The sequence below is a fragment of the Macrotis lagotis genome, chromosome 1 (assembly GCF_037893015.1).
Source record: "Macrotis lagotis isolate mMagLag1 chromosome 1, bilby.v1.9.chrom.fasta, whole genome shotgun sequence".
Lineage (NCBI taxonomy): Eukaryota > Metazoa > Chordata > Mammalia > Peramelemorphia > Peramelidae > Macrotis > Macrotis lagotis.
In genome coordinates, this window is record NC_133658.1 from 855,475,286 (window position 1) to 855,547,374 (window position 72,089).

Below are 72,089 nucleotides of genomic sequence, written 5' to 3' on the forward strand. Positions count from 1 at the left end.
ATGGAACAAAGCCCAGAATAAAACATAAGTTATATGCTGACTCAGCCCTGGGTAGAATTTTGGGCTTTGAACATCACCAACTCTTGTTTGGAGCAAGCACCCAAGCTTATTTTAAAGTCTAAAGGGTGGAGGTCAGCTTTTTCTTCTTCCAGTAGCTAACTCCCATCTACTGATCTTTTTATTCCTGTGATTCAGTTATCTGAGTCAAAAATCCATTCCCTTCTACTCCATTACCTTCCCCTTACCATCCCCTTTACCCTATCCATCTCAGCACTACCCCTCTGGTAACTATCTTTGTCTGCCTTCCCATTCTGGCCACTTGGAACCTTTACTTTGTTAATCCTTCTGGATCTTTCCAGCTTTGGGGGTTAAAACAGAGTCCTCTGTAAGGATCTGCTCCCTGATCACTCTTTAGCTTAATGGACACAACCTCTCATTCCCTGAGTCTTTGTTCACTATTACTGATTATTTCTGACACCAGCAGTTACTGGTTTATTTCCATGCTGAATTCCAAATCCATCTATTCATTCCTTGTCTCTTTTCTGAGCTGCATTTCCATATTGCATTTCAACCATGACATCCTACTGATAATTTAGATTCAAATTTCCCTGTATTTCTTGAGGTCAACATCATCCTTAACACTGTCCCCTCAGATAACAAACCTGGTGACTCCATGAAAGTCCTCCAAATGGTCTTGGACAATCAAGAATATTCAGTACAGACATAAAGAAAAAAAAAGTTTTAACCCTGCCCCCCCAATACAAAAGCATATGGAATGGGCACAGGGTGGGGAATTTAACCAGGACAGACAAATGGACCATCTCCCTATTTACAGAGAAGGCTGAAAAGGCAAATAGTAAAAAATCTAGCTCAGCAATTTAGGAATGGTCTAGTTTGTGAAAACTCCCTGCTGAATGATGGTCAGATTTAAAAGGAAGCAGCTATTTATGGACTCCAGTTAGCAAAGGTTTTTCTGTGTGTCTCCTTTGCTAATGTCCTTCTCCAAAACCCCTCTGCAGCATGGAGGGGCATCATGAGTACAAACTACCTAAGTCCAAGTAGGCTGGGAAACCTGGACATAAAAGGCTGGCACAAAACCAGAGAGCTCCCATTCATTAAGTTTTGGAGAGGCTCCTGACCAGGCTGGCTACGAAGTAAGAACAATTTGACCACAGTAACTCACAAAGCCTTTCTTTGTCAGGGCAGGGGAGTGATGATAAACTCTATATTCAGAAGACAGACCAAAAACACGGAGTTTCAAACTCAAGGTCAACTGAGTTACAGGTTTTCAGCACTTAGAGAAATCTAAGTAAAGGCTCCTTAACACATATATTTAGGCCTCAGTCTTCAGTGGCAAATGACTTATTGCCAAAAAGCCCACAAACTCAATTCAGAATCCAATGTTACATCCAGACAACATCACCAAAGAGCTACAAATGATTAATACATTTTATTGATTCCAGGGCCAAAATGAGCAGCATTTGGTCAGTTAAAGGTGAAAGGCACCTTGTTTTTTTAAAAACAAAACACACCACCACAGAGCTGCCATGTTTCAGCCTCAAGAGTTGGGGAGAAGAAATTTCTTTGGAATAAGACAATCTTCAAAGTTTTTTTTTTTAAAGGAAAAGAAAAGATTCTTTACACAGTGTGTAGAAAGAAGGCAAGAACAGAGGATGCACACTTGCACTATCTGATGATGGCTTTTCCCTTGAGATTAATGGGAGTGAGTCAGTAGAGGTAAGTAAAGTGGGAGGACTCAACCTCCCTGGGCTTCACCCCTTTAAGTTCAATTAAACAATATATCCAGCCACCCTTGTCACATACACTCCTCACCACCCTTCTAAACATGGGGACTGTTATTTGGTCACATTATATGGGGTGTTAAGGTCAGCAACCAAAATCTACCCTGTTATGAGGTACAGAACAGAGAGGAGGCAATACAGGGAGTCCCTGCTCTCCCCATCTGGCAAGCTTAGAGGTCCATAAATGACAACTGAGGTCTTAGGTCAATGGCTTTTCAATTACAATCACATTCCTGGATGAAAGGTAACTGCCCAAGGGATCCTGTAGAATTAATACTAGGCCTTCCTCCTCTTTCCCACACCCTCCACCTTGGGAGGTTTAAAATTGTATATTCCCTCTTCCCACAACATACTCTTCCCAACTAACTACTATTTATAAAACTCCCACTTGAATAGGGAAAAACAATGGCCCACTAAAACAATCTCCCCCCAATACTTGTACCCCTTCTCGTTCCTCACCAACCCCTCCCCTCTGCCCAGCACTTAAAAGCTTGGACTCTTGCTCTGAAGTTGTTCAGCAATGGTGTGGTCTTGCTTGGCCTGCAGTTGTTTGGCTGAAACAAAAAAAAGAAAACAAAAGAAGACAAAATGCATTTAAAAAAAAAAAGACAACCAAGCAAATCAGAATGAGGCTATACAAGTCCTAGTTCCATGTCCTAAGGTGGTAACAATGGGCTAAATAGAACTGAGCATTATGTGAATGCTTTATGCCTCAGGGGCTGCTAAACCATTACTCTCAAGGGTAAGGACAAAAGAAAAACCCAAACCAGTGTTTGGGGATTCCATAGAGATGGTTTACATCTTGAAAGGGAAATGAGAAAAGGTCCAAATCTTGGTTCTGTTACTTACCACCACAGCCCCTTTCCAATTGGTTTCCTCATCTGTCAAATGAGGGGCTGGAGTCTCTTGAGATCCCTCCCTGCCCTAACCCCTATCAGATTCAGGTGATGGGAGGAAGGAAGACCAGAAGAGCCAGCTTGGAATTCTGGTCCGCTACTTACTGCTAGAGTGGTCTTGGGCAAGTCCCTTAACTTCTCTGTTCCCCAGCTTTCTCACCTGCAAAACAAAGGGGGTGGGAACAGAGGCTCTCAGCAATCCCTTTCATCTCTAAATGAAAATTCAGTTCAATAAACATTACTGAATAACTAACCACTCTATGTGGAGCACTGTCCCAAGAAGTTTAAAGAAGAAATGGTCTGCCCTCAGGGGGATTAGTCTAGTTAGGAGAAAAAGAGTATTAAGTGCTCCCTCTAGTTCCTCACAACTGAGATAGGTAAGCCAAGTATTTTTATAGACAAGGAAGCTGAGGCCAAGAGAGGTAAAGCAACATGCCCACAGCTCTAGAATGATATGTAAGGTCAGCTTGTCTGGGGTTCTGGTCACACTAGGTAAGCTTGCTTCTCTGATAATGCTAATAAGACCCAAGGTCTTCCCTACTTGTAACCACAGCAGTTCCTGAAAGTTATACATATACATCTGGGGCTTTGGGGGAGGTAGGGAGAGGAACAATGGCCAGGACTCGGAACTGGCAAGTGACTACTGAAATCTACTGAAATCGTGGGGATGGCTATCTCTACCATCTTAGCCAAAGGAGCCACAAGGACTTCTGGCCAGGAGCCCCTTAGCAGGGCCTGAGGGAAAAGGAAGAAGTGGGAAACCCACTGTCAAGACTGTTTTGCTTTCACTTTGGTCTCTTCTGTAATCTTCTTACTAATCATGTGTTTTCCAGTAAGTACACACAGGTTGAGTTTCACTTTTGAGTTAGGTGTGGATATTAACCCTTCAGAGTAAAAGTAGATGGGGGAACCTTGGCATACTCAGAAATGACAAAAGGGTGAATAACATCCCTAGGTTAGGGCTGAATGGCCAAACTGGTAAACTCAGAGACAAAGAGGGAAGATCTTTGGGCAGGCGGGGGCTATGTATCAAAGCGTGTTCCAGTGAATCAGCAGACTAAGTGGAGGAAGTACAGGAGGTGTTATTCATTGTTCCAAAGAACAGAAAATGAGTTTTCTAGATTCTCCATTTCTAGGTTTCACAGCAAAGTTCATCATTTCAAACAATAGTGATGAAATAAGTCCAGCAATAGGAAGCCCAGAACTTTGGAAGGAAAGGAGACTGGTTCAGCAAGAAGCCCACATTTCCTGCCATCAGAGGGTAAGGGGGGCTGGTTCAAATGAGAAAGGATCATTCATTTCAGCTGGGTTGTTTTATCATGTTCAATCATCAAAACACAGAACCGCTCCTTTGCAAGGCACTGTCTTGTTGCTTCAAGAAGCCAGGAAGCCTTCTGGAATCAGGATGTTACCAGAAGCATACTCAGGCATTCGAGGATGGACAAGTTGCTTTTCCTTTCTGGACCTAAAGGGGATAATCCTTACACTACCCATGCTACTAGCCCATGCAGGGCTACAGAAAGGGGAGTCTTCCTCATTACTCTCTTGTTCCTGGTTTGTACTTTAAGAAGTGAAAGAACTCCCTGAGATTCAGATGTACCTTGGCAGACTCTAGCTTCTCCTGGCTACAGTACTCATTATTATCTGCTTCTACACCTTCAGTCACAGGCCACCACATCCCAACAGTCATGGGGCCTTGGAGAAAATCCCAGCGGCCCGTTATAACAGTTAAACATTCTTTCCTCTCTGCTAGCTATCAGAACTTCTATGTCAGCAGGTTCATTCAGAAAACTATGAGGGCAGGATTAGGTGGAATAATCCACTAGCACCTACTACTGTGATCTCTGTTTGGAGCCATGATAATCATAGCTCTGCATAATCCACTCTATCCCTGGGTCTCATTTGACTTACATGAAGGGGTAGGTCAAGATGGTCCTTTCCACTTCTTACATTTCAGAACAGTCATCAGATGAGCAGACACTGAGCTAGGATTATGGGCTTTTCCTTTTGACTAAACAAGACTCACTCCCTCTCTCATGCTCTCTCTCTCACACACACAAACACACACACACACACACACAAGCACCAATACATATAAATGGATGACATGACAGTTGTACACATGCCAAAGAAATGATCAAGTGCTTATTTAATTAACAGCTTGAACACCATGTCTCTCTGGCAGGGGCAAGCCTCACTCTCCCCAAGCAGAGACAGAAGGAGGATCAAGTGGCCTCTACATGAATAGACCCCTAGATAAATATAATCACGTCTTTACATGTTGCTTTGGAGAAGGCTGCCAGGATGCTGGCAAACACCACATCTGGGGACTGAGATGCGTCCACTGCAGAATGGATCCCTCGTTTACTGTAGTACTGCACCAGGGGGATAGTCTGGGAGTGGTATGCCTTTAGACGGGTTTGTAAAGCAGTTTCGTTATCATCTGAACGTCGAATCAAAGGCTCCCCAGTGACCTGGGAACAAAAAGAGGGCAGTAAGCCAGGTAGGTCTGAGAGAAGAAATGGCAAACTGAACCCCACCCCCTAAATTGCAATTTTCTTCCTTAAAAATTCCCCCTCTTCAATATTATGGTGGAAAAACATGGGACTCTTAAAGCCTTGGCTCTGAGTTCTGGTTCTTATATTCACTACCTGTGTGATCTTGGGTGAGACACTGTCTCTGATCCTCCTCCTCCTCCATCTCACTTGAGAACAAGAGAACTGAAAGGACAACCCCCCTCCCCCTTCCTTAAATCCTTTTGAGACTCAGCAAGAAGGGCCAGCTGACTCTCACACCTTCAGTTTCTCTTTGCTAAAAAAAGCACTATTATTTTTTGGGTAAGATCTACCAGGTTTAGAAAATCTTACTGCAAATAAGGTGGCTTTTGACCACTAGGGATTTATTTGCCAGTTCCCTGGGTTTGAGTTAAACTTAAAACATATTTTTCAAATGTAAAGGTCAATACAAGATCATTCACTTCCAAGAACATTGCTAGCCCTCTCTTGTCAGGAGTCTTCACTTCCTCACTGTTCTTCCTTTGCCTATCTCTGAACTCTCCAATGGTGCTTATTTCCATCTTAACTTTCTTTTCTGGGGAAGAGTCAGGAAAGACAAAAATTTCAGACAGTAAGTAAATACTGCCAGACAGTTAGAAACTGTTCCCCAAATTCACATACATCATCCTTCATGTGCTCCTTTGGGGGGTTGAATTCCTCATGGTAGGAGCGGCCGCTTGCAGGATGGATCAGCCTGAAAAACATTAAATGAATGTGAGCTCGCCCAGATGCCCTCCTTCTACTTTGGCTGAGACAGTGGACCCAGTACAGTCCCATTCCTCAATGTACACTAAGATGAGAATCACACTTAAAGAAAATGGAGTTCAAGGTCATAAATTAAGCAGAAACAATAACTAAAAGGGGTTCTTTACATGCCACAGTCAAAAAAAATTAGAACACCTATTTAAACCAAAAAGAATAATTTCTGGAAGTTACCCCCCAAATAGTGAAAAGCAGCATGTTATAATAGGGCAAAGAAGTCAGGAAAAGTTGGGATTCAAATCCTACCCTGGTCACTTACTGTGAGTGGGGACCAACCTTGGGCAAGTCATTTGAACTGTGTCTCAGTTTCCTCATCTGCAAAAATGAGGGAATTGGACTTAAGGAAAACTTTCTCTTTTTGACTCAATTTGCATTTTTCTTATCATTGGGACATAGGTCAGAAGACAAAATTTCTACATCTGATCTTTGCTTTGTTAACAATTACCAGGCACTGGGGAATAATTGTCTCCTCTACTGAAATGCAAATCAATGGCTTCCTTGGTTGTTAACACACAGATACCCGGGGAAGGGAAAAGTTAATCAGTCCAGAAGGAGTAGCTGGCCATTCCAGTTGAAGGGCAGGTGAACAGAAGAATGTCCTGATGGACATTAGCACAGTGCTTCATAGCTTAAAAGTACAGACTATCATGTGAAACCAGAGACAAGATGGCCAGAAGGGAGATGCAAAGCACAGTTACATATCTAGGGAGGACGTGCTATATTATATGGTGGATTCAGGACCAACCATGCATTTACTCAGGTCTAGAAGGACCCTTCCACACACATCTCTGATGTGTGATTTACATACTGTGGCTTCACACTGAGGAGACCAGCAGGACCTTACTAGAGCTGAAGTCTTTGGGGAGGTAATGCAGTACCTTGGAGGTCTGGATCTCAACTCTGCTACTTTCTTGGTGATCCTTCCCAAGTCCCTGAACCTATTTGGGTTTCAGTTCCTTTACCTACAAAATGGGCAGGTCGGGCCAGACTGTTTATTCTTAAAACACTTCCCAACTTTAAATTCTGTTATTTAATTGCTGGCCTTTGGGCAGGGGTAAAGAGGTAAGACTGAACTCATATTCTTTTACACATTGGAGAAGCATAGATGAAAGGAGGAAGACTGGCCACATGCAGTTCCTTGTTCCCAATTCCTTTCACACACATCTAGATATGCTTCTCCCTCTAGATTTAGCTCCTCATCCTCATGTATACCTATCCAGGCATATACTCAAAACCACAACAATTTAAAGCAAACCTTTAGATCTGGTCCTGAGTTTGGGCGACAGCATAACACTAGTATGATTAAGTCCATGCTCAGAGACTCTGCAAGGCAGGGACTTCTGCCATTTCAGCTACCTTGGGGGATTGGGGGATGGGGTGGGGTGGGTAAGGCCATCAATCTGACAAAGAAATAGTATCAGGTGATTTTTGACAAGAAGTGACAATTGATAAAAAGATACCACATTTCTGATCAAATATTGACAGACCTTTAATAATCCTGATGGATCAGACTGCTCCACTAAATCAAATGTTTAATCAGAAACCTAATGTTATACTTTATAAAGTCACTCACTCTCCTAACTTCAATAACAGGTTCAAGACAGGTCAAACCAAGTCTCTAACTTCTATCTTGCCTTATTAGCATTTCAGTCCTAGATTTCTTACTACCCAAAAAGAGACATTTCCCTTCCAGGATGTGGATGTTCATTCTGTGTGCTCACCTCCATCTTGCTTCTGGCTCATTGCCATCAAACTGTTTGTATAAGTATGAGAAAACTATTGAATTGGGCTCAGAAGACGTGGGTCCCAAACTTGACTCAGACAATTCTCAGATGAGGCTAGCCTGATTTGGTTTTAGGTTCCTCATTCATGAGATGTGGCAGATGGATTAAATGAGCCCTAAGGTCCTCTTCTCACCTTCCCCCTCCCTCAGGGAGGGAATGTCCAGGATAGGAAACTTGTCCTCTTTGTTTCTTCTTGTTCCTTTAGACTCTGGCCTCAATTGGTCATCAAGTCCTCTTGCTTTTTCCCCTCTGAATTCTTGCTGTAACACTTCATTTGTCTGACTTTGGGCAAGTCCCTTAATCTGCCTGAACCTCAGTATCCTCATCTGCAGAACTCAATAATAGCTACACCACAAGGTGGCTGGAAGACTCAATTAAACCAGCTGTTGACTTAGCACCTTTTACATGCTCTCTGTTAGGAACTGACACAAAAACAAAAGTTTTTAAAAAGCCTCTGCCAAAGCAGCTTTCATTCAGCAGGATATCACACAAAGCATTGTGCAAACCTTACAAGATTATCTAGTACTTATCACAGTTTCAAGTTCCCTCAGCACCCCAGTTACATTCCTCTGGATGTACTTGAGGAGGTTTGCAGATGTGGTGTGAGCAGGGCAAGGTTCAAGGAGGGAAGAGTCCCCCTTCCTGTTGCTTCTATTACTGCAGGGTTTTGTGGCAGTCAGATGCTTGGAACCTGAGCTCTGGAAATCCGGAAGTGTTCCCCAAGAGTCCAGCTCACCCTGGTGTCTCAATAATGAGATCTTTTCATGCCTACTTGTTCAGAGTATGTGAACTTTCTTCTCTTTGGAATGCGGAGCAAGAATATTATCTTCTATATTCTCTAATATGTTTGCCAGAGTGTTGGGCACACAGGAGACAAACCATGTAGTAGACTGGAATGATTTCTCTTAGCCTTTGCCTCCCATTAAAACACTAGCCCCTGTGAAGCCTTCAATTTCACAATCAGTCAACAATGAACACAGAACTATGCTAGAGAGTGGATTTATAAAGGTATGTCAAACAGTTCCTGTTCTGTAAAAATTTATAAGACATACTTGGTGAAATAAGACAGGAAATTAATGATAATAAAAGGTAGTTGTTGTTTGTGCTTTCTTCTCAAAGACAACAGTGACATCAGGGAGGTGATGCATGACATGTACATAAACTGGATCTAAGTGAGGGGGTTTTATGCTAAATCACCAGTCTCATTTTCTCCTCTGGAGTCAACTGAGTCCAATGACCAAATATGGATCAGGATGACTGGAGATGGACCTGGATGCAATGGGAGACTTTGGCCTTTTAAAAGCTAGATCCTTCCCAGGTCAGTTTGTCTGAGGTAACAGCCATTCCAAGTGTAGTGGACTACTTATGGACCACACTTGGGATGCCTAGAATGGTGGTTTTAATGGTGTAGCTTTAGCTTCTTCACTAGTGGGATCCTCCCCTGTCACTTAAGTTATGCCTAATTAGCAAATTAGGACTCAGTTTCTTGATCCACCCTCGCCCCCACCTCCACCACAAACCAATGGTACTATCTTCAACTGGGAACTTGTTTGCCTTGGTGGGGCTAACTGGTCTTAAATCCTGGCAATGAATAGTATCGTGATTATGAGTGAGTTAAGACGAGACCATCCTGTCTCCTCCATAAGCCTCATGTATGGCTAATTCTCTAGCACCACTCTCTATGCAAGGAAAATCTGCCCCCTCCCTCACCCCTGCCCCTGTCAGACCATGTCTTGGCAGCCTGTGCCAAATTTTATCCACATTCCATATCTGAGATTTTTGCAACACTGGGTTTCCTGAGCATCCACTGAAATTGCCCTTGATATTCCTGACTTCTGGTCCTGTACTAGAACACTAAGCATACAAACCTTGGCCCAGAGGTCCCAGCAGTTGCATTGACTTTCCAAGCTCTATCTTAGGGGAGAGACAGTACATGAGTTGGCTGCATGAAGCCCATACCCATTTTTCTGATCCAGAGACCCTGACCCTCCCCCTTCTTGGATTCCACTTTCCCTGACCTAATAAATGAGCCCATTGAAAGACTACAAGGCAGGGTCACCTTTGAGGAATGGAAATCAACTCAGCAAATCTCTGTAACTCTCAGTCATATACCAGGATGCAGCAGAACTTCAAGTTCCAATGGGATTCTTTGAAAAGAGGCTGGGTCTACCACCCTTTGCTATGGACTAATGAAGAATTGGAGGAGTCTGAAAGTGCAGTCTGAGGAGAGAGGTAGATAGGACTGGGAAAGCAAATACCTTCCAGTGATTCTCCGGATAAGTAGAGAGTCAGCAATGTTAAACTCAATGACTGAATCTAGCTTTTCTTTCCTCTTGTCCATGAGGTTATCAAGCTGCAAGAGAGTAAGAGGGAGGCAACATGTTTAAACTTCTTGAATAGTGACCAGATCCCATCTACTCTTTTTTTTAAGGTTTTTTTTTTTTTTTTTGCAAGGCAATGGGGTTAAGTGGCTTGCCCAAGGCCACACTGCTAGGTAATTATTAAGTGTCTGAGGCTGGATTTGAACCCAGGTACTCCTGACTCCAGGGCTGGTGCTTTATCCACTGCACCACCTAGCCCCCCCCCCATCTACTCTTAAGAAATGACTGGATTGTTAAATGAACCAGAGGTTATGTTGAGGCCCTCCTCCCACCCCAAGGAACCAAAACAAATTCACATACCATTTCTGCCTGTCTCACTGTCCGAGGGAAGCCATCTAAGAGAAAACCATTTTTGCAAGGAGGGCTATCTAGGTTCTTTTCGATTAGTTCCACAACCATATCATCACTCACCTGAAAGTCAATTAAGAAACAATACTTATTATCCACCAACTTTGTGGCATCAGTAAGGGTGTTAAAAATGCACTGAGCTAAGTAAGCACTGAAAAAAAAGAAGACAGTCCCTGCTCATACTCTTAACTTCAGGAGTCAACACATCAAGGTTTCATGTGCAAGACAAATGGAAAGGTCTAGGTATTCTTAGGACATTATACAAAGAGAGGGAAGTTGAAGGAGACTGACCCACTCCCTTTGGGAAGTGGGCCTAAGGTTAGGAATGGAACAAGGATTCCTGATTCCCTCTGATGGGATTGGGAAGTTACCTTCTAGCCAAGAAGGGGAGGGAAGCATGGAGGAGAAGGTGAGGGTGGGGTGGATATGGAGGGGAGGGTACCCTAGCACTCCAGACCCAATTCTTAAACATTAATACCATATTCTTGACCTTCATGTCGCAGTGCAGGCTGCTGTCAGTACTCCCTGAAGTGGAAGAGAACTGAGAAAAAGGAGTTTCTCTGACAGATTCAGTCTCTGTAATTTTGTCTGAATCTTACAAAGTACATGGTTCCCACCTCCAGGGTGCTGTTTACAATTTTTCTCCTTTATGGTGCCATAGAGTCTGTATGGGCCGGAAGGGGCTTGAGGTCCTATCAGGGATTCACTGACACCAGAGAAGGTCAAGTAAGGGAACAGTGGTGGGGACCCTGATGGTGTAGGACACATCTGTCCACCTTCTGTTACATAAAACATGGGCAGCTTTCATGTGAACAACCATGGTTATGAAGTTAATACTGCAGATCACAGAACTGAGAATCTGGAGACATCTAGCCCAGCTTCCCCCCTCTTATTTTTCCTGAAATGACTTATCCAGGGTCACACAGGCAGTGGCAGCAGAGCAGGGATTCAAATGCAGTCCTGAGGAACTCTGCCACTTGCTTCATGGGCAGATGGGAAAAAAAATCCTCATTTTCCCTCAAATTCAAATGAATGTAGATATAATTTAATAGGCCTGCATAAGAAATGTAGTTCCAAGCCACGTTTCCCGGCTGCTAGTCTGCCAGCTAATATTCTGATCTGCCAGGACCAGTTCAACTTGGGTTAAAGTACAAGCTTGGAGAGTAAGGGAAACCTTGAGATAAGCATAGCTGCCCTTCTGCTAAGCACCAAAGTCCACAATAGCCTTCCAGCATGACTCAAGGCCATACTAACAAGAGGCATAGGGGAAAGGGGGGAAAAAAGAGTCCATATCTACATGAAAAACTCTTGGGTAAAATGTTTCAAAAGGAAATGATAATGTAGCAAGGATAGAATCTGGAGCTAAAAGGACCCTTAGCAGTCACTGAGTACAACTTTCTAATGTGAGGCACCAGTCTTTTTGAACCTAAAAAGGGGACATCTAGCCTTGCCTTGAATTCAGACTTCAAGAGCCAGGGAAGGCAATGCCTCCCAAGGAAGCCCACTCTGCTGCTGGCCAGCAAGTAATTGCTCAGAAGTCAGCTGAAAGGGGGACTAGATTTGGAGTCAAAGGAGCTATACAAAAATCTTGGGTCTGAGGAAAGACTCCCTGTGTAACTTTGGGCAAGTCTAATGCCTTGGGCTCCAGTTTCCACATCTGTTAAATGAAAGGGTAGGTCTCCAAGACCTACTGCATTTTGAATTTCTATGATTTTATTAAGCCAAACTCTGCTCCCTTTTAACTCCTCATTCAGTCCTTTAAGGCCACAGATGACAGCCCTTAAGATATTTAAAGACAGTGATTGTATCTCTTAAGTGTTCTCTTTCTCAGAGAAAGGGGAATCCCTGAAGAGTCTCACTGAATATTTTAGAATGCTAAAATCCACTAGAAACTAAGGGGAAACAGGTAAAAAAAATATCTCTTGGAGGTCTAGTCTTCTGGAATATCACTGACATGTCTTCAACATAGTGGGTTGGTAAAAATATTTACTGAGCTTGAATTCAACCATAAATCCTTTAAGATCAGGTCATGAAAGAGTAAGTCAGTACTATATTAAAGTAAAAGGAAAACTGGTCTAAAGGTATGAAAACACAGTTTTAGCTACAGCTCTGATAGGTGACATATTAAGAATGACTAGAAATATCTTTAATTTCTTCAACTGAAAACTGCCTGTTCATAATCTTCAACCATTTATCAATTGGAGAATGACTTGCAATCTCATAAATTTGATCCAATTATATATTTCAGAAATGAGTGCTTTATCAGCATCACTAGCTGTAAAAATTTGTTTCCTAGCTTTTTGCATTCCTTCTAATCTTGGCTGCATTGGTTTTATTTATGCAAAGCTTTTTAAATTTAATGTGGTTGAAATCATTCAGTTTGCAGTTTTCTCTTGTTTGGTACAAATTTCTCTCCATAGATCCAATAATTAGAGTAATTCATATTCTTTTAATTGGTCTACAGTATCACCCTTTATGTCTAAATCCTGTACCCATTTCAACCTTATCTTGGTCTAGGATGTGAGATGTGGGCCTATACTCACCATACTATTTTCCAATTTTCCCAGAAGTTTTTGATAAATAGTGAGTTCTTCTCCCAAAAGTTGAAGTCTTTGGGTTTATAAAACAGATTATTGGATATACTAGAAATGAAATGCTGGAAATGTTGAATAACAAACTCTCAGGTCCTTTTTCATATTCAAAATGGGGAGGGGTGAGAATAGAATAAAACACTCTTTTCAGAACTGGATGTCCTTTGACTTGAAGTGAAAATTTTAGCACACCCTAAAAATGAAACTTGGCAAAAGGCCTCACTTGATGCTTTGTCACAATTTGAAGGTGACCTTGGTCTCTGGAAGGCTATGCCAACCAAGTACAAGATCTGGCAAGTTTTGAATATAGACCCAGCAAAGTACTGTGCCTATAATTCATCCAGCCTAGCTAAGAATCCAAGGGTTGTCACCAGAGGTTTGGTGACTAAGAAACTTTAAGAACTTATTACAGGAAAGGTAATGGAGATACAAAGACAAAACCAAAATACTCCTTCCCTTCAGAGAGCTTACAATTTATGTAGGCAATGTAGGATGTGCATGCAAATGATAAATAAATAAAACTAATTCGGGATAGGAGACAGATGTAGTTGGGGAGACTAAGGAATAGCTTTACAGAGGAGGCACCTACACAGCTCATCGAATCAATCCCACTAAGGCTGGGAGAGGTCTTCATGTGCCAGAGGGAAGGGGAACCACAAAAATCAAGACTATTTTCAAGTCATGGAAACCAGCTTTCTTATCAAGGGTATTTTTAAATTACTCATCCAATACAGCAACCACACTAGGTATCTAATAGCTAAAATATTTGGATACTTCAGTGGTTTCTCTTTTTAGTATTTCCTCTATTTCTCACCTTGAAGTGCACAGGGGGAGGGGGAGGAAGAAAAGATTAAACATCTTTCACTCGTGTACTGTTTAATTAGCAGTTATAAAATACATTACTGTCAACAACTGTAACCAAAGTGATATTCAAAATAAATCAAAGGTCAAGAATTACTTTCATTAGGTTTCTCTGTTTCTCAGAAAAAGTTTTAACTAATCAAAGCAGACATACCTTGTCTATTATTTTAGGAGGCAAAATATAATTTTGTTTTGTACACATGCAAGTCCACCAAACCTACCAGTTTTCCAGCATCCATTGTCTTCTTGAGTCTCTGGCCCAGTTCTGAGCCGGAAGCTACCATGGCTCTCAGCATGTCCCCTGTAGCCAAATGGCAAACACAGTAATTTTCAGCCAGCTTGGGAGCCTGCAGGGGAGAAAAGAGGAGGAGGAATTGTATCATATCCTTTAGAAACCAATATTCAGGAAGGCATATGAAATTCTCAGATTAGATACTATTTCATGAACTAGTAGGATACCTAATTAGTAAAACCTAGTTCTTACGATCAGAGCTAGAAGGGACTTTAGAGGACAATCAGACCACTCATTTTCTATTTTTCTAGATGAATAAATGGAGGCCTAGAGGTTAAACAACTTCTCCAAAGACACAAAGGTAGCAAGTAGTGCAGGCAGAATTTGAACTCAAAGCCACTATTCTACCACATTATCACAGCCTTTCCACATTAGAAACTTGGAACAAAAACTGTCATGGCACAATCACAAAATCTCAAAGCTGAGAGAACCTTAGGTCATTTGGTCCAACCAGAACTTGAGGCAGGGAGGTAGGCCTTCAAAGGGTTCTCACTTATCTCTGGAGTCAACTAGAACAAATTTAATCTCTTTGATCCTAAGACAAATTAAGTGAAGAAAGTTCACTTTGGCCCCCCCACCCCCATCTTATCTCTTCTAGGGAATTGTCCCCAGTTCACTCAGTTAATCCTTGTATGACACAGCTTCACATCGCTTTGTCAAATGGATTTCCTCAGGTCTGAGCACCATGTTGCTTCTGTCAAGGCTGTTGAAGATTGTACTAGCTGTTTGGATCTGCTAGGTCACACCACTGATTCATACTAAACAGACTGTAATGCATTAAAATCCCCAGTCTTTTCCCTCAAGAACTGTTGTTTAACTCTACCTTCCTCAACTGGTATTTGGGTTAAAGAATCCAGCCAAACAAAAGTAGGCCTTGATATTTATTTCTATTAAAATTTATTTTATTAATCTTGAATACATTTCCACAGTCCCTTTGGATCATTCAATTCATTAGTTATATTTTTCAGTTTAGTGCCATAGGCAAATTTGATAGGTCAGTCCTTTGGGCCCTGGGGTTAGAGCCAGGAAGCCCTGAACTGAAATCCAACCACAGCATTTACTACTGTGTGCCTCTGGACAAGTCACTTACCTCCTGTTTGCTTCAGTTTCCTCACTGTAAAATAAGAGATAAAAATGGCACCTCCCTCCCAAGTACTTTCTTAGTCAGTGTCCAACCCATAGCAGGTATTATAGAAACCCTAGCTAGAGATACTCTTATTGTGTCTTTTTTTGTTTTGTTTTTGTTTTTGCAAGGCAATGGGATTAAGTGATTTGCCCAAGGTCACACAGCTAGGTAATTATTAAGTATCTGAGATTGGAGTTGAACTCAAGTCTTCCTGACTCCAGGGCTGCCCCTCTTATTGTGTCTTGAAATAATGTTGACCAATAATGTATGCTTAATGAGGGTTTGAATCAAATGAAGCTGTCTAGCTCCACTTTAACCCAACAGCTGGCTCTTCTTGGAAAGCCCTGCTGCAGTTCCCTGCAGCCTCTAGGAGAAAAAGTCCTCCCCTTATCCAGGGCTTAGGAAGACAGCCTGTTCTCTTCCCAAGCAATTTCAGTATCAGTCAACCTGGCCCAACATCCTGGCTCCAGTGTCTTTTTACTTTTACTTCCTAGAATCTTTTGTTCCTTTAAGAAACCACCCAGATCCCATATCCCAGTTTGCTAGTCTGTTCTCTTCCCCTCAAATTATCCTCTAGCTGTGTCCTCTTTAACATCACCATTTGGTCCTGTCATTTAATGTTGCTTGACTGGGACATCATTCTTCCCCAGGGTGGTCTATTCTACCTAAAGTTTACCTCACTATAACTTCTGATGATTAGACCTAATTATGATTTAAAGTCATACAGAATAAATTTAATCCCCTTCCACAGAATTATAGGTCGAAAATATTTGGAGATGAGCAACAACTTAATTCTTCCATTTAATCATAGGTAATGGGATTCTGGGCTATAGAAGTTTCTTCAGGTTATAAACATTCTCAATTTCAGCGGATGCTCTGGTTTATAAAATACAGAGCTTATTTAATCCAACTTCATCATTTTATTGATGAGAAAATGGACTTGGAGGAGACAGATGACTTGTCCAAGGTCACAAAGGCAGATCCAGGCTTCAAACCCAAGCTCTAACCTAGCACCATTTCTTCTATGCCATATTTCCTTAGAGACCAAAATTAAAATAACAGAGAGCTATATAATGAATTGGTGTTATTCATTCTAGTTTTCAGTTAATAGACTAAGTCAGAGTAATAAATTAAAGTGAAATTGGATTTTAAAGTATTAAAAATATGGCACTCTGAGCAATAACTATAGGTTAGGATCACTGGGCAAGAGAAAGCCTTTTATATCCTTCAAGTGGGGTTATTACCACATCCAACACCAAAACAGGACAAAGTTTTCGATCTATTTCCTCATTTGTTGAAATCAACTCAAGGGAGAGGCAATGCTTACTCATGGGATAGGAAAGGCAAAGAAACCACAGAAAAGAACTGTCACAACTGAACTGACTCTCCTATTTTTACCATCCCCCAAATATGTAACTGGCATCCAACTGTCAGCACTGTGTTCCAAGGGAATGAATGCCAAGCTGGCACGTCAACAACAGGCCTTGAAAAGGGGGGTTGGGAGAACCTAATGAGAACTTCTAATTTCTTATTGCTAATCAGTCTTAGGGAGGAAGGGACCTTAGAGATCATCTAATCCAATCCTCTTATTTTATAAAATGAAACCAACCCCAGAGAGGTAAAGACATTTGTGACTTGAGCCCAGGTGTTTATCGCCAACCTGGAGCTCCCTCAACTCCTCCTTCCCATGGAGGGAACAATAAAAAGTCTGATCACCAAAACAACCTGACTCTAACCACTTCACATTTCTAAAATAAAAATTCAAGTTCTTATTCCCATCTGCCTGGTGTCCACTCTGCACTCTCTCCCTGAGCTCCTGGCATGGTTGGGATCACCTGATTCCAGAGCCACTGGGCCGTGCTGTGTTCTTACTATTGACAATGGAAGCAGGAGCCACCTGACCTTGAGGAGGCTGGCAGAAAGGTATCCCTCTGACCCTGTCCCTGTCCAATGCCCCCCCCCCCCAATTCAAATACAGGAGCCTAGGATCAAGCCAACCAGATACTAGTCAAGAAGACTGATGGCAATCCTCAGTATTCTTGCTTCCCTGAGCTTCTTCCTTAAGTCTTCTGCACCTCATATCTAAACTACTGTAATTAAGTTTCTAAAAGTATAATCTTAGATCTAATTTCTCTTCCCTCCATATCAATACTATTAATATTCTTAAATACGAACTACCTTACCAATAAAAAGCTTTTTTTGCAAGTCAATGGAGTTAAGTGACTTGCCCAAGATGGCCCAGTTAGGTAATTAAGTGTCTGAGGACATATTTGAACTCAGATCCTCCTGACTCCAGGGGGGATGCTCTATTCATTGCATCACCTAGCTGCCCCTTAATCAAAAGCTTTCGATGGACTCTCACTCCCCACAGCACAGAAAAATTTCTTAGCCTGTCATTCAAGGTCTTCCATAATCTGCCTATCTCTTCTCCCAAACTTTTTAGAGCAGAGGATTTAGAGTTGAAAGGGCCTAAGAGGGCTAAGTGACTTGTCCAAGGCCACACAAGCAAAGCAGTACTCAAGCCTAAGTTTCAAGAATGCAATTCCAGTAGCTCTCATATCCACTGCTGCCACCAGATTAGGAAGTCTCCTGCCTCAGAGTCAGTTCATCCACAGCCCTTCCTCTCTGCTTCATATTCTGTTTATACCACCCTTTATTCATGGGGCCAACTAAGATCTTTCCCTTGGCAAATCAAGTGTTAGGAGGGAGACAAGAAAGAATAAAACTGCCCCAAGCCATAGGGTCGCAGCCTAGAAAGGGAGCTAAGAGAAGTGTGAAAGAGAATATGAATTAGAGGCATAATGTACATATTAGTTCAAAGCAATGAGGTAATAATTTGGGGTAGGGAGGGAAAATTCCTGGAAAGGTTATATGAATTGAGCATTAAAGGATGAACTTGCTGCTTCTACAGCCTTTAAGATACACTAAAAGTATAGCTGATTATCTATCTATCTATCTATCTATCTATCTATCTATCTATCTATTTTTTTTCCCTCAACCAGAATGTTAGCCTCAAGGACAGATACTCTTTTTTTTTTGTGCTTTCATGTCACCAGTACCTACAGCAAAGGTACACAAATGGCTTAATACTACTACTACTACTACTACTACTACTACTACTACTACTACTACTACTACTACTACTACTACTACTACAAATACAATTGCTTAAAATAGCACTAAACATATTGTTGGGACTCACAAATAGGAGCATCTTGCATTTTTTGGAGGTTTCCACTACATAAGAGAAATTTCCTTTATTATTTTCAGTTTTTTGCTAATAATTATATCAAAAGATGAATGACTTGATTTACAAAAGTCATAAGGAGATGAAATAAACCAGAGTTTAATTATGATTGTTTTGACCACATCTGCAAGGCAATCTGGTGTAATTATGCAGGATACTTGGAAGTGTGGACCCGTAATTTTAATCTTGTCTCCCACACCTACTAATTCTACAGCCATGGGGAAGACCCTTCCCTTCATCATTTGAAGATTACTCCCATGTACTCCATGCCTTCCCTCACCTCTAGGGTTCTCAGGTGAGTCTTCTCGAAGCATCAAAACATCCCAGCACAGTAGATTTGATCAGGAGTTAAGGGCCTGTGTTCTACTTCTGGTCACCAGTCACCCATGTTCCTCCCTTTCTAATGGGGATCCCTTAGGAAGGTGCCTCATTCTTTTAGGGCAGAGTCTCAATCCCCTCATCTGTAAAAGGAAGATAATGATAATCTCTTTTCTCCCTACCTCCAAGGGATATTAGAGGGATAAAAAGAGGACAGGAATGATAGCCAAAGCATCATGTAAGCACAAAGTATCACTTTCATGAAAAAGCTGTTGAAGGTGCTTTATTTAGTGAAAACAAGCATATGTATTCTGAGAATTTTTCAACCAAGGAACATAATTACTTCACAATGTAACACAGAAAGTGTTGATTTAAATCAGACTCACTGAACAGACTCACTTATACTCTAGGCTGTGCAGTCTACATCTATTTCATATAGATGCTTTCCCCGCCTGGTACTTCCGAGTCAGCATTTTAATAAGGGTGGATTCTGTCCCTGCCACAGATCACAATCCTTTAGTGACTTAAGATGGCATATGAGAGCTTCTACTGCTGAAAAATCCTTTGCTCTGCAGCCAAACAGGTGGCAAGCCTCTCCACATTCATGGGGGGCTAGTACCGGGATGACAGACATCCAGTCTATCATAAGCTCTGATATGCATCTGGGGGTGCAGGATGTGGGTTTCTAAATCAGCTCTGCTAACTTGTAACCTGGAGTTTCTCGGTGAAGTCACAACTTTTGTGAGGCTCAATTTTTTTTTTTTTTTTTTTTTTTAGGTTTTAGCAAGGCAAATGGGGTTAAGTGGCTTGCCCAAGGCCACACAGCTAGGTAATTATTAAGTGTCTGAGGCTGGATTTGAACTCAGGTACTCCTGACTCCAGGGCCAGTGCTCTGTCCACTGCGCCACCTGGACGCCTCGAGGCTCACTATCTTTATCTGAAAAATGAGGCCAGAGAAGATTTCTTCTACTTCTAAATCTAATCTCCTGTTAAGGTAGAGTCCTGTCTAGTAAGTGAGGAATACCTCTAACCACACTGGAGACTGGTGCAGGACTTTTAGTGAATATAATGAAAAAAAGCCGAACAAAACAAAGTTTTTTACTGTGAAACTTGGACAGCTGAAGGAGGCAGCTAGCTATTCTTTTGGTTCGGAGTTATCTAAGACAGAATCATGTTCATTGGACTGAATTGCATCTTCTACTGGTGACCTTTGGGGCAATGTCAGCAGCAACCAGGAACTTGTGGCAAATTCATATACGCCCATTCAGGTTGGAGGGGAAAGAATCCATCAACTATATAAGGTACTTGTTGAAGGGGGTTTATGTGAACAAAAACCAATTGGAGTGGGATGCCAAGCTAAATCAGATTTTGTTTGGAACACATTTGGAGATGGACTTGATAGTTATGATGAGGAAGTTGGGTGGTACAACAGATAGAGGACTGGACCTGGAGTAAGGAAGAGTTCAAATCCAGCCTCAGGCCCTATGTGACTTTGGATAAATCATCTCACTCTGCTTGCCTCAGTTTCCCCAACTATAAAATGAGCTGGAAAAGGAAACGGCAAATGACTCTAGTGTCTTTGCCAAAAGCGGTTACAAAAGCTGGACATGTCTGAACAACAAATGAATACTTGTAATTACATACTTTCCAACTAGATTTCATATTTTAAACCCCAACTGTCATAAAACTTTCTAACAGTTAATAGTTAACAGTTTTCTTTTGTATTTATTTAGACCAGTAAAATGAGATTTCTTGATTTTTGAATTTCTAATTATTTCTTTTTAGACTGATTATAAGATATGCCTCACTCTCAGAAGTTGCTACTGCACTTACATGCTAGGTTATTGCTGAGAATTCTAGTATTTAAGTGTTTATCACTAGGCCACTTGTATGAAACCTTGTAAACCTCATGATCTGTTTCTAATAATTGTTCTTTTTAATCTTTTGTCCTGACATGGCTGATATTAGGAAAGTATGCTTGCAGGATGAAAGGCACCATGGTGTAATGTAATGGTGTCAAATGCAAAGAGAAATGGGGACCACTAATCATTATGCAAGGAAAGCTGAGGGACACATACTGACATTATTATCTATTTTATTATATTTGTATTTATTTTACTAAATATATCCCAATTATATTTTATCTAGTTTGGGCTCTACTCAGGAGTATCCTGAGTCACGAATTTGACCTCTCTGATGTGCTGAAGTATGGACTGGATGTAAGAGACATGATATCTGGATTCCAACCCTGCCTTGAATATTTACTGGCTCCATGACTTTGGGGTAAATCATTCAACTTCTTGGAGCCTCAGCTTCCTCATCTGTAAAGGGGATTCAATTTACTGAAGTACAACAACCTTATAAAGTTGATGGATTCTTTACACCTCAACCTGAATGATGATATGTGAATTTGCTACAAGTTCCTGGTAGCTATTGACATTGCCTCAAAGGCCACCAGTAGAAGATACAATTCAATCCAACAAACATGATTCTCTCAGATAACTCTGAACCAAAAGGGGGATTGTTCTGAAGGAAATATTTTGCAAATCTTAAAATGCTCTAATGTGAGTTTTGCCTACCATAGCAATTTCTAGCATAGCAAAATCATAGCAAAATACTGGTAAGAAAAAAAACCTAAATAAGGAACCATGGATTTGTACCCACCCTGTCCCTACCACATAGAGTCAGGTCACTAATCACTGTCCATACAGTAATGTGTTTCAGGTCTCAGATTTCTAAACCAGAGTTTGGGGGTAGGGGGAATGTCAACACCTGAGAGCTGCAAACAGAATCTCAAGGTAAGGGTGGCAGGGTAATGGGGACCAGCTTGAGTCTTCCAGAAAGGCAGTTAAGGATATGGTAAGACAACATTCTATCCTTGCACTACATATAACAAGAGGTCAGTGAACAATGTGTTTTATCATAAGTTTCACGAATTAATCTCCTATACTCTATATCCTTCATATACTGTCTCATTCAATGTCTAATATATGTGAGTTCTATCCTTAAAGAATTCAAAAGGAAGGAAATTGGACTAGGTGGTCTCTAAAGAGTCTCACTTTAATTAGGGCTCAGCGGTCTTAACAAAACTTAGCTCAAGAGTCTCAGAGTCATCATGTGCCCAGAGAGCTTTGACCTGGGTAATGAATAACAGAAAGCCCCAGCAATTTTTGAAGATTAGAATCAGAGGTTACTTAGTTTCACAACCAAATCCAACCCCCATTTTGCAAAGGAGGTCTCTGAGGCATAGTGACTTGACCAAGGCAAACTACTTATCCACCTTCATATATGCTTAGCTCTTCCCATAAGCCTTTCCCTAACTCAACTTTGAGAAGTCCTTGAAAAAGCTGTCTATACCTATAATGACAATTCCCTAAGACTTACTTCTCTTCAACTCTATCATACTATTGAAAATGCCCTCTTCAAGATCATCGATGATCTCTGAAACGTCTAATTCAATAGCCTATTAAAAATCCTCTTTATAATTAACAAACATTTGTTTACTTATTTTTAGGTTTTTGCAAGGCAATGGGGTTAAGTGGCTTGCCCAGGGCCACACAGCTAGGTAATTATTAAGTGTCTGAGACCAGATTTGAACCCAGGTACTCCTGACTCCAGGGCCGGTGCTCTATCCACTGGGCCACCTAGCCCCTTAACAAACATTTATTAAGAGACTCCTGTGGACACCCGAGATGCACACCCAAAGCACAATCTTCTGACTTAAGAGTTTACAATCTAATAAGGAGGGAGAGAAGATATCTGACTATAATAAAAAGGGTAAAGGTGACAAATTCCTGAAATTAGAGGAAGTGATTCATTTTAATACAAGTTTCAACAGCTCACATTTATACGGCACTTTCAGACTGGTAAAATGCTTTACAAAAGTACATCACCTCATTCAAAGTTTCATGAAAAAAGGGGGCACCTGAATTGGCTCTGGAAGGAAAGAGGTGTCAACAGAGTAGTAGAGAGGGAATCCATTAAGGACTTGACATTGGAGGAAGGATAAGATAAGAAGAGTAAGTCCAGTTTTGCTAGAAAGAAGACTTTAGGAACAGGAGCAGCATGAGAAATCAAAGCTGGTTTTGAAACTGTTGATCACCCTTCATTTCATCTGATTATCTCCTGTTTCTTCTCCAGGCTCTAACCATTTCCATCATCCCTTTACTGAATCTGCAAAAAGGCGAATTTCCCCACTCTGTCATTAGTTACCTCGGGATGAAGACCGGGTCCTTCTTCTTGGAGATCTTCAAGCGGAAGCTACGTTAAATTGGGGGATGCCTCCCCTCCCCTCCCCCAGGCTTCCGAGGTCTCCTGGGCCATCCAGGTCCCTCCATCAGGCCAGCCTTGGCCTTCATCTGCTCAGAGGCCCCTCATCCTGCCAAACAGAGCTCGGCCTCCCCCCTCCCCCCAAGGACCCTCACTTAAAAAAAATAGTAACTGTTTCCTTTGTCATTTTACTTTTTATGCTTAAAACAGCATTTTGAGAAGGGTCTCGACAAACTGTCACCAGAGGGGCAAAAGCGGCGCAGGCCCGGCCCGGCGAGGCGGGTGGCCTCCGTGGGTGGCCCCGGGCTGTTTCCCCACCTGGAAGGCCGGGGGTTGGGGCCCCCGCGGCCCGGAGACTTCGTTACCCCGCCGCCCCCCGGCCCGGCCCGGCCCGGCCCGGCCCGGCCGCTCACCTGCGTGCCCTTGCCGGCCCCGGGCGGCCCCAGCAGCACGGCGCGGATGCCCCTGGGCGAGCTCTCCTTCGGCTCCGGCGCCGTGGCCACGCTGGGCGCCATCGTCCCCCGCCGGCCGCCTCGACCCCGACAGCGCGCGGCTCCACGACCTCCGGCAGCCCGGGCCGGCCACGCACGCACGCTACGTCACGTTCCTCGGCGCCGGCAGCCACGCACGCCGGTGACGCCCCAGTGCGCGCCGTCGCCATTGGACCCTGGAGGCGTCCGTTGAGACGCTAGGCCCACCTCCCTGTCGTTGACGGACATTTCCCTTCACCAATCAAGATCCACACAGTGGAAGCGTTCACTTATGATTGGAAAAACCTCGGAGAAAGGGGCGGGACAACCTCGCTTTCGGAGTAGGTGGGGTCTGCGGAGGACTCTGAACCAGTCTGGAGCGTGTTGGCTAGGGAGGGGTAGTGGTAGGTTATGAGTTCGAATCTCCATTTCCGGGAAAGGGGGGGAGGGAGCCTTTTATCTCCTCTTATCGCATTCTGATTAAATTAGGATCCTAGTTAGACTCAATCTGGAGTTAGGAAGATCTGAATTCAAATCCGTACTCAGACACGAATTTGCCCAATAGCCCTGGGCGGGTCACTGCGCTCTGCCTCAGTTTCCTCATCTGTAACTGGTGCCAGGGGAAGGAAATGGCAAAGGGCTCCAGTGTCTTTGCCAAGGAAACCCCCAGTGGGGTCGGGAAGGGCGGAACGATTGCTGAAAGCACCTCAGAGACGTGATTCATTGCTTTGCTGGAGTCCAGACTTAAGAGAGCAAAGCGGAGGAATGTTCTTAATGCAGATCGAACCTGGAAAGCCAGTTACCAATATTGACCCTTATTTTCCCTGAGAAAATTAAGGCCCAGCTAGATCAGGTGATTTATCCAAGGTTTCTGGGACAATATGATAGCTAAGGGCAGGAGTTCAAATCCAACCTCAGACACTTGACACGCACCAGCTGTGTGACCTTGGGCAAGTCACCTACCCCTGATTGCTTCACGTCCAAGGTCATCTCCAGTCCTCCTGATTCAGATCTGGCCACTGGACCCAGAGAACACCGGAGGAGAAAGTGAGGCTGGTGACTTAGCACACCCCCTTCCCCCAAAATCAAATCGATTCGTGTGCTTGTCTTAACATTACCTCCCTGACATCGCAGTCTTCTTCAAAAACGAAGAACAAACAAACATCACATTACTATGCTAGCAGATTTTTATTCTGATCTCAGACTTTGTCTTGGAACCACTTTGGCAGTCCTTTGTTGGGTGAAAGTTTAATCCATAACTTCTACAGAGCAAAGGCCAAAGCTCCTTACAGGCTGAACTCCCAGAGGGCCTGTTGTTGGATAGGATTATGCAACAATTAAAAATTTCTTCAAACGATCCCTGTGTCAGGTTCTAAAACCCTAAAGGACATTTTAGAAACTCCCTCTTATAAATCAAGTTCCAAAGCCTTCGGAGAAGAGTGGGGGATGAAGAGGCTAAGATGTCTATTTTGCCTCCCTTCAAGCAATACAAATACCTGCCATGTTACCTAAGGGGGAAGACTTTATTTTTTTTTTATTTTTTTAGGTTTTTGCAAGGCAATGGGGTTAAGTGGCTTGCCCAAGGCCACACAGCTAGGCAATTATTAAGTCTCTGAGGTTGGATTTGAACTCAGGTACTCCTGACTCCAGGGCCGGTGCTCTATCTACCGTGCCACCTAGATGCCTCCAAAAGACTTTATTTCTTACCAGGAGGAGAAGCAGGAATTTGAGGTCTGAATTTTGGCCACTCTACTTTCCTTGAGACAGGGGTTATTTAGCTAGAATTATATCTGTCTGTTGCTCCTCTGCATATTATTTATCTAGGGAAGTGCTTTCAGGATTAAGGTAAACTTTTTATCTTTGTCATTAATAAGAGAAGGAGGACAGAAGAAGATTTAACACTTGTCTCCCTTTTCACCAAATACAGGTTCCACAATGAACACACACAGAATCATTAATAAACTTATTTATTCAAATAAATAATAAAACAAAAATTAGAGAAAGTATATATATGTATATGTGTGTGTATATATATATATATATATTATATATATATATATGTATATATGAAAAACTATACCAGATAATACTGAAGGAAAGGAGTTCTTCCTTTGGGATAGAGGTAACTCAATTAAGAGAATTTCAGATCTCACCCAAAGGCAAAATCCCTCAAATTCTCTAGTGTAGCAAGGTGGGAATAGGGACATGATATTGCTTTCTTCCCAGAGTCTTTTTTTCCCTTCAGCAACCTGAACTGGGGATGGTATCATCATCTCTTTGAAAGTTGGAAGCCCAAAGAACCTGATGAGACTCAAGAGTCCTCTTAAAGAGAAATCCAAAGAGAATTGAAAAGACCAAAGACTAATGAAAACCCTCAATTACTCTACCTTCCCCTATCCCTTCCCAAAATGATGCCCCCTGGGTAAATTCTGCTTTGGCCTGAAACAGTAAGAGGGGAGGCCTAGATGTGACTGGGTTGAGAGGTAACCTCTGCCTCAGCTACAGGTGGAATCTCACCTCCGGACTGAGAGCGGAGTTAGGCATCTGAGCTTGGGGGACTAGAGGGGAATCTGCTGGTAAACTTTGGTAGGCTCAGCTGTGCTACTGAGATAGGTCATTGGAGAGTTCCAGCACAGTGGAAGAGGGAACGTAGCAATGATTTAGAGGAGGAAAGGATACAGAAATTGGGTCCAGGAGCTCCTGAGCACTATTTCCCATACCCTGGGACTAGAAGTGACCATAATAATAAGCTGCTAAAAAAACAACTTAAAAAATGAGCAGGCAAAGGAGAAAGAACCCAACCATAGACAGTTATTATGGGAACAGAGAAGACTGAGGTTCGTCTTCAGAGGAAGATAATGAAGCAAAAAAAAGAGTATAAGTATATGTATATGTATACCCCAAGAATAATGTCATGGCTACTTGCACAAAAATGATTTCATATTAGAACTCAAAAAAATACTTTAAAAATCAAATTAGAGAGCTTGAGAGAGACCCTAAAAAAGGAAATAAGAAAACAAGATTATGAACAGAAAGTAAAACAAGTGGAAAAGGAGTTCAAGAATCTTTAGGAAGAAAACAAGTCTTTGAAAATTAGAACTGGGGGGGAGGGCAGCTAGGTGGAGCAGTGGATAGAGCACCAGCCCTGGAGTCAGGAATACCTGAGTTAAAATGTGGCCTTGGGCAAACCACTGAACCCCATTGCCTTGAAAAATCTAAAAAAAAAAAGAAAATTAGAACTGGGCAAAGGGGGAGCTAGTGAAGTTTTTAAAAAAAGAAATAACAAAATATAAAGAATGAAAAAATAGAAGAATGTGAAGCACCTTATAAGAAAAACAATCAATCTGAATAACAAATCAAAAAGAGAAAACATGAGAATAATCAGACTATCTGAAAACCATGATCAAAACAAAGAATCTTGATACAATAATAAAAGAAATAATAAAAGAAAACTGTCCAAAAGTGTTAGAACAAAAGGGGAAAACTGAAATAGAAAAAATTCACTGATCAATACCTAAAAAGGATTCTAGTAGAAAAACTGACAGAAATATCACAGCTAAATTCCAAAAGAAGAAAAAGAATAAGAAGAAAATACTAAGAGTAACAAGGGAAAAATATCAAATATATAAGACCTAACAGCAGCTACTTAGACTGCAGATCTTGGAATACTTCATATCAAAGAGTAGAAGAACTGGGGTTATGGCTGAAAATATCACATCTGGCAAAGTTTAAGCATAATCCTGAATGGGAAAAAATGAGCATTCAATGAACTGTCAGATTTTCAAGATTTTTTTCACAAAAAAGATGAACTTGGAAAATTTGGTAAGAAAGAATCAAGAGAAATACAAGGTAAATATCAAAGATTAATTACAAGGGACTCAATGAGGACAAATTGTTTATTATCTATATGTGGAAATATAAATCATATGTCCAAGGTTGGTATTACTAATGGGGTAGTTAGAGGGAAAGATTAGCATAGGGTTGAGTAGGATGGGACTCTTAAATGTAAAATATAGGAAAATATAAAAAAGTTATTATTTTAAACAAATGAGGTGTGAAAGGAAAAATTGAGGAATTAAATAGGGAAGGAGAACTTGTAATTTTGGAAACCTACTCTCTCTGGGAATGGTTTAAAGATAGAATGATATATTCATATATATATATATACACACACACACATAAATATACATACATGTACAAAAACCTTTAAATTCAGAAAAAGATAAGAGGAAGGAATAGGAAGGATAATGAGTTAGAACTAGAGGGAATAGGATAAGAGGGCATATAAAAGGATGTGTAAATCAGGGAGGGCATTATAGAAGGGCTTATAAGGGAGGGATTCTTGAAAGGATAGTGAGTTAAGGATTAGGAGGGCAAAGTAGTGGGTAGAAATAGAAGAGTGAGGAGGGATTGTTGCTTTCAGGAAATGTTATAAAAATCTGAGGTATGCACATAACATATATATCTATGAATATGTATGTATGTATATGTGAATATATATGGGTATATATATATATATATATAGGTGTGTATGTATATGTCTTTGTGTGTTTATGTATGTGTGTGTATGTGTGTGTGTGTGTGTGTGTGTGTGTGTGTGGTTGATTGGTTGGTTGGTTCTTGTCCTTCATTATCAGAGAAGAGCAAAACAACATCACTATGTTTGAGACAAATTACAGTGTGTCTGACTGTGGCTGATCAGACTAATACGAGCTCAGAAGGTTCTACCACAGCTCAGACACAGATAGTCCACATGAATACTTGGGGTGGGTACTCTAAATTTGCAGATGTCATGTTCCCTTTGAGCTGCTTCAGTTCTGTCTTCCTCATAGAGCACAGCCCCCTCTCTGATGAGGGCATGCCATGCTGTGCCAGTGTCTCCCATGCTGTATAATCAATTCTAAAGTTCTTCAATGAGACCTTTAGGGTGTCCTGGTATCGCTTCTTCTTACTCCCTTTGAGAGCTGGGTGAATTCTACATAAAAGTGTTTTGTTTTTTTTTTTGGCAAGCATTTGTCTGGCATTCTAATAATGTGTCCAGCCCATCATAGTTGCACTCTCTGAGGTAAAGTTGGAATGCTAGACATTTTAACTTAATGTGTCTGGGATCTTCTCCTGCCAGGTGATCTTAAAAGGAAGAAATTTAGTTTCCTGACATGGCGCTGGTAGACTGTCCAGGTTTCACAGGCATAGAGCAATGAGGTCAGCACAATGGCTCTGTAGACCTTTAGTTTGGTAGTCAGTCTATACCTCTTCTCTCCCACCCTTTCTTTTGAAGTCTTTCAAATACTGAGCTAGCTTTGGCAATGCATGTGTCAACCTCAATGTCAATGTGTACCTCCTTGGAAAGGACACTGCCAAAGTAGGTGAAGTGGACCACAGTACTCAAAACTTCTCCATTTGCTGTAATTGATGGTTCCATTTATGGATGGTATGGTGCTGGTTCATGGAGCACCTGAGTTTTCTTGGTGTTATTGGTTAGACCAAAATAAGCACAAGCTTCAGAGAACTGATCCATGCTTTGTTGCATCTCAGCTTCAGAGGTTGTATGGAGTGCACCACCATCTGCAAACAGAAGATCATGCACCAACACTCCCTCCACTTTGGTCTTGGCTTGTGGTCTTTTCAGGTTGAAGAATTTGCCATCAGTGTGATAGCTGACCTTGGCTGTATTCATTCTCAGTGAAGGCATTTGATAACATGGCTGAAACCATCATGCTAAAAAGTATGGGAGCAAGGACACATCCTTGTTTCACTCCATTAGTTATTGGGAAATCTTTGAAGTTCCAACTCAAGAAGAGGTTTTTGAATGCCATTAGGCTCCTTTCAAGTGGCAAAGCACCTGGTGCTGATTCTATTCCAGTGGAGATCTACAAGATGGGGGGGCATTGTTCATCGAAAAACTGAATGAAATTTTCCAGGTTATATGGCATGAAGGGGTTATGCCTCAAGAATCCAAGGATGCCTCCATTGTTCATCCCTATAAAGGTAAAGGGACAATTGCAGGGGTATTTCTCTTTTAGTCATTGTGGGTAAGATTCTTACTAGAGTCCTTCTCAATAGGCTACTCCTTTACCTGGAAGAGAGTCACCTCCCTGAAAGCCAGTGTGGCTTCAGAAAGGGTAGAGAAATAGTCGATGTGGTGTTTGCTGCCCAACAACTTCAGGAAAAATGCCAGGAACAGAACCAAGGTTTGTATACAACATTTGTAGATCCGAGTAAGACCTTTGATCATTGTGGCTTACTTCACCTTGGGGCCCACAGCTGCGACCTCCTGGAGGGGAGCTGAGAATAAAGAGTCAAGCCACTACTGCCTTATGCCTCCAGCTAAATTTTATTATTGCTTAGCTATTACATATATACTGTTAGGTCTTCTAGGGTAGAACAAGAATAATGAGGTAATTGGGGAGTACATAAGCGGGGTATGTGCAGCATCTTGTGTTACAGGATAAGGGGGTACATTAGGGAGGGGGTGGTAAAACACAGCTGCCTTGGTCTGTGGGGCAGAATGTCCAGCTCCCAAGGACTCTGGCACACTTTATCTCTCAAGGTGGCAGGCCAGCTCCTGAGACTGTCCAGGTGGCGGGGCCGTTGGTATAGCCTGTGTTCCCACATTTGATAATGTCAGTTGTGAGGGTTTATGGAAAATTATGTCAAAATTTGGTTGCCCAGAGAAGTTCATCAGTATTGTTAAAAAAAAAAATAAACAGTGCCTAGCAGAGAACAGAAGAAAATCTTTAGGAAAGCAAGGAAAAGATGGATAGGCAATTTTGAACACAATATGTAGTATTTATTATATAAATTACATTTATGAACTGATGAACTTAATAATCTCTTGGTTTTGCTGTGTGGTCCTTGACAATCTTTTGTCTTCTGTGCCTCAGTTTCTCTTATTTCTTATTAGGAGTTGAACTAGATTATTCCTGAGATCACTTCCAGTTCTAAGTCCTATAATTATCTATAGCATTATGGTTAGTTCTAGGTGCCACCTGAAGAATGGTGATAATCTGTAGAGTACCCAGAGAAGGGTACTCTACAGATATATCCAGGATGGTGGAAAACCTTCAATCCCTGCCCAAATATGGATCACCTGAAAGAACTGGGGATTTTTATAGCCTGGGACAGGGAAGACTTGGAAGTAAAATGTTCACTGTCTTCAAGTATTTGAAGGATTGTCATGGAGGAGAGATTATAAAGGGTAGGACCAAGAGTGTTGGGTGGAAGTAGCAAAGTGGCAATCTTATATATATATGACTTCAGGAAAAATGGCCTAATAGTCAAAGAGCTATCAGGTCAGATGCGAGATTCAACTTGGCCATGTGACCCAGATGGTAGAATTAGGAGCAATGAATGCGAATTGCAGAAAGACAAATTATTACTTGATATGAAAGAACTTAGAACTCATCCCAAAGCCAAATGGGCTGCCTCAGGAGGTAGTGGAGGATTTTCTAGAAAGGTCACTGCTTTTCAGGTGTTGTAATGGGCATTCTTCTGCAGATACAGATTGAGTTAGATGGCCATTGAGTTTCTTTCCATCTCTGAAATTCTATGATAGAAATATAAGTGTGGAAGGTAGATTGAGTTGATCCATCAACAAACTTTACTCCACCTAAAGTAAGTGGTAAAATACATTGACCAGAGGAGAACACATCCTAGTTTTTCACTAGATGTGAATGTGGCCTGGACAACTTCCTTTGTACTGCAAGAAGTCTATTTGAATTGACTGAGGATCTTCTTGGTCATGCCCCTGAGGACTCTGTAGAAGGATCAAGGTAACTTGAAGCAGAGATTCCAGTGCCTGGAAGCAGAGTTGTCCCAACTAAACCCCTGTGAAGGATTCAGTTGGGATGTGAGGAGAGGAGCAGAACCTCAAATTCCAGGTCTTGGCCTAAGTCTTTGGGCTATAGGTCATGCCTTGGCCAAAGGGGCCTTAGGAAATTTGGAGAACCTGATTTCTTCAATGTCCTTGCAACATCCCAGGCAATACTGATGACAGTGTCTACATCTGCAGTCAGGAAGAAATGATATGATGAGGAAGGCAGATAGGAGTCTCTTCAAAGAGCCTCATAGAAAAATTACACACATCCTGGTGAAATGTTGAACCTGGAGTCAGGAAGACCTGAGTTCAGATCTTGCCTCAGATACTTAATAGTGGTGTGATTCAGGGCAAGTCATGTAATTTCTGTCTGCTTCATTTTCCTCATTTGTAAAATGGGGATAATAACACCCACCTTCCAGGGTTATTGTAAGGATCACAATATTTGTCAAGCACATTGGAAACTCTAAAGCTTTGTATAAATATTAGAATAAGAAAATATCAAAGGGGAAACATCTTGAAAACTCCAATGAAAGGACTTCTAGCAACTGTAAGTTACTCCTTTGCCAAACGCTGTAAATGTAAGCCCATTTTCCCTGGACCCTGTATGTACTTATGGGAAAGTGCGCCATAGATTTTTGGAGGAATGTTTTATGCTATTTCTATTATACTACCTTTGTAAAATATCCTTTTCTAAAAGCTAATTAAGTCTGGGGAGCACCTGGGTGGCACAGTGACTAGAGTGGCCAATATGGAGTTAATTGAGTTCTAATTCAGCTTCAGACACTAGTTGTGTGATCTTGGACAAGTCACTTAATCCTGTTTACCTCAGTTTCCTCATCTGTAAAATGAGCTGAAGAAGGAAATGGCAAAGCACTTTAACCCCAAATGGGCTCATGAAGAGTATGACATGATTCAATAACAACAAGAATAACAAAAATTTTTTTGGCTTACTAATTAATATCAAATTATAATCACAGGAGAAATCATACTTATGGAGGCTTGTGTACTATATAGCATCAGAAGGACATATCCTAACCCCCTCATGGTCAGTAGACCCTAAAGCCTTGAGGGATATATTAGATGACTTCTGGAAGACCCAGTAGTCTTCTAGACTGAGTTGGGGGTTGGGAGAGTAGCTCTAGAGAATATGTTGCATAAGACAGACTCTGATCTTAAGGACATTATATTTTAATTAGGTAAGACAACACATAAAAGATAGCCAGAAAATAAGTGTGGCTTGGTACACATGAAGAGAAGTTTTTTGAAATGTCCAGGAAGTGGTCCTGGATCTGGACAAGATAAGGTGGCATTTCAATTATCAGAACTCAGGGTGGTTTTAGGGAGTCCAAGGTTCTGTTGGGAGGGAGATGAGGAAGATGAGGATGATGGCCAATTCTCCCTTCCTTTCTCTTGTCCTTAACCCCAGCTCTGATGGTCTATATCCTAAACTGTCTTTCAGTTCTGACATTCTATGTTCTAATCTTGTTAATTCAGTCATTTTATAGTCTATGGTCTAATATCCTTTCCAATGCTGACATTCTGTGTAACTCCCATCTCTGGTGTTCAATTCAATTCAATTCTGTTCAGTTCACTTTAAAATTGAAAGGTGGTTTCTAAATAACAAGAATATGGCTAAATCTAGACATCTGCTCACAATTCTAAATACCAACAGCCTTTTAGGAACAGCTGCTGTTTTGAGATCATTGCAGTAAAAAAGCAGATTTCCATGGAACCTGCCAGTTTCCTGGAAAATACTTATGATATTAATAGCAAAAACACATGCTCTGCCTGTAAATGCTCAAAGTTAGACTCTGTGGGGAAACCCTGTATGACCCTAAGCAAGTAATTTTTTGCCTCAGTTTCCTCAACTATAAAATAGAGATAATATAAGCACCTACCTCTCAGGGTTCAAAGGAGAATCAAATATGATAATAATTGTAAAGTGCTTAGCACAGTACCTGATACATAGGAAGCACTACATAAAAATTATCTAATATTGTTATTATTGTTGTTGTTTTAATTAAATGTTAGTTACACATTTATAAGGAATAAATCAATTTACCTATTTTTTGAGAGCAAATAGAAATAAGATCTACAGATTAGAATAAATCAGACAATTCATAATTAATTATCTCTCTCCTTTGGAGCAAGATATTTTAGTTGTCCCTTATTCTTTTCATAGGAAAATTCCCCAAAATTTCTAGTGTAGCAAGTTGGAGGTCAGAGGCTTGTGGAGGCATTGACTTCTCTATAAGTTGATTTCTTTCCAGCCTTTCCCTTCAGGGGCCTCTCCCTAACGAGAAGTGGGGAACCTCATGCAATCCTCTCTCAAAGCTGGAAGCTAGAACTCTTTCCTCTTCCAAGTTCTTACCAACTCCACCCCTGATACAGGCACTGAACATTGGACAATCATTCTTTGCAACAACAAAGACAGTCTCATGTACATGCACCAGACTTGAATCCAGGGTTTATTAATTATTATGTATAAGGTCCTATGTTTTATAAGATGAGATACAGATATATAACATATGATCTCAAGAAGCTCATAATTTACTGGGGAATATAACATTTAACTAAGAAAATCAATATGTAATATAGAATGCACAAGAACAAAAGAGAAATGCAGACAAATTGCTCTAAGGAAGCTTGAGAGGAGGGGACACTTTTAGTTGGGTAGTTTGGGATGGGGAATCAGGAGTACAAAAGTGCCACCTTAGCTGAGCCTTGAAGGAAAAGAAGGATTTCACCTAGATGAAGAAGAGCTATGTTTCAGTTAATGGTGATGGCCTATACAAATTCAGGAGATGGTAAGATTCAGCATGAGATCATTGAATGTATAAAGAGGAACGATATGACAAAAGGCTGGAAAGGAAGAATGGAGCCAGATTATGGAAGTCCTTAAAGTCAGAGCTAAGGAGTTTGCATTTTATCCTACAGGAAATAGGAACTACTAGAGGATTTTGAATGGTGGTAAGATGATCCTTCTTGTTCTGTCAGCTTTGTGAAGGAAATGTAAGGGTAGTATGGGGCTTTGCTGCTTTGTTTTTCCCATATGTACTCACAGGTCTGTCTACATATGGCTCACAGGAAGACAAGGACTGATATCTTTATCATTTAGAGTCTTTTCCCCCAAATTTTCTTCAAGAGAGTCTTAAATTCCTGCCCAGAGGCAAACAGGAAGTTTGCTTCAGAGTTGATCATCTATTTGCTCCCTTACATATTACTAGTTTAGGGGAAGTAATTTTTGGGTTCAAGATATACTCTTGCTTGCTATCCTTTAATGGGAAAGGAGTACCCCAAACTGTTAGACCTCCTTCCCTCTAAATGCCAGTCCCATAGTGAACACTCATAGCAAATAGTGAATAAACCATTTATCAAAATAGATTTATCAAAACAGAAATCAGAGATTGTCTGCATAGGAGAATACATATCAGCCAATACAAAGTAAATGGGTTCTCCTATTGTGGGAACAAAATAATTCAACCAAGAAAACCTTAGATCTCACCCCAGGGAAAATTCCCTAAAGTCTATGGTCTAGCAAGTTGGGGATAGGAACATGATAGAAATTTCAAGCTCCTCTACATATTGATTTTTTTCCCCAGAATCTTTGTCTCCCTTTGGGGACATGAAGAGAGGTTGGAAGCATGTGTCTTCTCTCTCTAGAAACTGGAACCCAGACGATCTGGATGCCTGATCTCTACTACTTTCCTCAATTTCACTCCTCATATAGGTATAAATAATTAATCCCCACCAGAGAGGAGAGTCTTAAGCAAATGGCCTTTGAGTTGTAGTTACAGATCAATGAAAGAGAAGAGAGACTGGAAGGAGAAAGAACATTTTAGAGGCCAATATAAATATCTACTTGAAGAGTCAGAAGTCCCTGAGCCAGAGTTGTGGTTGTTGTGGTGGTGGTAGTGGTCCTTCATTCTAGAAGACCAATATGATAGCAACTGTAAATAAATAGTATGGGATGATTGCTGGAGATGTTATGAAAATAAAATCATCAGGAATTGCATGTGGTTTAATTACAGGGATGGGGAGTAAAAAAAAAAAGTTTTTTTTAAAGATTTTCCTAAACTTTGAGCCTAGGTGGCTGAGAAGATGTAAGTACCTTCAATAGAAAAAGGGGAATTGGGAGGAGAAACAGATAGAGGGGGAAGATAATGAACTCAGTTTTAGAAATATTGAATTTGAAACATTGAGATATTGGGAAGACTTCTTGCCTGGATTATTATAATAGAGTTTTCCCCTTTCACTATATTTTTGCACCTTTTGCCTGAGGAATTCTCCTAAAGCCCAGTTTTGACTGTGTAACTCAAATACTCAAAAATCTTCAGTGGTTCCCCTTAGCCTGCTATAAAATATTCTGATCCTGGTATTTTGGGGGCCTCTACAATTTGTCTCCAAACTGCCTTTTAAGCTTTTTCCCCATAGGGGACTATGGGAATAAATTTTGAAACTTATCTCACACTACTCTTCTTCATGTTCTCTTTTTCATTCAAATAGGAAGATTCTCCATCCTTAGTTCTCATTCCATCTTATCTCCTTGGCTTTGCTTATACTATCTTCTCTACCTTCACCATCTCCATTTGGTTTTGTTTTGTTTTTTAGGTTTTTGCAAGGCAAACGGGGTTAAGTGGCTTGCCCAAGGCCACACAGCTAGGTAATTATTAAGTGTCTGATTTGAACCCAGGTACTCCTGACTCCAAGGCCGGTGCTTTATACACTACGCCACCTAGCCGCCCCTACCATCTCCCTTTGTTAAAGTAACTCCCTTTTTTTTTCACTTCTCCAGCAAGTTTTCCCAGATTCATACCTCCCAGTTATCATAAGTTACCTCAAATACAGACAGATACTTTCTAGCCTCTCACTGAGGACAATAGAGTGGGCTTTTGTTGTCCCTAATTTGCTTTCCCTCATGGGAAATAAAGTTTTCATTGGAGAAGGATGGCCAGAAAGAGTCTAGAGATGATATCCCCATATCATAAATGAGAGAAACCCTTTATCATGCTGCACTCAAGAAGGGTCAGAAGTTTCCTGAGCTAGAGGGAAGAGCTCAAGCTGTGGTTAGATAGCAAGAGAAAGGTGTGCTGGTAAATGTTTTAAAATTAGGTCCTTGGGGCAGCTAGGTAATGGTGTACAGGGCACCGGACCTGGAGTTAGGAGGACTTGAGTTCAAATGTGACTCAGACAATAATTACCTAGCTTTGACCTTGGACAAGTCATTTAATCCCATTGTCTTAAATAAATAAAATAAAAAAAAAATAGGTCCTCTGTACATAAAAATTTTAAAATTTTCAATCTACATTACTAACACTTTCTTAGGTTTTGACAATCAATAAAAGATTTAATCAAACTTTGATCTATAGGTTGCTGATTTCAGAGTATAATTATTTCTAAGAGTATTTCTGTGAGTATAAATACTCACACTGAAAATTTAATAATCAGTTCTGCAAAGCTGGCTCCAGCACCCACCTGCATTTATCTGACTCTCTAAGGTACTACAATTATTTGTGTACATGTGGATTCTGCTCATTAGATTGAGTTCCTTGATGACTAAATCTCTGTTGGTCTATCATTGTATTCCTAGCCAGGTTTCTATGTACTACAAGTGCTTAAGAAATTGCATTGAATTGATTGGGGAGACATCATACTATAAAGAAGAGAATTTCAGAATTTGGAGTCAGAGGGCTTAGGTTACACTCTGAGGCTTGCTCTGCATCACCTTCCTAAAGTACAATGTCTAAGGCTTCACCCCTGAAATATTGACTTTTTGTCAATTTAAATGTATGTGTATATATATATGTATATATATATATATATATATATATATATATATATATATATATATATATATATATATATACCATACATGTAAGCTTTCCTGAGGTCAGGGACTGTTTGTTTTAGTCTTTGTATCCCTAGTACCTAGCACAGTGATCAGGCCTCAATATATATTTGTGGATTGATTCAGGTGGAATGTCAAGCAAGCACTTAGAGAGGTGGGTTTGAAGCTCAGGAAGAAAAGACAGAGGTTCTATAGTTACATTTAGAGTCATCTGCAGAGATGTGAAAGTTGAATCCATAGGAATGGTGAAATCTCCCAAAGAGAGAGAGTAGAGAAATAAGAGGAGAGAGAGCCAAGGACGGAGATTTAGTGGAATCCTAGGCTTTGGTAGCAGGTAGAAGAAAAACCAGTGTTATGGAAGACTACCAAGAGAGACTATGCAAGAATGGGAAATGGTCAGCAATTTTAACAATTACAGAAAGCTCAAGGATGATGAAGACTTAGAAAAAGACTACTGTTATTGGAAACAATGTAAAGACTAATGGACTGCCTCTGTGGGGGGTGGGGGGAGGAGGGAATTGAGATTTGGGAAAAATTGTAAAATTCAAAAATAAAATAAAATTTAAAAAAAGACAACTGTTATTAACTTAGATGAAACATTTGAATTTTATATCTTAAAAGTTATTGAGAGGTCACTAGGGTCTTAGGAGAGCAATTTCAGTGGAAAGGTGGAGTTAAAAGCCAGGTTACAAGGAGCTGAGAAATAAATGAGTAATGAAGGTATGAAGGAAAGCAGTGTTGACTATTTCTTCTAAAAGTTTAGCAGTGAAGGGGAAGAGAGATATAAGAACTTTAGGGGAATAACAAGGTCTAGGAAGTTTTTTTCTTTTTTCTTTTTAGATTGGGGAAATGAACACATTTCTAGGCAAGAGGGGAAGATAGATTGGAGGAAAGAGAGGGAGAGGAGAAAAGAGGAGAGAAAGAAAGAGAGAAAATGACTGGTAGAGCAAGTTCCCAGAAGAGACAGAAGGGAATCAGATCAAGAGCCCAGGTGAAGGGACGGCTAGGTGGCTCAGTAGATAGAGCTCTGGCCCTGGAGTCAGAAGTACCTGAGTTCAAATCCAGCCTCAGACACTTAACAATTACCTAGCTGTGTGGCCTTGGGCAAGCCACTTAACCCTATTTGCCTTGCAAAAAAAAAAACCCTAAAAAAAGAAAAAGAGCCAGGTGGAGGAGTTTACTTGATTGACAAAGAGAAAGGGCATCTCATCCTCTGAGATATGAGAAAAGGAGGAGAGGATGAATTGATGTCTAGTGTGGAGAACAAGATATCATAGTGAACAGGCTTAATCTTCTCAGTGTTGAGCAGGAGGTAAAGTCAACTCATGGAGGATGGCAGACTGTGGGATCAATCTGGGGCTTGAGAAAAGAGATTTGTAATATCTTCTATGGGTAGTATGATGGAGAATTGATCAGGAATGAATAAAAGGACTTATTTCGAAGTGAAGGTTCATTTGGAAGGAAACAAACATTTATTAAACACCCATAATTGCCATAGTATGTGTTTCGTGCTTTACAGATATTATCTCAGTTGAACTTCACAACAATGCTGGGAGGTAGGTGTAATGGTGATCCCCATTTTACAGATGATGAAATTGAAACAGAGATTAAGCAATTTGCCCATTCACGCATCTAGTGGTAAGATAAGATTTGAACTCAGGACTTCCTGATTCCAGACCCAGAGCTCTACCCCCTGCACTGTCTTATCATTTGAGAATAAAAATCATAAATATATAATCAATTGGGGCAGCAGTTTCATGATTTTTCTCTAGAGCCCAGGGTGGGGAAGGAATTGGGTGGAAAGCCTGTTTAGAACCTTGGATTTCTAGCTCCTAAGCCCGATATTTTTCCATGTAACATTCTTGCTATGAAAGATTCTTGCTTTTTGATTCTCTTTTCTCTGAACTTCCCTCAGAACTCACCCACCCCTCTATTAAAATAACATGATCTTGGATAGGTTGCAATACAGTTGTGTAGAATCAAGCTTTCCTATCAACCACTTAACTTATAGCCATTTATTCCCAAGGGAATCCTGGTAGACAGTATTGATTAAGAAATCAATGTCAAACTGGTGGGAAGTTTTAATGGCATAATCTGTTCTTGGCCTGGTTTTGTTCAGCATTTCTCTGGAGGACTTAGATGAAGACAGAGATGGTGTGCTGACCCAATATGTGGGCATCACAAAGTTGTGAAGGAAAACTAAGCTAACACATAAAAAAGAATTTCAATAGATGAGGATATCAAGGTTGAATCTAAGGAGATTAATCTAAACAGAAATATATGCTCAATATGGATCATTCCATGTTTCCCAAACTGTGTTCTATGAAACCTTGGGGTTGGGCAAAGCAGTATTGGGGTTCAGTGAAGAAAAAGTTGAAATAATGGATAAGAACACAAAGGAAACCCATCCAGTATGCTGTTTGTGTTATTTACAGATATGTGTGTATATATATATGTTCAGAGAGTCATGAGGGAAAAAGATAAAAACAGAGAGAGACACATGGAGACAGGTGATGTTTGTCCTTCATAATCAAAGATAAGCATGTCAATATATGCATGATATGACTTCCACAATTATGTTTATTATAGTGAGAAGAGTGTTAGGCAAAGATATCCTTCTTTTCTGGACCAGTGAGGCACCATGGTGTACCATCAATGCTGGGAAAGTGGCAAACCTATGATTTCTGGTATCAGGAGAGAGACAGAGAGAGAGAGAGAGAGAGAGAGAGAGAGAGAGAGAGAGAGAGAGAGAGAGAGAGAGAGAGAGAGAGAGAGAGAGAAGGACACACATTGATATTGATGACATGTCAGAAAAGTTGGCTGCTTATTGAACTAAAATGAAACATTGGATGAACTCAGTGAATCAACTGATTCAATTGAATAATGAAACAATGAAACAGATGTACAGATGTTTTCTTTTTAACTAGAATTGTTTTTGTATCAATATGCATTATCAAATTGATTAAAATTAGGAAGTGTGTGTGAGGAAAAGAAAGCAAATGTGAAGTGGAAAAATCCTTGAATTTGGAGTCAAAGGGCCTAAGGTCAAAATTTTACTTTGTTTCCGAGTATTTATGAAACTTTTTATAAATCACTTGGCATTTCTACATCTCAGCTTCATCATCTTTATGAAACCTATGGCCCAGAGCCCCAAACTCAGTGTCTACATGGATTGGGTTCCATATTTGGAATTCACCCAAGAATTTGTTCTCTTTGGCTTATTTTTTCCCCAGGCAGAATTTACTCTGGGAACTTCAAAATATATAACTTCCTGATATAGGCAGTTTCTACATTAGAATTCTAGGTAAGAACATATTTCAGATATAGAATAGCCTAAATTTCACAATAAAGAATATGTTAAACAACATAAAGGATTCCCATTAGCCCTCAATTAATGCAGAAAACATAAAGGACTTCAAATAGGGTGGATAGAGTGCTGTATTTGAAATCAGGAAGACCTGGATTCAAATCCTGTTTCTAACATTTATTATTTTTGCAAATAACCTAAATTTCCTAGGCCTCAGTTTCCTCATCTGAAAAAAAGATGGTTGGACCAAATAAATTCAAAGGTTCGTTCTAGTTCTATATCTATGATTTAAAATCTCTTGCCTCATGGGAGTCAATCAGAAAGCCCTCTTGGCAAACTGAATAACCTCTGATTCTCTCTGGAAAGGAAATGGATTTAGGGTGGCTGGAAAGACACCCCTTTCACATTGAACCTGCAAAATCCAAATAGCTCAGAGGAAGAGGGCAAAGTCTAGTGCTCTAACTTTTCTATATCTGCCTGGTACTTTGTTGCTTCTCCTGTTCTGGGACTGTGTTCTGGATTCATGTCTTTGACACTGGTGGCTGATACTGTTCAGAGTTCTCCCACACCTCCCTTAATGAGGTGTGAATGGATCAAAAGATTGTAACCTCAGTCATCTCACTGAGGCATTAATGGGCCAAGGATGACAGATTTATAACTAGAAGGGACCTTAAAGGTCACTGAATCCAATCCTCCCATTTTAAAAATTAGGAAACTGAGGATCAGGGAAGTTTTCAGGCAGGAAACATTTTATTAAGGGCCTACTATACTAAGTACTGGTGATACAAAGAAAGACAAAAAAGTTTATGCCTGCTTTCATAGGCAAATTGGGGAGAACACCTGAAAACAATTTATAGTCAGACTAAGGAGAAAATTAGCAGAGGAAAAACATTGGCTTTGAGGGGGATTGGGAAAGGCTTCTTGTCAAAGCTGGGATTTTAGCTAGGACCTGAAAGAAACCAGGGAAGACACCTAGATAATAAATGTCTTGAGGTAGAGTTTGAATCCTTGTCCTTTTGATTCCAAGTCCAGTGTTCTCTCAGTTATACTACACTGTATCTCAGCCTATCCACATTTTCCAGAGAATCCCAAGCACAGACTCCCTTCTGCTATAGCTAATGGGGATGGCAACAATTTGTCATGTTGGTCAGATTCCCCATCAAGATTCCACTTGTAAAATTATGATATATAAATATGATGGAGTACTATTGTTCTCTAAGAAATCAGGAGCGACTTCAGAAAAGCCTAGAGAGACTTGCATGAACTGATGATGAGTGTCACCTGAACAGAGCCAGGAGAACATTGTACACATTAGCTGCAACATTGTGACATGATCAGTTATAGTGGATGCAGCTCCTTTCAGCAATTTAGAGATCAAGGATAAGCCTAAGACATCTGTTATGGAAAATGCCATCCTTATCAAGAGGGGAAAAAAAACTATAAGTCTGAATGCAGACCAAAGCAAAGTCTGTTCACTTTTTAAAACTTCTTTTATGGTTTTTCTTTCTTTCTCATGGCTTTTTCTCCCTTAGCTCTAATTCTTCTTTCACAATATAATTAATAGGGAAATATGTTAATCCTGATTATATATATACCATCTATATCAGATTGCTGTTTGCCCTGGGGAAAAGAAGACAGGGTGGAACAGGGTGGAACTCAAAAGCTTGCAAAAGGATGAATGTTGACAACTATCTCTGCATGTAATTGGAAAAAAATTTAAAAATTAATAAAAAAGGACTATTTGCAAAATGAGGGACTTAGTCTTAATCTTTCAGGTCCCTTCCAGCTCAGAATCTCTGAGCCTACTTTGAATAAAGACCCTAATGCTGATGCAAAGAGCTATGAATCTAGTTAGAGGAGCAAATCTTTTGCCTCATTTTTTTTAGTTGTTTTTTTTTTTTTGCAAGGCAATGGGGTTAAGTGAGAGGAGCAAATCTTGAATACAGAAAAGATAAAAATATGACAGTAGTTATCACTAATGGAATGTACTCCAAGTGATCTTGACACCAGGGTATGTGCTATTAACAATTTAATTATCATCAATCTTTGGTTCTGGCAACATTTTAAAAGCTTTTCATAAAAATCTTCAGCAAACTCATGTCTGAACTCTAATTAGAGAAGTGATTTGTGAGGATCAGAAAAAGTGCTTTTTGAGTTTACAAGCCATCATTTTGCCAAACCATGGAAATAGAAGAGGAAACATTGGTTATGATATATAAGAGGAAAGAAGGGAGGCTACCATTACCAGGGTATTGTTAAATTAATACTAGGTGCCACATTAGATAGAGAGCTGAACCTGAAATCAGGAACAAGTTCAAATTTTCAGTCTCAGACACTAAGTAGTTGTATGACCTTGGGAAAGTTACTTAATTCTTGTCTGATTGTGAAATAGAGTTCAAAATAGTACCTGCCTTACAGAGTTGTTGTGAGGATCAAATATGACAATATTTGTAAAATGCTTACCACAGTACCAATACATGTAGTCTTTTAATTAATCCTTGTTCCCTTTTCTTTAGGAAGATTTGGTTATTTTAAGTGTGAGGCCATCATAAAGTGTATTCTAGAGGGCAAGGAGGATAGGCAGGTAGAAAATCTAGTTGTTAGAGCAAAGGACAGGGTGTCAGGAAAGTGTGGGCTAAAATCTTACTTCAGTCACTAGCTGTTTGTGATCTGCACAAATCATATGACCTTTCCTAGCCTCAATTTCCTCATCTGGAAAATGGGTATAATAGTAGTACCTCCTTTTATAAGGTTGTGAAGATCAAACAAGATAGCATATAAAACATTTTTCAATTCTTATAGTGCTACATAACTTCTAGTTATTTTTATAATGACTATTATATTTTATTGTTATATGAATATGTTATCTGGGTTTCTTGAGAAGTTTTCCTGACAAAGGTTGTCTCTTTGCAATTTTTCTGCTTTTGTGGACCAGCAGAAAAGCCATCATCGAGCATAGTCATAGAGTTTTCCTCTCCTAGTCATTTTATGGTCTGTGGTTATTCCTGGTAGATCCTCCTACCAAGGACTGAGGAATTAATGTTTTGTTAGGGGCAGAGTCTGTAATGAGAAGAATGTCTAAATGTAAATTAGACTTGCTCTTCTTCAGAAACTCTTTGTCATTGCCCTAGGGTGGACTGAAGAGTCCTAAATGGAACAACTTCAATGCAAACTTCTCTCAACATTTTAGACAAAGAAATGTACTGCATCAAAACTTATATTTCAACTGATCCCAAATCCCACATGTGTGCATTCTTTTTGTTGGGGGGAGGAGGAAAGAGGAAGAGGGAAGGAGGAAAGGAAAGGGGAAGGGGAGCCCCAGAACAGAAGATGCTTGAGGAGTCTGTTGCAACAATACCAGGAACTTGGAAGACCAGTTGGCAAGCTAGAAGGAGTCAGAAACAGAGGACACCTGAGAAGCAGGGTAGAAAGCAAAAACTCTATAATGAGGTCTGAAAGTGACCTAGTCAGGGCCAAGGCTTGAATTGTAGTTTCAGAGAACTCAAGAATTATGAGTGGAATTTGTGGGTTTACTTTGTTGCACCAGAAAGCCACATGGGAAAATTAGAATCTCATTCTCCTCTCCACCCACCAGTTCCCTTGTACCATCTCTGCCATTATTAATCTCAGCATTATTAATCTCAGCATTCCACATACCTTTATGTAACCAGACTGCCCTCCCATGTCTGGAATGTGCTTTTTTGCCATCAAACTTCATATATATATGCACATATATATGCATATATTTGCATTTAACATTTTTTATTTCAAGTTTTAAATTCTTTCCCTCCCTCCTCTCTGTTCCACACCCATTGAAAAGCAAATAATATGATACACATTATACATGTGAAATCATGCAAAGTATAATTTCATCTTAACCATATAGCTTCTTTTGAAGCATAACTCAGATTCCACTTTCTACAAAATTTAATTTTTTAGGTAACAAAACAATCTATTTTTTCTCCCTTTCTTTCATCTACCCATTGAGAAGAAAAAAAGTAAAATAAAATTCTTTCTACAAGGCCATTTCTGACAACAATCCATATATATATACATACATATATATATATATATATATATATATATATATATATATATATATATAAACACTGGAAGAGTAAGGCTTTGACTGGCTCACTGCTAGGGGACCAAAGTTCTAAAGATCCTGGGAAATGTATTTCTTCTCTGCTTAGACAAGAGGAAACTAAGGATTGGAGGGTGGGTTTTTCCCCACTCCTTCAGCCATAGTTGGAATTTTTGAGGATCTCTCCAGAGAGAGAGTAGAGAGATAGAGAAGGCTGGGCTTTCCATTGCCCATGAAGCATGAAACAATAGAACAACATGGCTTCAGGGACTGATGACAGACTGGAGCATTGGCAAAAGTTAACTATCAGTGGGCACACTATGCTTAGTCCTGGAGATACAAATATGGGGAAAAAAGAAAGGTAGTCCCTGTAGCCTAGGAGCTTAAAATCTAAATCTTAAGAGTGGCTTCATTGTTGTACACCTGTGAAACCTGGACAGTCCACCAGTGCCATGCCAGGAAACTGAATTGCTTCCATTTGAATTGTGTTAGAAAGACTCTGAAGATCACCTGGCAAGATAAAGTACGAGACACTAAAGTCCTTTCTTGAACTAAACTGCCAAGCATTCAAACTCCTCTAATGGGCTGACAAGTATGTTTGAATGCCAAACCTATACTTGACAAAGAGACTTATTTTGTGAAGAATTCCCACAAGGCAAGCACTCACATGGAGGTCAAAAGAAGTGATATATGGACACTCTCAAGTTCTCTTTGAAGAACTTTGGAATTGATTGTGTGACATGGGAGACACTGACAGAAGACTGCCCAGCATGGTGTGCCCTCATCAAAGAGGATGCTGTGCTCTATGAGCAAAGCAGAATTGAAGTAGCTCAAAAGAAACAAGAGATACCCAAATTTAGAGAATCCTCCCCAGATGTTTAAAGGGACCATTTGTGCCTGATTTGTGATAGGGTATTCTGAGTTTGTATTAGTCAGATCAGTTATAACAGAGCCCACTGTAACTTACTCTAACAAAGTGATGTTATTTTGGTCCTCTTCAAGAATGAAAGACAACAACCCAGAATGGTCAGATTAAAGATGAGATTTTCTCTCCTTAAATGGAGGTTTTGGAGTTGATGGATCTTCCTCTGTCAGAGGGTAGTGATGAGATGGGCTACCAAGATAAGAACTCACAGGATCATGAGGTTATCCTAAAAATGAGATTCCTGTGGTCTGGTGGAAAAATTAGAAAACTCCCAAATAGTACAACCAGATGAGAAAGGAGGTAAGAAATGAAAGGAAAAGTGACATGAGCAATTAGTGGTCCTTACCCCAATAACATACTTTCATTAGGTTAAAGACTGTATTTGACTGATATTTGTGGTGACCCTGTTCTTGTATGTTCTAGTGTCCCTTTGTTACTGTTTTGAAGGTAGGAGCTCTTAGGAACCAAATAAGAGAGAGTCACCTTTCCTAGCACAGGGTTGGGATACCAATGCTCTCTAAAGGGGGTTGTGGCATCATTATAAACTGTTCCTAAGTTTCATAACTATACTTCCAAGAGTGGAATTACTATGACCCTGGGACTTTTAAAAATCAACCACATTAAATATCAGACTTACATAGTGGTCCCAGGGGTTACAAATACAGGGTGACTTCTTAAATTGACTAACTCTAAGACTTTCAGAACATCCAATACCCCAGTCAGGGATGGTTTGCTTTTGTCTTTGTGTCTTTTTTTGCCTTACACCAGTTTTGTCAAACTCAAGTAGAAATAGGGATCACTAAATCTTACATCAGGATCCCTACAGATTTAGAAAGCCAGATTAACATAATCTATGTTTTATTGTATAATACTTATTTTGTTGGGGGTTTTTTAGGGTTTTTTTTAAGGTTTTTTTTTAAAGACAGATGGGGTTAAGTGGCTTGCCCAAGGACACACAGCTAGGTAATTATTAAGCGTCTGAAACTGGATTTGAACCCAGGTACTCCTGATTTTGAACCCAGGTACTCCTGATTCCAGGGCCGGTGCTTTATCCACTGTGCCACCTAGCCAGCCGCCCCTTAGTACTTATTTTGTTAAATATTTCTCAATTACATTTTAATCTGATTGATTTTGGGAATATCCCAGGAGGCAAGTTGGAACCTTTGCTTTACATATATATATATATATATATATATATATATATATATATATATACATATATACATATATATACATATATATGTATATATATATATATGTAATATGTATATTCTGTAAATTTAGCTGAATTATAAGGCAACAGATCTGTTCTAATCCATTAACCATAGCATTTCCTTTCAGTCAATAAGCATTGATATAAGTACTGGTCAGTCAATCAGCACTTGGGAAAAGTCTAGAATATGCCAAGCACTGAGATAAATATACATCTTAGTTTCCTTATTTAAGCTTTGAGGAATTTTTTTGGGGGGGCAGACAGTCTTTTCAGATATTACCCATAAATGACTCAATTACTAAATCAGGTATGTGAAAAATGCATGGTGGGAAAACTGAAACAATTCTTTCAAATACTGGCTTGTGTAAAGGAAATTTTTATGAAGAATTTTAGATGAGTATTAAACATTTATTGGGAACAAAATTTAATGTCTTTCTAGATAAGCATACTGTTTAACAGTATTTGAGTTTGAAGAGAACCAGTTGCATGAAAACTCTGGTGCTCAAATGGTCCCCACATTTTCTGAAGTTATAAGATTGCTGTCTTTAAAAGGAAAGCATAGTAAAATGGACTCTGTAAAGGGAGTATGATAACACCTACATTACTTAACCTTACTGAAGGCTTTGCAAAATTTAACAAGCTATTTAAATGCTGATGACTATTATTGTTATCTAAACAACTTGGGGGAAAAATTACCATGGTAATAAGGTGATACTTGAGAATTGCCTGTGACTGTACATGTGCACCACGAGGCAGAAACTTGAGGGAACATAGTAGTCATTCAGCAGTATAAACAGTCCAAATCAATTCAAATTCAAAACTTGAACCCAGGACAGCTTGGCTTTGAGCCCAGTCCTTTATTTACTATATTGCAACTGGCTCTTTCCAAATTCAAATAGTGTAAACAATATACTTTCAGCTGAGGAATCTCTCATAGAAAGCTCTTGAGACATGAGGAGGGAAAAATCATTGCTCAGATTTGCAGAGTTAATGGCCTAATAAATAATCCAAATCTCCCGACTCTAGCCCAGAGGATTTTTTTCCTGTACCATGATAGGAGCATCATAAGCAGGCCTCTTTTCCCCTCTAAGTCCTCTTTCCCCAAAGGGCCTTCTGAGAAAGTTCAAGAGTTTTCTATGAGAGATTTCTCAGCCGAATCCCCAAAACTCATAAATGAAAGGACTGTGGGCTTGGTCCAGACATAGGAAATGGCTGTCTCTGTAACTGTGGTTTCCGCCTCTCATTATCTAGGACCAGTCAGCCCTGTCCTGTCTGGCACCCTCCCTTTCCATTTGCCAAACTTGACCCAGATTACAAGTCTTTCTTCAACCCAAGCTTTTCTTATGAAATGACACTAGAACTAGGACTTACATCCTGCATCCTGATGATCTGCAGGTGCAGAAACCTCTTAACCCTGATGAGGGAGGAAGGGCTGGTGGCCTCAAGCATGTGATCTTACATCTCCTTTTCTTCTTTCCCTGCTCCTGAAGTCTGAACTTTATGGAGGAAGAAAGAGTTTTTCATTATATCAGTAGGGACCAGGATGAAAACATTGGTCTTTTCAGACAAGACAGGGACTCAACACGTGTGTGTGTGTGTGTGTGTGTGTGTGTGATGAATTTCTTTTTCAGTCTGTTGAAGCCTGTGGATCCCTTTTCAGAATTTAAAAAAAGTTAATAATTGAAAGAAATGATGAATTTCAGTTTCAGGTTATTGAAAATAATGGTGTATTTTTTTTCCCCATCCAAGTAAGAACCTCTTGAAATCTATCCATATACTTGGATCCTAGGTTAAGGACTCTTCAGTATATATGGGCATATATTCATATGCAGTGGAGCACATGGGTACATTCTCTTCATTTAACAAACTGGGATCTCTACTAACTTGACCCTTTCAGTATTTCAGGGAAGCTGGTTGCCAATTACTCTTTTTTTAATTTGAATTTTTCCATATTACTACAATAATCCTGTTGTAAAAATAAACATAATCCCTCCCTCCAAAGAAAGAGAAACCTCTAGAAAAATAAAGTGAGGGGGGGGAAAGTAGTCTTTGGTCTGTATTCAGATACCATCAGCTCTGTCTTTGGAATGGACAGGATTTTTTTAATCATATTTTTTCCCCATATTTGCTATCTATATTTCCCTTCATCCTATTCCTCCCTACTCCCATTTATTCTATTCTATATCTCCTTTTCACCTTGTCTCTCCTCAAAAGTGTGTTGTATCTGATTATCTCATGATCTTTCCTCTCTTCTTTCACCGACACCCCCTCTGCTTTCCCTGTCCCCTTTCTCCTATTCCTTTCCTCCTCTATTTTTTCCTCTCTGAGCCTCTTCCAATTAGAATAAAAGCTCTCATTCTCCTGCACCTTCCCCCCTTTCATTGTTTTGTAAAAGCTTTTCCTTGCCTCTTTTATGTGAAATAACCTAGCCTATTCTACCTTTTTCTTTTCCCTTCTCCCAGTACATTCTTCTCTTGTCCATTAATTCTATCTATAATATATTATACCTTCATATTCAGCTCCCTCATGTGCCTTGTCTATATATACTACTTCTAACAGCCATAATAAATGAGAATGTTTATATGAGTTATGAGTATCATATTTTCATGTAGGAATACAAACAGTTCAACATCATTAGGTCTCTCATAATTAGCCCTTCCTGTCCACTCTCTCTCTATGCTTCACCTGAGTCCTGTACTTGAAGATCAAATTTTCTGTTAACTCTGGTCGTTTCAACAGGAAAGTTTGATAGTCCCCCTATTTCATCTTTTCCCTTGAAAGAGGATGTTCATTTTTCCTGGGTAGTTGATTATTGGTTGCATTCCAAGCTCTTTTGCCTTCTGGAATATCATATTCCAAGCCCTATGAGCCCTTAATGTGGATACTACTAAATCCTCTGTTATCTTGATTGTAGCGCCAGGATATTTAAATTGTTTCTTTCTGGCTGCTTGAAATATTTTCTCCATGACTTGAGAGATCTGGAATTTGGCTATAATATTCCAGGGACCATTTTTTTTAGATCTCTTTTAGGATGTGATTGGTGGATTCCCTCAATTTCTATTTTACCCTCTGCTTTTAGGATATCAGGGCAATTTTCCTGGAGAATTTCTTGAAAAATAAAGTCTAGGTTCTTTTCCTGGTCATGACTTTAGCCTAATAATTATTATTTTTAGGTTTTTGCAAGGCAAATGGGGTTAAGTGGCTTGCCTAAGGCCACACAGCTAGGTAATTATTAAGTGTCTGAGACTGGATTTGAACCCAGGTACTCCTGACTCCAAGGCTGGTTCTTTATCCACTATGCCACCTAGCCGCCCTAGCCTAATAATTTTTAAATTATCTCTTCTGGATCTGCTTTCCAGGTCAGTTGTTTTACCAATGAGATATTTCACAGTTTCTTCTAGTTTTTCATTCTTTTGGTTTTGTTTTTTGTTTCTTGATTTCTCTCTAAGTCATCAGTTTCCCTTAGCTCCATTCTATATTTGAAGGAATTATTTTCTTTGAGAGAGAGTTTTTTAAATTAAATTTAATTTTTTGATTCATTTTATTTTATTTGTTAATATTTTATTTGTTTCCCAATTATATACAATAGTAGCTTCTGCCTATCATTTTTGTAAGGTTTTGAATTGTACAATTTTCCTCCCCACCTCCCTTCCCTCCCCCCCAGAAGAAAGTCTGATAATCTTTACATTGTTTCCCTGCTATACATTGATTGAAATTGAATGTTCTGAGAGAGAAATCATATCCTTCAGGAGAAAATAAAATATTAGAGATAGCAAAATTATGTAGTACATAAGACATTTTTTAATTTTTTTATTTTTTTGTCTGAATTAAAAACCAAAATTATTCCCAAAATCCTTAATGGCAACAATTCAAGCCAGAAGAGTTCATTAAGAGAATGTGCTAATTTGCTCTGATTATCTCCAGCATATTAAGAGTGACCAAGTAAGAGAGGGATGGGGGGAATGGGAGGGTCCTGAAGGCAGACAAAGCTGGGGAAGATGCCTCCACATCCTGCCAGGACACGTGGCCCCAGGAGGTCACTCCCTCATCTCTCCTTATCTAGCTCAAAGTTTTGTTATTTGCTATAAATATTTCTTTTTAGGTTTTTGCAAGGCAAACAGGGTTAAGTGGCTTGCCCAAGGCCACATAGCTAGGTAATTATTAAGTGTCTGAGGCTGGATTTGAACCCAGGTACTCCTGACTCCAAGGCCAGTGCTTTATCCACTACACCACCTAGCTGCCCCTATTTGCTATAAATATTCAGGATTGGGGTACCCCCCACCCCCTCACTGGGTAAAAGCCCATCTGGCATGCAGCTCCCCTCCCACCACTTAACCCTCGTCCCCAGAGAGCTGGTAGAAGTCTATCGGAAAAAAGGCTAATCCCTGAGACCAGCATGAACCTCCAGACAGCAAAGAAGGCTGGGGTGGGGGATGCAGTCAGGGACCTTGGGTCACACTCTAGGCCTCGGGTCATCTCTAGAAATGTCTCTGCAAGAAGATAAGAAAGACCATGAGTCTCCTGACCCAATACTGTAAGAGGGTGCCAGCCCTGACCCAGCAGAGCCTGGGTGACTGTGAAAAGGTCAAGGAAAGCCCTCAAGTGACCCCAGGTCACTGGGGGGGCCTGGCCCAAAAGACCCAAGGCCCAGCAGGCTGGAGAGCAGGCAGCTACAGGCGGGCTTTGCTCACTGGATCACCCTGCCTCTCACCTATTCAAGCACAGGCTGGAGGCCAAGGCCGGGAGGAGCCAGCTGTTCCCAGGCCAGGAAGGCAGGTATCCAGGGGAGCCCACATGTGCCACCCCTAGCAAAGCAAACCTGATCCAGTCACATCCCCTCCTTGTTGTTTCCCATGAGAGTGCTTCTTGGACCCCTACAACTGGAGGCACTTCGGGCTGAACTGTTTGATCAGGGTCCCAGGGATCAAGGCTACTAGAGTAATGGCCAGCAGCTTCAGCAAGGGCCCCCAGGAGATGTTGTCCAGGGAGGTGATGGTGGACAGGATGGAGCCGGTCTGAACATAGATAAAGTTGTATGGGATCAGTCTGAGGAGGACAGAGAACTGTACAATTGGGATATTCAGTATTGGGGATGAGAAGTTCAAGAACCAATTGGGCATCATGGGGAAGAGTTTCAGGAAGAGCAGGAAGAAAAACAGACTGTTTCTGTTGTCTTCTACCCTTTTTTGCAGCATGGCTACCTTATCAGGGAAGTAGGAGACCACCAATTGTTTTTCAAAAGCATTAGAGAGCAGGTAACAGCAGGTGGCACCCACCAAGACCAGGACACAGCACAGGATAAGTCCTAGCCATGGTCCGAATAAGACTCTGGCCAAAATGTTCAGGAAGCTGGAGCCTGGGATAGTGAAGCACTGCTTATAGAGATAGGTGCTGTAGAACAGGGGCAGCACATAGGCTTGGTGCTCTGTCTTGTAGTACTGGAGAAACTCAGAGAACTCCTGAAGCTCTTCCAAGTCTGAAGGAAACTTGAGCACATTGCTTCCTCCTGCCAAGGCCAGATTGTGGGCCAGAATCTGGGAACATGGCCTAAATCCCCCCCCCCCCACCCGCCTCCTGGCCCACTGCACACTCCCAGAGAGGGAGCACACTGGGAGCAGAGGTCAATGGATTGAAATAAGACACTTAAAAGAAAATTTGAAGGTAATAGACTTTAGTCTCTGTTTAAACTCCACAGTTCTTAATCTGGATACAGATGACATTCTCTATCACAGGTACTCTAAAATTGTCCCTGATTATTGCATTGATGGAATGAGCAAGTCCATTAAGGTTGATCATCACCCCCATGTTGCTGTTAGGGTATACAATATTTTTCTTGTTCTTCTCATCTGGCTCAGCATCAGTTCATGCAAATCCTTCCAGGCTTCTCTGAAATCCCATTTTTCTTGGTTTCTAATAGAACACTAGTGTTCCATAACATATATATATACACCACAGTTTGCTAAGCCATTCCACAATTGATGGACATTTACTCAGTTTCCAATTCTTTGCCATCACAAATAGGACTGCTATGAATATTTTTGTATAAGTGATGTTTTTACCCTTTTTCATGATCTCTTCAGGGTATAGACCTAGTCGTATTGCTGGATCAAAAGGTATGCACATTTTATTGCTCTTCTGGTATAATTTCAGATTGTTCTCTTCAGAGAGCTTTTTTGTCTCTTTTTTTATTTGGTCAGTTCTACTTTTTAAGGCATTCTTCTCCTCACTGGACTTTAGGACTGCTTTTTCCATTTGATCTAAACTGATTTTAAGATGTTATTTTCTTCACTATTTTTTTGGCAATTCCTTCACCAAGCTGCTGACTTGGTTTTCATGATTTTCCCACATTGCTCTAATTTCTCTTCCCAGTTTTTTCTCTTACTTCCCTTACTTGGTTTTCAAAGTCTTTTTTGAGCTCTTACACAACCTGAGACCAATTCATATTTTTCTTGGAGGCTTTAGATACATAAGCTTTGATTTTGTTATCTTTTGAGTGTGTATTTTGATCCTCCATAGGACCAAAGTAATTGTTTATGGTCGAATTTTTTTCTTCTGTTATTTGCTCATTTTCCAAGCCTATGACTTGATTTTAAATCTTTCTTAAGTTGGGGCTCTGCTTCCAGGGTGGAGAGTCCCAAGCTTTTGAGGGTTTTGTAGCTGTTTTCAGGGATACCAACCCCAGGGACCTCAATTCCTTCAAGGTCTTATGAGAGGCTCTCTTGACCCGTACTTTGGGCTGTGGATGACCACAAGCACTCCCCTCTGCCTTGGAACTGTGAGGAGAGGCCCTCCTCCACTAGAACAGTAAAGCTCCTTTTCCTGAGACTAGGACCCAAATTGCAACTTGGATCTGAGTATGGGCAAAGTAAGAGAGTCCTGCTTAGAGACCTCTGAGAGACCTCAAAGAGTCCTCTGCAGTCTCCCCAGACCCCCTTACTATCCTTGGCCTGAGCACTCCTGAGGCAGCTGCTGGGTGGCTCCCCAGGCTCCTGGTTCCTGGGATGGGTCTGCCCTGAGGCCTGTTCTCAACTGGGCTTCATGCTTACTCTGGTTTGGCAGTTTTCCTGCTGACTTTCCAAGTTGTCCTTGGTACTCCCTGGACTGAGAGATCTGGAAACCACACTCCCTACCTTGGATCCAGGCACCCTCAGGGACCCAGGCACCATAGGCTGTTCCTGGATGACTGGAACTGGTTTGCTCTGGCACGGCCAGTGTGTCCTGGATGTGCTGTGGTCTTTTCTAACCCTAGTGTAAAAGACCTTTCTGTTGATCTTCCAAGTTGTCTTGGGCTGGAAAATGGTTTCATTTAACCTTTCTGTGGGTTCTGTCACTCTAGAATTTGATTAGAGTCATTATTTAAAGTTATTTGGAGGTCTAAACTACCATCTTGGCTCTGTCCTGCCAATTACTCTTTATCATGTCTTCTTGTATGGGTGGCACAAAGTCTGCTCATCTAAGGGTTGTATATGTGTGTTTTCACTAATCAAATTACTCAGATTGCTTGTCCCCTCTACTATCACTCTCATATATCCCTTCAAGGTGGGGTAGGGTTTTGTTGAATCTCATATCATTATCATTACAAAAGTGTAGGGTCAATCTATCACCTCATGTAGTTCTGGAAGCAGGTTCATCAAGCCTCCACATGGGCTGATACCAGTAGGATGTATTGTGTATGCTCTATGGATATTGTCTTACCCTCTGAGATTATCTGTCATTTGCAGTGTTTATAACTTGTGTGTACATAGCTATTTATACCTTGTCTCCTCTATAAGAGGGCAAGCTCTTTGAGGGAAGGAATTATTTTTTGCCCTTCTTTTTATCCTCAGTACTTCACCTAGTTCTTGACATGTAATAAACAATAAATACTTATTGATTAACTGACTTCTACCAGGCATTATGCAAGTTGGTTTCAGATTGTATAGTAACCGCCATTTAGTATCTGGCTATTTGACAGGTAGATGATCTCATCAGTGTTGGAGGTCTTCCTCCACTGATATAAATTACAACCTAATTACACTTTTATATCCTGGGTGATGTAAAAATTCAGGAAACATTTCATGTTTTTTTGGTTTGTTTGTTTATACTTTGTCCTAACCTGATGAAATTAACTTATATTCATTTCTCTGTTTTTATGTTGTTTCTCCTCCTGTAGAATTTAAACTCCTTAAGAGCAAGAAATGTTTTCATTTTCTTTGTATTTATTCCTATTGACCAGTATGGTGCAGGGCAAGTAGTAGGTACTTAATAAAAGCTTGTTGAATTAAATTCTTCAATTATGTGGTTCCATTAATCCTTCACAGAATAAAGATTCATCAAATGCCCTGAAAATATTTCTCTAGTTCTTTGAATGTTTCACTGATACTAGTATAACCTTACCATGGCCTATCATTCATGCCTTTCTCTATATGATCATTTCAGTTTCTTTCTAGTCTAGACACTTTCTTGATAGTGTCTTTTATGCCATTCAGTCCTTTATATCTAACTGACCCCAGCCCATGCTTCACTTGATCCTCCCATCCCCTAGGATACCAGGGCCTCACTAGCCTGAATGTCTTGCCTGGGTTGATCACCTTTTGTGTGTCCCCTTTTTCTCTCCCTCCCTCCCCACTTTCTACCTCTTGCTCAAGAAGAAAGAATGTAATCATTATTAATACTGATCCTGGAAAGACTGTGATAGTCAACTACCTTATGGTTTTATTGCCTAGACTCAAGCTCATTTCCCTGGTCATTAATCCTTGAGATAATTTTTATTCCTTTTGTAGAATGTAAGCTCCTTGAAGGTAAGAACAGTTTTGTGTTTGTAGTTTCTGAGCAGAATACAGAACTTGGAACATAGTATATACTCATAAAAGCTAATTGATTGAAGATTGATTCTAATCTATCAATCATCATTAATAATATACTGTGGCCAGCCTCTTTACTATTCATATTATATCAATAGTTCAATCAATATTTATAAAGTGCTTATCTGATGTATCAAGTACTGGTCTATTTACATGGCTGGGTCATTTGCAATTTTTATTAGAGTGTGGTATTCCATGATTCCCTGTCTTTCAGTAGCACTTGAGACATATTCGAACTAAAAGGTTGACTTTTGCAACAAGGCATAGCTTAGAATTGTTGAAAGTGCAATGGAATTTCTCTAAATGATAGAGTCATCATGGTATGGTGGAAAGAATACTGAATTTGGGAATCACAAGACCTGGGTTCAAATAATGTTTCTGATGATTATTAACCATGTGACTTTGGATGAGCGCCAGAATTGTTGGGTTGGAGGGGACCTTAGTGGTCATCTTGTCAGGCTCATAAGTGAGGAAAAATCAACTCCACAACAGTAAACAAGTGATCATCCAGCCTCTAATTGAAGACTTGTCATGAGGGAAAATCAGATACCTCCTGAGGCAGCTCATTCCCTTTTGGTTAGTTCAAATTAAATGCCATTTGCCTTTGACATAACCCTGAATTTGTTTCTTTGCAATTTTCAACTAATGATTCAGCTCTGCCCTCTGTTGTATGCAGAAGTCCTTCAAATTTTGAAGATAGTAATTATTTTCCTCCCTCCCTCAACTCTTCCCAGTTCTAGTCTAAACATTCCTAATTCTTTTTTATTTTTTTATTTTTATTTTTTTAATTTATTTTTTATTCTCATTTTGTACAAATTTTTTTTACATTAATAAAATATTCTTCTTTACACGTAAACAAAATACCCCTTCTCCCTCATGAATATAGATAGACTTGCTTGGGCGAAAAGAGTAAAGGGGAGAGAAAAAATTAAAATAAAAAAATAATAGTAATAATTGTAGGTATGGCCAGGTGGCGCAATGGACGAAGCACCAGCCCTGGAGCCACGAGCACCCGAGCCCATATCCAGCCTCATAAACCCAACAATCACCCAGCCGTGTGACATGCAAGCCACCCGATCCCCACTGCCCTGCAAAAACCAAAAAAAAGAAAGGAAAAAAAAAGACCCAAAGTAAAATAAAATAGTAATAATAGTAGGGGTGGCTGGGTGGCAGACAGAGCATTGGCCCTTGAGCCAGGAGCACCTGGGTCCAAATCCAGCCCCAGACATCCAAAGATCACCTCGCTATGTGGCCCCAGGCAGGCCACCCAGCCCCACATGCCCTGCACCCTCCCCCAAATAATAATAACAAAAAATGTGCTTGAGTCTTTGTTCCAACACCAACAACTCTGTCATGGGTGGATCTCATTCTTTATGATAAGTCCATCACAAAAATTATTTCCATATTTTTCCACCATTGCCATTGCTGATCGCAACTCCCTCCTTTCTTATTTCTCCACTACCATGTACTCTATTTTCTCTCTCCTTTCACTCTGACTCTGCTGTAGGGTCGCTGAGTGGCGCAGCAGACAGATCCCTGGTCCTGGGGCCAAGAAGCCCTGAGCCCCCATACCACCCCATAGACCCAGAATCCACCTGGCCTTGTGGTCCTGGGCAGGCCTTCCAATCCCAGCCCCTTGCAAGAAGTAAGAAAGAAAATGTGTTATATCTGGCCACTCTCCCCCCATGGTCCATCCTCTCCTCCTTTATTCACATCCCCACCCCTTCCCCCTGCTCCCCCCTCCTTCTTACTCCAGTTGTCTATACCCCATTGAGTATATATGCTGTTTCCTCTCCTAGCCATCTCTGATGAGAGCAAAGGTTCCTTCATTCCCCCTTGCCTCCCCATTGCAATAGCTCATTGTAATAAAAAAAAATCTTATGTGAAATATCTTGGATTATTCCCCCTCTCCTTTCTCCCATTCCATTTCCCTTTTTTTCTATTGACTCCATTTTTACACCATATTTTATCTTCGAATTCAGCTTTCTCCTGTGCTTCAACTATAAAAGCTCTGTCTACCTGCTCTATTAACTGAGAAGGTTCATATGAGTATTATCAGTGTCATTTTTCTATGCAGGAATGCATGCAGTTCATCCTCATTAAGTCCCTCCTATTTCCCCCCTCTCCTCCAATCTCTGTGCTTCACCTGAGTCCTGTATCTGAAGATCAAACCTTCTGTTCAGCTCTGGCCATTCCAAAAGGAACATTTGAAATCCCCCTGGTTCATTGAAAGTCCATCTTTTTCCCTGGAAGAGGACATTCAGCCTTACTGCGTAGTTCATTCTTGGCTGCATTCTAAGCTCTTTTGCCTTACGGTATATTGTATTCCAAGCCCTGCGAGCTTCCAATGTAGCTGCTGCTAAGTCCTGTGTGATCCTGACTGCAGCTCCACGATATTTGAACTGTGTCCTTCTGGCTGCTTGTAATATTTTCTCTTTGACTTGGGAGTTCTGGAACTTGGCTATAATATTCCTAGGGGTTGGTTTTTTGGGATCTCTTTCTCTGGGGGATCGGTGGATTCTCTCCATTTCTATTTTGCCCTCTGCTTCTAGAATATCAGGGCAATTTTCCTGTAGTAATTCTTTGAAAATGATGTCAAGGCTCTTTTCCTGATCATGACTTTCAGGTATTCCAATAATTTTTAAATTATCTTTTCTAAGTCTGTTTTCCATATCAGTTGTTTTTTCAATGAGATATTTCACATTTTCTTCTAATTTTTCATTTTTTTTTGTTTTGAAGTATTGATTCCTAATTTCTGTTAAATTCATCAATCTCCCTGAATTCTATTCTTTGTATGAAGGATTTGTTCTCCTCAGAGAGTTTTCTCATCCGTTTTTCCATCTGGACAATTTTGCTTTTTAAAGCATTCTTCTCCTCAATAACTTTTTGAACTGTTTTATCCATTTGGCCTAAGCTGGTTTTTAGCATGCTATTTTCTTCAGCATTTTTTGGATTTCCTTGACTAAGCTGCTGACTTCATTTTCATGTTTTTTCTGCATCTCTCTCCTTTCTTTTCCCAGTTTTTCTTCCAACTCCCTCATTTGATTTTCAAAGTCTTTTTTGAGCTCTGTCATAGCCTGAGCCCAATTTCTGTTTTTCTTGGAGTCTTTAGATGCAGGAGCTTGTGCTTCCTCATCTTCAGACTGAGTATTCTGATCCTATTTCTCAATAGTCTTCCTTTTGTTTCTTTGCTTGCTCATTTTCCCAGCCTGGGCCTGGTTTGGGGGTGCTTCCTGAGCTTTTGGGACACTCCCACAAGAGTCTCAGTGTGTGAGGCTCTGTCCTCCCTCCTGGTCTGGGAATGACCATATGTGCCTCCCTCTGCCATGGGGCTGAGGTGGGGGGGGGGGAGCTGCTGTTCTATGTGGGGGGCCTAGACGGGGATCAGGAGTCCAGTTCCAGGGGCAGAGGACAGAGCTTGGCAGTCTCTCTCTCTCTCTTCACTCCCCTCCCTCAGCTCAATGGTCTCATGCCCTGGGGGCTCCTGCTTACTGGCCACGCCTGCTTCTGTTTCCTGGATCAGGGCTGGGAAAAGATTATGCTGCTTGCTGTGTGCCCTGAGGGCTGGGCTCCACGTGCTCGCTCTGGCAGAGGTCCCCCCCTGTTCCCCCACTTTGTGTCCGGTGCTCCTTGGGGTGCAGCTCAGGAGACTCCCCCGCTGCTGTGAGCTGAGACTGTCAGCACCCTGGGGCTGCCTCCGGGAGGCTGAAGTTCTTTGGCTCTGGTGGGCCACCCCTCTGGCAGGCCGCCTCTCCGATCCCGATCCCGGGGAGCAGCGCCTTTCTGCTCTTTTCCAGGTTACCTTGAGTAGGAGAACTGCCTCACTGGGTTCCTTTGTGGGTTCTGTCTCTCGAAAGTTTAGTTAGAGTCCTTAGTTTATAAGTTTTTATCAGAGAGCTCCTAAGACTGGATCCCTTCTGGTCCCCATCTTGGCTCCGCCCCCTCTAAACATTCCTAATTCTTGGCCTTTTTTTTTTTAGGTTTTTTTTTTGCAAGGCAAAGGGGGTTAAGTGGCTTGCCCAAGGCCACACAGCTAGGTAATTATTAAGTGTCTGAGACCAGACTTGAACCCAGGTACTACTGACTCCAGAGCCAGTGCTTTTATCCACTATGCCACCTAGCCACCTCAACATTCCTAATTCTTTCTATCAACTTTTAACTCTTCACCTTTCTGATTGACTTCCTCTAATATTACTACTACTTTCCAAGTTTACCAATGTCCTTTCTAAAATGTGACTTCTCTAGAAGAGAACAGAATATACCAGATATGGTATGTTCAGGGTAGAGTACAATGAAATCATCACCCTTTTATTTTTGTTGCGTTTAACATTTTTTATTGATTTATTCCTTTTAAAAAAATAAGTTTTGGGGGCAGCTAGGTGGCGAAGTGGATAGAGCACTGACTTTGAAGTCAGGAGGACCTGAGTTCACATCCAGCCTCAGACACTTAATAATAACCTATCTGAGTGACCTTGGGCAGGTCAATAGGGTTCTATTGCCTTAAATAAATAATTTTTTTTAGGCAAGGCAATGGGGTTAAGTGGCTTGCCCAAGAAATAAATAATTTTTTACTAGTTTTAACTAGTATCTTTTTTTTATCATCATAGTCTCCCCAATATTCTTTCACCTGCCCCTCCCAGAGAACTATCTCATCTTGCAAATAGTAGTTTAAAGACAAAAAAAAGGAAAAGGAGAATAAAAATAGCATAATTGATTAAAACATTAAAAAAATCTGAAAATGTGTTCAGTGTTAAATTCCTGTGGACCTTGCACTTCTTCAAAGGGGTGAGAGTACGAATACGAATATCTTCTCAAATCTCTTCTTTCATGTCATGTTTACTCTGTTGTTTTTGAAGCATTCACTGTTTTTCTTTCCATTGACATTGTTATGGTCATTGTATAGATTATTTTCTTGGCTCTGCTTAATTCACTTTGTATCAGATCCTGCATATCTTTTCATGCTTCTCTGTATTCTCTGTATTCATCATATTCATCATTTCTTGCAGTTATGTTTGTCCATTATATGTAGGTACCCTAATTTCTCAGTCATTCCCTAGTCAATAGGCATCTGCTTTGTTTCCAGTTCTTTGCTTCCATAAAAAGTGCTGCTATAAAATACTTTAGTGTGAATGGGGTCTTTCTTACCATGGTTTCTTTAGTACATAGGCCTAGTAGAGGAACCTCTGGTTTAAAGAGTATGGGCAATTTAGTTACTTTATTTGCATAATTAAAAATTTCTAAAATGGCAGTACTGATGTATAGTGTTTTAACTTTTTTGAAAAATTTAAAAAATAAATAAAAATTTGTTTTTCTAACTACATGTAACAATGGTTTTTACCAATCTTTTTTTTACAAAGTTTTGAGTTTTACATTTTTCTCCCTCTTTCCTCTACCATCCCCCTGACAGAAAGAAATCTGATATAGGTTCTACTTTTATAACCATGCTAAACATAGATACATATCAATCATGTTGTGAGAGCAGAATCAGATCCAAATGGAAGAAAGAAACATTAGAGAGAAAAAAATGATAATACATAAGACAACTTTTAAAAATTGTGGATAATAAGCTTTGGTCTTCATTTAAGCTCCACTGTTACTTCTTTGGATATGGGTGGTATTTCCATCACAAGTCATAGTACTATAACTTTTAACATAACTCAAGATAGTTTTAGCTTTCTTGGTTGCCTTGTCTCACTGCTGGTACTGAACTGAAACCTTCATTTTCCCCCCACAGAAACTATTCCCCAACCATACATTCCCCTTATTGAACTTGAGAAGTTTTAAAAACCAAATTTAAGACTTTGTTTCTCTCTATCAAATTCATCTTACTTAATTCAATTTCAAGGTCTGACCTATTATGATTATTTCCTAACATTATCATCTAACTTATTAGCTCTCCCTTCCAACCTTGTGTCTTCAAAAAACTTGATAAGCATATTAGCTTGTTGTTTTTCCTTTGTTTTTGAAGAAGATCATGACATCAGGGTGATGATACCATAACATGCAACTTGAATTGAATTCTGAGTGAGGAGGTGCTATGCTAAGTCACCAGATTCACTTTCTCCTCCAGAGCCCTCTGGGTTCAGGGACTGGATAAGAATCAGGACTACTGGAGATGGGTCTGGTTTCAAGGCAATCAGTGTTAAGTAACTTGTCTAAGGTCATACAGCTAGTAGTATTCAGTGTCTGAGCCTGGATTTGAACTCAGTCCTCTTGTCTCTAGGGCTAATATTCTATCCATTTTGCCACCTTGCTGCCCTATAGCATACTAGCTATGCTTTCATTAAAATCAATGATAAACATATTAAAAGCACAGATCCCTGGGATGCCACAATTAAAGCTTCCTTCCAAGATAATAGAACCACTATTGACTACTTTTTTTAGTTGTTCTTTTTTTGCTATTGACTACTTTTTGACATGATCTTTCAGTCTGACTGTATTATTGTCCAGTCCATATATTTTCATTTTTCTCTCAAGAATGAAGAACTTTGGGGAGGCTAGGTGGCGCAGTGCATAGAGCACTGGCCCTGGGGTGAATTAAGTAGAGCCAAGAAAATAATCTATACTTTTTGACTTGAATTCAAATTCAGCCTCAGACACTTAATAATTACCTAACTGTGTGGTCTTGGGCAAGCCACTTAACCCCATTGCCTTACAAAAAAAAAAAAGAATGAGGAACTTTATCTAAACTCTAGGCAAGCTATATTCGGAACATTTTCATGATCTTTTCACTTATTTGTTGTTTATCCTTCCTTTTCAAAGACGATCAAAGACATCATGAGGTGCTATCTTGACTTAAGTGAGGCAGAGTTGCACAAAGTTGGCAGTCTTACTCTCTCTTCAAGTCATTCATAGTCCAGTGGCAAGACAAAAGTCAAGATGACAGGCAATAGCCTAAGATGCTGTGGATGACCTTGGGGTCTTCAGTATCTGACCAAGCTCTAAGTGCTCCATGGCACCTACTTTAGCCATCTTCATGGTTAATTGAAACAAATTTTCTCATCTGTCCATTCCAGTGGGAGAAGTCCTCATATGCTTCCAGGAGATATTCACTTAATTCACCAATGGGTCTGAGTCCTGTTGGTTACCCTCAACCTGGTTTAGTTCATCTGCTGAGATGGTTTTTGCTAGGATTATGACCACTGTGCATTCTATAGCTTCTTGAAGCCACAGGTGAACTCATCCACCTTTGGTGTCCACCTGCCATCCAATTCTCACTTATAGCTTAGTAGCCTTGTCAAAAAGAAAGAATGTAGTGAGAACCAAATCCAGATTAGAATTTCCCCTTGCTGGTTCTTTTACTTTTTGAATGCTGCTGTTATTGTGAAGGCAGATCAAGAAGCTATTTTAGCTGTTCTGTTTTTGGGAGAGAGACAGAGAGATAAATATAGAAACAAAGATGGAGAAGACACAGAAAGGGATACACTGAGACATAAGAAAAAACAGAGATGGAGGTAAAAAGAAATAGTTAGAAAGAGAGAGACCTACTCTAGAACATGTCTGAATAAATGAAGTTTCCCATCACTATTATTCAAGATTCTCTGCTATGTTTGTGGTCTGCTTCTTGTTTATTTTCTCTTAATGTCCTGGTAGTCCATAATATACAATGACAAAAATGTTGCTGTTTCTAACTCCATTGATCTTCATCCAAACATTTCCCATCAGGCTTCTCCCTCTTGTTTCTGAATTTTTCATGTGAATCAACCTTCATAAAATGTTGACATCAACAGTCATATTTTTGTCCTGGATCTTGTTCCACCAAAGCTCAGTGATACTTTTATGATGTTAAAATTTCATTTTGCTTGTTGACTAGACTATGGGTATTTCTTTTTTTAAAACTTTTTTTTTGTTTGCAAGGCAATGGGGTTAAATGACTTGCCCAAGATCACACAGCTAGGTAATTATTGGGTCTGATTCAGAATTTGAACTCAGGTCCTCCTGAACCCAGGGCCGGTACTCTATCCACTACACCACCTAGCTGTCCCTTTGGGTATTCATAAGTTTCCTTCGAATTGAATAGCTACTGCTTTGTTTCAGTCATGTAACCATTCCCAAATCTATTGTAATTTTCAAGTTGAAATTATTTCCAACCTTTTCTTTTTATAGACGAGTCAATTGGGGTACTAAGAGGTTGCCCAGGGTCACAGCAGTATTCGAACTCAGATCTTCCAGACTTCAAGTCCAGTGCTTTATCCCAGTACACAATGATTCCCTTTATTATCTGGCCCATACATTGACATCTTTTTTAACAGGAATCATTTTTATAAGTCACAGTTTTCTCAATTGTAAAATTAGACTAATAATATTTGCATTATTTCCAACACAAGGTTGCTATGAGGGTAGTGCTTCATCAACATGCACATCCAAATGTGGATTTCTTTCTTGGCTTCTGTGACTGGGGTCCAGAAAAAAGAGAAGTGGTGAAATGATTAGGAGAAGCACTAGGAGAGAATAACTTCATGAAAGGTGGAAGAGAAAATCTGTATATGGAAGGAGAGCTCCAATGTTCCAAAAAACATAGAAAATAAATCCTACAATGAAAAAAAGGTTATCATATTTAACAGTTACAAGATTATTGAGGAATAAGAACATTAGAGGAAAAAGAACATTAGAGGAAAGGGTCTCACCATTACTACATGGCAAATCATATCATAAAGCAGTCAATAGTCACATCTATTTGGTAGTGGTTAGAAAAGGAAAAGAAAAAATAAAGGCAGACAAGGGGAACAGACCAGGTAACCAACAATATGAATTGAACAGAGAAGTCCTTTATTCAAGGAAACTCAGAATACAAATGAGTGGGAGGGTTCCTCTGAGAGAAAACTACAAAGCAGTTGGGCATGACTTTTTATTAAACAAATCAAAACATTAATATGTGCCCAGAAGAGGGATACCAGAATGGTGAAAAGACTAGAGAACATCCCATAAAAGCATAAAAAGGAATTGAGGTTGTTTCATTTGGAGAAGAAAAGATTTATAGGAAGGCTGTTTACTGGCTATCATCCAATATTTAAAGGGCTGTCAAGTGAAAGAAGGATTAATTAGACTTGTGCTTAGCACTGGAGGACAGAACTTGCAGCAATAGGCAGAATTTGCAGAGAGAAATTTGGACTTTGATGAAAAAGACCTGGCCCAAGTATAATAGGTTGCTCATGGGAGCTGGAGGTTTTCCCAAACTGGAGGTCTTTAAATTAAGGCTAGATGAGATATGGAGGTGATTCATTATCAGGTGTGGTTGGAATGGATGAACTCTGAGGATCCCCTAAGCTCTTAGATTCTGTGATTCAGAGTGATACAGATTCAATTCTTTCTTCTCTCCCTCTCTCCTTTCTTTCCTTTCTCTCTCCCTTCTTTCCTTCCTTCCTCCCTCCTTCTCTCCCTCCCTTATTCCCTTCCTTACTTATTCCATCCTCTTTTCCTTCCTCCCTCCCTCCCTCCCACCTTCCTCAGTCCTCCCACCATCCTCCCCTCCCCTCCTCCTCCTCTCCTATAAGGAGGTCCTGATTGGGAAACTTCCTCTACAAGTGTAGATTAGCACCTACCCTACAATTAATATTCTTTTTTTAAAAATATTTTTGCAAGGCAAATGGGGTTAAGTGGCTTGCCCAAGGCCACACAGCTAGGTAATTATTAAGTGTCTGAGGCTGGATTTGAACCCAGGTACTCCTGACTCCAGGGTCGGGGCTTTATCCACTGTGCCACCTAGCCACCCCTACAATTAATATTCTTAAAGAATTTCCTATGTTGATGAGAAGTTAAAATGATTCTTTTAGAATCACACATCCAATAACTATCTTGGACTTGAAGTTTCTGGATCATAGTTGCCATGCCCTTATACCACCCAATGTTGTGAGATTAGGGTACTATATATAAATATATATATGTACACACACACACACACACACACACACACACACACACACACACGGATTTGTTGGCATGGATTTTAGGAAAGAAGTAGATTTGGACTGTGGTCTCACCAAAACTGTATATTGGAGTATAGAGTGAGAACTGAGATTGTACTTGACTGTCATAAGAAGCTCAAATTTTTTGGGATAGGAGTTGACTTGGACAAATAGTTGAATCCTTGATTCTTCTCCTATAGTGACTCCTACTCTGACACTATGTTCTATAGTGATCAAGTGAGATAACATATATAAAGGGATTTGTAAACATTAAAGCACAAAACAAATGATAGCCATTATTATTTTCTAGCAGCATAAATTTCATATTATATAAACAGAATCTTTCCCTTCTCTTTTAAGTTTTTATATCTTAGTTCTCTCAAGAAATGTTAATATAGTGTCAGCAAGTCTTATGATTAATATTTAATAATTGAGAATTATGTTAATACTGTCCCAGCAAAGTTTATGATTATTCAAATCCCAATTTCATTCCCACAATGCTTACTAGGAAGGAATTGTTTTTACCCATGGCACTTTATCTAGTCATTGATATACTGTGTTTGACTCTTCATGATTTGATTTGCAATTTTCTTGGCAAGGGTATTGGAGTGTTTTGCCATTTCCTCCTTTTGTTCATTCTACAGATGAGGAAACTGAGACAAGCAGGATTAAGTAATTTACCCAAGGTCACACAGCTAGTAAATGACTTAAGCATTATTTGAACTCAGGAAGATAAGTCTTCTTGCCTCCAGATCTGGAACTCTGTCCAGTGTACTACTTAGCTCTCCTGGGAATGTACAACCCTTGGTCTGTTTAGAATGGATGACAGAGCAGCAAAAGGGATGAAGGAATTTGGAGTATTCTTGGTCATGAGAAAGCATGGTGGTAATAATAATAATAGCTTACATTTACATATTGCTTTTCTGATTTCAAAATAACTCACACACACATGTCTCATATTTGATTTTCTCAGCCTCTGAGGTAAGTGCCATTATTATTTCCATTTTACAGATAAGGAAACTGAGTCTTATAGAAGTTTATCTGAGATTGGATTCTGAGGCTTGGATTTGATCCTAGATCTTTCTTATTTCAAGTCTCATGTCCTATCAACTATACTGCATTGATTCTAAAGAAAGAATAATAAAATATGGGGTGAGTTAATGAGGGTGAACCTAAAGGAGATACCAGTCAAGTCTGGAAGACATGGTGGGAGAAGTGATAGTCATGGTCTGTTTGGAGGAATCCTCCCCTTATATCTTTCCTGTAGTTAGTCAGGCTGTTTTAGGGGGCTAGTCTGTACCAATTTGGGTCTTAGTTCATACTGCTAAGGACTGAAAGCATATGGTCTGAAAGAATTGCTAAAAGTAAGTGATAATGAAGAAAAATATGTATAGATGCAACTGGGCACTGCCTATCCTAGCAGTACCATCTAAACTTATTTTCAGTTTTTCCACCCTAGAGAACAATGCTGGTGGCAGTGCTACTGAGTCTATGTACTGATCATTTGGCATACCACTTTGGGAATGCATGCCTTAGGTTGTCAGTTGCCTTCTCCCAACCCCTGCCTACCCATGCTAGAAAAGGTTTATTTGATAGTCTACCTAGAATGGGAATTTTTCAGTATTCATTCAACTATTTTGACACCCTGTACACATGGCTGACTATAAAAAGTCACAAGGTATCTGCTAAGAGCAGAAGGGAAGTTGAGAATAGTGAACTGAATCAGTACCTATGAGCTACGACAGCTCCAAACTGCTTCCTAACTGAGCAGCAGCTTTGTGAGGTCAGGAGAGACTTGTTTAATTTTTATGTTTTTTGTATACCCAGGATTAGTTAGCACAATGACTGTTTCACAATAGGCATTTAATAAATGCTTGCAGGATTGATTGAGTTGTATATCTCCATTGATCTTTTGAAACACACCAAATTTGTGATAATAAGGCTTTCTCAAGATTGACTAGTTTGTTTAATTAATATAGATATTACTGTCTGAAACTTTCCCTCCTTCAATGTTGTAATATGCTTAAAAACTTGCAATTTAATAATTTTGCAAATATATTTATATACCTGAGGATGACTTAGCACTCTCGTTTTCTATTCAAAGGTCTTTCTTGCAGTGGGGAAATTTGGGAGTTCACAGATTTTTTTCAACAGTGCTGGACTTGAAATTATAAGATCTGATTTTGAATTTTACTCCTTAATGCTTTTTTATTTGATCTTAAGCAACTAATTTATCTGACCCTCAGATACCCCATTTGTAAAATTAGAATAATATTAGCACTATCTACTTCATAGGCTTGTGAGAGCATTTTACAAATCTGAAAGTACTATTAAATTAGGAATTTTTATATTCCCCTTTTTGGAAAGTGTGCTGGAGCTGGTGTCCAAGGATCAAAGTTCAAATTTTGGCTTTGCTGATTCTTTTATATGTGACCTTGGGGAAGTCACAATCTCTTTGGACCGCAGTTTTATCTATAAAATGATAGCGTTGGGCTAATTAATCTCTAGGGTCATTAGCAGTTCATGATCTATGATCTATGTTAGGTAGATTTCCCCTTCATATTCAGGAAGAATGATCAAGATTTGACATTAGAGATGGTGTGAGACTTCCCAATTCTAGTCAAAATTGTTTTTCATGTATGTGTTCAACCTGATGATACAATTTTGAGTTGAAGGAGATAGTAATATCATCACTTGTGAATTGGTCTAATCATTCTAGAAAGCTATGTAGAATTATCCTGAAAAGTGACTTAAAGGCCCATTCTCTTTAATCAAGATATCACACTACTAGGTTTATGTCCCATGAAGGTCAAAGACAGAAGGAAACACCTATATATTAATAGTAGAACTTTTTTGATAGCACAGAACTCAAAACAAAATAGATGCCCATTGACTAAAGTGACTAAACAAAATGTGGCACATGACAGTAATGGAATATTACTGTGCTGTAAGAAATAATAAGATGCTTTGTGACTGAGTCTGATGGTCTTGAAACTGTCATGATAGTCTACCTTAAGGGAATCAGTAAGTTTATGACACATACTCATGGAAAAATACTGGAAATAACATTTTTCAAAGATTACTTTAGCTGTATTTTCCAAAGAATATTTTACTTAGCATTAACTTATTTTTCTCCTTGATATGCAAACCCTCCAAATAATATTTTGCCCTGATCCAATATGCAAATTGGCCAGTTCCAGGGAACTCAATCAGAACCCCACTCTCAGAAGGGCATTTTGGAGCACATCATTCTCTCCAGCAGGAGAACTTCCTACTAGAGCATCCCTTTTCTGCTGAATGGAATTGTCTCTGTGTTCTCCAACATAGCTCTGCCCCTACTTGAATTACAATCTATGTTAGTGTGTATGCCTAAATTGCATGTTGGATCCCCTTTTCCTCTCTCCTCTCCACCTCCCCCATTGTTTTCAGTTAAGCTTTGCATCAAATGATTCCCATTTTTTTATGTTATTCTCAGTATCTGAACTCAATAAATGGTTTTCCCTCCCATGTCTCTCTGTCTGGTTCTTGGGTCTTTCCTCAGAAATAAACTAGAGGGTAATGACACTATAAGTCCAGTTGTAGAAAACAAGGGTCAATAGGAAAACCCTATATCCTCCTAGGAGGGACTCCTTTGTGCCAGAGGACTGTCAGAAGAATTTAAAGATGCAAAGGACAATTTATATGAACTGATGCAGCGTAAAGAGAAACAAGAAAATAATATATGCTATTATTACAATATTGTAAATGGAAATACAAATCAAATTTTAAAAATGAAATATCTGTGATACCAAGACTACATTTAGCCTAAAAGAAGCTGAGTAAGTGTATCTCTCTCTCCAATCTTTGCAGAGGTGAAGAACCACCAGAGTTGAACTTGTATACACTGATAGATTAAAGTGTTGGCTAATTTTAACTACCTTTCCTCCTTCCTTCCTTTTTCCTTTCCCTCTCCTCAATTCTCCCCTCTCCTCTTCCTCTCCCCTCCCTCTTCTCCTCTCCCCTCCCTCTGCTCCTATCTCCAACCTCTCCTCTCCAGAGTTGAATAGGAATTTGAAATACAAACTGGAATTCCTAGAAATCCTAGAAAGTCCACAGGAAATGAGAAACAATGATGTGTTGGTGTTGGTGTAATTGTGTTTGTTAGAATTAGGTACCATTACAGAAGCAATATCATCAAGGTTGTGGAGAAGGAACCCATCACAGTCATTACCACTACCACCAACTGCTGACCAACTGTCACCAATGGGCAGGCAATTGTTTCCAAGAACCTCTGAAATATGATAAACATTTTATCCCCCTCTCCAACCACTGAATCTGATTTTAGTTCAATATATTCAATCATTATCCCAGCAACAGATCCTTGTGGAGTTGGTACCTGGCAATGGTTTCTGCAGGTGCTACAGCCCTGTTTTCTTTTTTTATTTTTTTGGCAATCACAACTTTTGAAGATGAGGAAAAGAAAGTTCTTGACATCCAAGTCCTAGGCACTGTTATATGGTTCAATGTTAGAAACAGATATAGGTTTATGAGTGGAAATAACACTAAGGAAGATGCATTAACATCTACTTCACTGCTGTGTCATAAGGATTGTGATGTCTTCTCATCTGACTTGCAACTGAAACTTTCCATTTTTATTGTCTGCCTCTGTTAGAATATGAGATCTTTGAAAACAAGGACTGTCTTGCTTTTCCATTTGTAATCCCTAGATTTAGCAGTGTGCTTTTCATAGAGTAATCAATAAATGTGTTTTCATTGCTTCATTCATATGTTTATAGTGATGGAGGAAACAGAAAATCTCAAAAGTAGATATGAACCTCCTTCCTTTCCTTGGTGAGGACTATATATGTGGAATGTTACATTAGCCATCAGGCTGTTATTTTGTCATAATTAACTATTTTTCTTAAAAGGGAAGATTCTTTAAGAGGGAGTGGATGAGGTAGATTCAGAAATAATTATATAGAAACAAAAAGTAACAGTAAAACTTAAAAAAAAGATTGTTTTGATCTTTATAGCCTTAAAGAAGTGCTTATGGCACAAAATTGACTTGGCCAGGGTCACACAGAAAGTATATGTCAGAGTCAGAATTTGTGCTGAGGTTGTCCTGATTTAGAGCAGCTCTGTTTTCCTCCTATGCAGTACAACCTTCATCCATGTCCTGTCTACTCTGCCTTAAATTTGAAACTCTTTGAAGGACTGTTTCTTTATAATTCCTTTTTGTGTGTTTGTTTTTTTCTGGACAAAATAAAATGAATATTTCCATATACACAGTAGAACAGAAAAAGAAGACATAAAGCTGTAGAGTTTCTTGCTTTTATTTTTGTGGGGCAATTTGAGTTAAGTTACTTATCCTGGGTCACAGAATTAGTAAATAAAGTGTCTGAAGCTGGAGTTGAACTCAAGTCCTTCTTCTCTATCCACTGCACACCCAAGTGACCCATTTTTCTTTTTAAAAGTATATATTAACTTTAACTTACAACTTCTAAAGTTATCTTGCTAAACTGTGTTTTTTTCTGGTCTTCCTTTGTTCTCTTTTCTGTATTAAAGATACCTCATTGATCGATCTTCTTTCTTTCCTCTTTTTCTCTCTTCCCTTCCCTCCCCTCCCCTCCCCTTTCCTCCCCTCCCCTCCCCTTCCTTCCCCTCCCCTCCCCTCCCCTCCCCTTCCCTTCCCTTTTCTCTACTTTCTATCTTTTCCCTCATCTACCCCTCTCATTTCACTACTGAAAGAAAAGGAAAAAAAGTCCTTGCAACAGATATACACAATCAAGCAAATCAAATTCTTGCATTGACTGTGTCAAAAATGTATTATTCTGCATCTGGAGAAGGTCAATTTCATTGATGAACCAGTTTCCTGTGCATCCACACTGGTTTCTTTATACAACTACCCCTTTTCACCTTCATTTGAATAGTTTCTATTTGTGCCTTCTGAATTTTTCTTGACAATTTCAAGAAATATGAAATGCTTCATTTTTCATTTGTGTACTCTTGGTGTTGAGTATAGAGTTTTTCACAGGAACTTAATGCTTCTGAATTGCACTGAAATGAAAGGAAACTAATGAAAGCTGCGTTTAGGGACTAGGCCACCAGTAGTTTAATATCAGCTTGAGCAATAAAGGACTGACCTTGACATAGACTTATTATTATTATTATTTTCAGGTTTTTGCAAGGCAATGGAGTTAAGTGACTTGCCCAAGGCTACGCAGCTAGGTAATTATTAAGTGTCTGAGATTGGATTTGAACTCAGGTACTCCTGACTCCAGGGCCAGTGCTTTATCCACTGAGCCACCTAGCTGCCCCAACATAGAATTATAGAATTATTTTAATCAATGTTCATTCACTCAAATGCTCTATGGGTGAGTGCATCTATCCATCTCTCTCTCTCTCTCTCTCTCTCTCTCTCTCTCTCTCTCTCTCTCTCTCTCTCTCGTTCCCTCCCTTCCCCT

General features: G+C 40.0%; 1 protein-coding gene and 1 pseudogene across 1 annotated transcript; both read right to left on the reverse strand.

Annotated features, from left to right (window-relative positions):
* Window positions 1-1,642: 1,642 nt before the first annotated feature.
* Window positions 1,643-23,828, reverse strand: AK2 (adenylate kinase 2). Its single transcript, XM_074217751.1, has 8 exons — window positions 23,646-23,828; window positions 14,202-14,327; window positions 10,481-10,591; window positions 10,058-10,152; window positions 5,875-5,947; window positions 4,977-5,172; window positions 2,804-2,858; window positions 1,643-2,356 (listed from the first exon to the last, which is right to left on the reverse strand). The coding sequence occupies exons 1-7, from the start codon at window positions 23,745-23,747 to the stop codon at window positions 2,830-2,832; spliced, it is 732 nt and encodes a 243-aa protein (XP_074073852.1). The 5' UTR covers window positions 23,748-23,828; the 3' UTR covers window positions 1,643-2,356; window positions 2,804-2,829.
* A 27,944-nt stretch (window positions 23,829-51,772) lies between these two features.
* Window positions 51,773-55,287, reverse strand: LOC141508150 (transmembrane protein 41A pseudogene; annotated as a pseudogene).
* Between the last annotated feature and the right edge of the window lie 16,802 nt (window positions 55,288-72,089).

Bases quoted from the DNA above. Each gene is read 5' to 3' on its own strand.
- AK2 (XM_074217751.1), bottom strand. From the start codon at position 23,747: ATGGCGCCCAGCGTGGCCACGGCGCCGGAGCCGAAGGAGAGCTCGCCC. The intron at 5,948-10,057 runs GTATTTGCTTTC...AATGTTTTTCAG, and splicing joins ATCCGGAGAATCACTGGAAG to GCTGATCCATCCTGCAAGCG. The intron at 5,173-5,874 runs GTATGTGAATTT...TTTTGTTCCCAG, and splicing joins AGGAGCACATGAAGGATGAT to GTCACTGGGGAGCCTTTGAT.